This window comes from Tachyglossus aculeatus, chromosome 12 (genome assembly GCF_015852505.1).
Source record: "Tachyglossus aculeatus isolate mTacAcu1 chromosome 12, mTacAcu1.pri, whole genome shotgun sequence".
In the NCBI taxonomy this organism is placed as follows: domain Eukaryota; kingdom Metazoa; phylum Chordata; class Mammalia; order Monotremata; family Tachyglossidae; genus Tachyglossus; species Tachyglossus aculeatus.
In genome coordinates, this window is record NC_052077.1 from 11,239,618 (window position 1) to 11,311,706 (window position 72,089).

Genomic DNA, 72,089 nt, shown 5'->3' on the forward strand with positions numbered 1-72,089 from the left:
AGTAATGCTACCTCCTCCTCGTCATACGGCTGAGACGTTATTATTGCTGCTCCAGAGGAAGAGGAGAAGAACATATTGAAGAGTCTTGTAAGTTCTCGTGACCCGGAGAAAGTTTGCTAAGTATTGTCTGTATCTAAGTATTGTCTGTATATCTGCCCCCATTTATGTTACCATAGCTCCTCAAATGGGAGCCAGCAAACGTGTAGAAAGGAACAAAGTGAGGTGTGGGGAGGGGGGTGGGTAGTTGTAGTTTCATTTCACTATATATCAGACTGTTCTAATCACAGTCCTGGATCAACCAAATCTCATAATAGGGAAGTGGTTTCCAGTGTGTACGACTGGAGTGGTGACAACCTGCAGGGGTTCAGGGGAGCAATAGCAGTAGCTGGATCACAGAAGGAAAAGGGAGGGGAAAGCCCTTTCCTGCAAGAAAAATGCAGAACTTTAAATAAGGGCCCTTTGCTCTGTGGGTGCTACAAGCTGTGATGGCTCCACTCTCCTCCCGGCTAAACCCAGTATGTATAAACTTTTCTGAAATGACCTCTAGTGGGAATTTAAATGATGTGCTCAACAATGTGTTTGCTTGAGCTCTGGGGAGGAAGAGAGGCGAGGTTAGCCTGTCACCACGCAGGAGAGGTTTTTTACTGTGCTGTTATTTTGAGATGTGGTTTTCTCCAAAAGTACACACTTCAGCTAAATAAAAGAGTCCGTCTAAAGTTTGCCACTTCAGATTGCTGAAAGGGCAGATTTGGGGATTGAGCCAGCTTGAAATCTGAACTGTAAGCCTTTGTAAATTGTCACTTCCCGTGACATTGAAACAAATAGTATCTCAAACAGAACCAGTGATTAGAAGTGCTGGAGAAGAAAAATTGAAGTGATTCGCTCCTTTTCTGGTTTAAAGATATCTATCCTGTGGCTGGGGGATCATGGAGAGTTTTGGTTCCACAGCCTCAGTCTTTGCTGCTCCCCTGGTCAGTTGTCTCAGGGAGTGTCCTGTTAACTGCCGGGAGACCAGGTGAGGGAGAGTGGACAGTTCAGCTGGAGTCTCATTCACAGTGGGATACCCTCTAATATACATTGATTAAACAAATTCCCTGAGCAAATAGGTAACCCCTCTAGACTATATAAACTCACTGTGGGCAGAGAATGTGGTTGCTGTATTGTTCGACTATACTCACCCAAGCACTTTGTTGAGTGTTCTGCACGCAGTAAGTGCTCAGTAAATACTATTGATTGAACCCGGCATAACCTGTGTATGTCGATCAGTCTGTCCATTGTATTTACTGAGTACTTACTGTGTGCAGAGCACTGTACACTTAGTGACTTGGGAGTAACTACGGTATGTCCAAGGTATCTAACAGTCCCCTGTGGATACATGATTCATCTTGATGGGGACAGAGGACTAAATCAATCAGTCGTATTTATTGAGTGCTTACTGTGTGCAGAGCACTGTACTAAGCACTTGGGAAGTACAAGTCGGCAACATACAGAGACGGTCCCTACGCAACAACGGGCTCACAGTCTAGAAGATGGGCTAAATCTGAAAGGTAATAATAATAATAATTATGGCATTTGTTAAGCTCTTACTTTGTGCCAGACACTGTACTAAGTACTGGGATGGTACAAACAAATCAAGTTGGACACAGTCTCTGTCTCCTGTGGGGCTCACAGTCTCAATCCTCCTTTTACAGATGGGGCAACTGAAGCACAGTGAAGTGACTTGCCCAAGGTCACACAGCAGGCTAGAGCTGGGATTAGAACCCATGACCTTCTGATTCCCAGGCCCATACTCTATCCACTAGGCCATGCTGCATTTCTAGACAGGTACCAGAACCACTATGAAGTCCCAAATCCCATGATAGAAGGAACATAGTGGGGTGGATTGTCTGTGCCAGAGAGGCCAATAATGGAACTGACCTCACTTTCTTCTTCTCTCCAACAGCCAACACCACCCTCACTGGGGGCTCAGTCATAACTCCGTCTATTTCTAAAAGGTAAGAAAGATTCATTCATTCAATCGTATTTATTGAGCAAGCACTTACTTTGTGCAGGACACTGTACTAAGTGCTTAGGAGAGTGCAAATTAACAATAAAAACATTCCCTGACCAAGATGTGGAAAAAGTGAAAAGACACATAACTACAGCAGCAGGTTGGCCTAGTGGATAAATCACAGGCTGGGGAATCAGAGGGCCCGGGTTCTAGTTCCAGCTCCACCTCTGGTCTTCTGTGTGACCTTGGGCAAGTCACTTCACTTCTCTGTGCCTCAGTTGCCTCACCTGTAAAATGGGGATTGAGACTGTAAACCCCATTCTCTGTGCCTTGGTTCTCTCATCTGTAAAACAAGTACTAAAAATGTGAGCCCCATGAGGGACCTGTCCTACCTGATTAGCTTGTATCTACCCCAGTGCTTAGGATAGTGCTTGGCAAATACCGAGTGTTTAACAAATGCTAGTTAAAAAAAAAAAAGATAAAATTTTGAAGATCAGTGAAGGGCAATTTAATAATCTGTCAAAGGTATTTATTTAACATCTACTAGGTGTAGAACATACCATAAGCAAATTTTTTGAGACTTACAACCCGTCTTGTCTTTCTTATGCTGTTGAGTCATTTTCGACCCAAAATGACTCCCCCAGAACACCCCACCTCCAACTGCAATCATTCTTGTGTTGTATCCATAGGGTTTTCTTTGTAAGAATATGGAAACGGTTTACCATTGCCTCCTTCTGCGCAGTCAACTTGAGTCTCTGCCATCGACTCTCTCCCATGCTGCTGCTGCCCAGCATAGGTGAGTTTTGACTTGTAGCAGATTGCCTTCCCTTCGCTAGCCGCTGCCCAGGCTGGGAATGGAATGGGTAGGCCTCTGCTTGACTCTCCCCACTGTAGCCGACACTGGTTGGGTACTGGAAACTCTCCAGGTGTGATCCTGAGAGGGTATGACCACCTGAGGAAAGAAAAATAAATACCAGATGGCTTTGGTTTCCCTCCCACTGAACCAATTGAGTGAGTCAGCCCAGAGCCATTTGTGTGAAGAGCATTTCATGAAAGAAATACAAGGTATGACAAGGCCTTCAGTGTAATACTTTTTTTCCAATATTGAAATAATAATAACAATAATTGCGGTATTTGTTAAGCACTTACTATGGGCCAGGCACTGCACTAAGTGCTGGGTAGGACATAGTCACTGCCCTGCCTGCATGGGGCTCACAGTCTTAATCACCATTTTACAGATGAGGTAACTATGGCAAAGAGATGTGAAGTGACTTGCCCAAGGCCACACAGAAGATAAGAGGCAGAGCCAGGATTATTTCTAACCCTTGATCTATTAAAACCCATGAAATATAATATGGAGGCCCAGAGGAGAGCAGTGGATGATTATTAAAATGTTGAAGCTCCACCACCTATTAGGAGATTGTACCTGAATCAGAGATACTTACTCTTAAATAAATGAAGGCCCTGGGCAAATCTCAGCTCTGTTATTCATTTGCTGGTTAACCTCAGGGAAGTGACTTAACTTCTCTGCACCTCAATTGTCACATCTGCAAAATGGGGGTTAAAACTCTATTCTACCTCCACCTTTGACTGTGAATACCATATGGACAGGGTCTGAGACTGACTTTATCATCTATCTATTCCCATGCTTATACAGCGGTTGGCCCATAGTAAATGCTTAACAAATACCACCGTTATAATTATTATTATGAAAGGCTATTTTAATTAATGGTGGCAAACAGCAGTTTCCACCAGAGACAGGGTGGGCGGGGTTTACATGTCATCAGGCAGGATTTGTCAAAATGATTTTTTTGATTCTCACTGTTGTGGCCAAAGGTAAGGTGTTATGGGACCTCTTTTCCCTGTGGATAGTCAGTTCTCTGAGGTATGTCAGTAAGTGAGGATGAATGATAGCTCTCTTGGGCTTCTTCTTAATTGTGATTGAGTTTAGGGATAAGGCAAGAGAAAACTGGAAGTTTTTATTTATTTTATTTGTACATATTCTATTTATTTTATTTTGTTAATATGTTTTGTTTTGTTCTCTGTCTCCCCCTTCTAGACTGTGAGCCCACTGTTGGGTAGGAACTGTCTCTATATGTTGCCAACTTGTACTTCCCAAGCGCTTAGTACAGTGCTCTGCACACAGTAAGCTCTCAATAAATACGATTGGAAAAAGAAAAGGAAAAGACCAGCAGCATACTACTGAAAAGACAAAAGGAGTTTGAACTTCTAAAGCATCAATCAAACTACCTTCCTTAGAATTCCTTCACGGGTCTCCTAAAACCTCACCTCATCACTGCTTTAAAATCCATAGCCTCCAGAACATAGACTTTCCATAATGTGATCGTCTTCTCATCTTACAGAGCTTGAGGTCTAATTTCAAAGAAAGAGAGCAGTGCAATGAGCAGCAAATCAGGGACATAAAAAGGAAATCCGTTTGCAGCCTCCTGTTCAAAATATTTCTTATTCCAGCATAGGTAATCTTCATCTTACAAATTTGAGTTCCATCCAACAGGATGTCCAACATTTCCAAATTTGCTCCCTCTTTTGGCTCTACAATACCAGCAGTGAGCTTCAATTGGGGTAAAATGCCAGAATTGTCTCACCAGGGCTGATGACTCTGCCTGGCAGTTAAGTATTTGACCCCGCGTCTTTACAGTGCCCAGCACATAGTAAGCCTTTAACAAATACCATTAAAAAAAAATCCTCTATTTCTCCTTCCCAAATTATTTCCTCTCGACTCCTGCAGCTGTGGCAGAGATGAAAGCCAGACTCCATAAAGCTATGGGAAATAATCAGCATGGCCCTGGGGATAGAGCACATCCCTGGGAGTCAGAAAGACTTGGGTTCTAGTCCCGGCTCTGCCACTTGTCTGCTATCTGATCATGGGCAAGTTACTTCACTTTTCTGGGCCTCAGTTTCCTCATCTGTAAAATTACGATGAAGACTAGGAGCCCCATGGGGGACATGGACAGTGTCTAACCTAGAGAAACAGCATGGCTCTGTGGAAAGAGCCCGGGCTTGGGAGTCAGAGGTCATGGGTTCTGATCCTGACTCTGACACATCTGCTCTGTGACTTTGGGCAAGTCACTTAACTTCTCTGTGCCTGTTACCTCATCTGTAAAATGGAGATTAAAAATGTGAGCCCCCCCCCCCCCCCCCCCCCGTGGAACAACCTGATTACCCTATATCTACCCCAGTGCTTAGAACAGTGTTTGGCACATAGTAAGCGCTTAACAAATATCGACATTATTATTATTATTATTATTATTAACCTGTTTAGCCTGTATCTACCCCAGTGCTTAGAACAGTGCTTGACCCATAGTAAGTGCTGAAAAAATGCCACTAATAAAAAATAGAATTAGTCAATCAGAGTTGGGCAAGGAAGCCTCCTGAAAACAATTTTGGGGAAAGGTGAAAGAATTTCAAGAGGAAATCTCATCCAATCACACCCGCCCATGCGCTTGTTCTTTGTAAAGAAAATTAAGGGTTTTAACACTTGCTTCTCATGTTTAGATACTTTGTAGGAAGAGATAAGGCATATTATATAATTCTGTTACTCCTCTAATTACAGTGCTCTGCACACAGTAAGTGTTGAATAAACACCACTGATTGTTGACTGAGAGTACACAAATCTGGGTGAATCTGGTAAACAATAAGGTATCTTGGTTTAGAAACCAACACCCCACTTATACCAGTGGTTTTACAGGAAAATTGCTTTTGACATACTTGAGCCTTGAAAATTCTGTATTTTGTCATAAGTCCATAGATTACCTGTAAATTCTACCCTCCTTCCTATTTGAGAGCTAAACAGAGAAGTGAGATATCCAGAGCTAAAGAGTTTGGGAGTATTGCCCAGTGATAAACTTATTAATTTGTGAACAAAGAACAGAAAGATAGGGTAAGTAAACAAATGCCAAGAGTTTATTTTACAGAATGCCTACTACCCATATGCAGGTCAGCAAAATGAAAACGTAGCCTTTTGTTCTTTTTGTTTTTCCAGTTTTTTTTTTTTTAGAATTGCTCATTAGTTGAAATGATTTTTAATGAATGAGTGTGTGTTTTTAAGTGTTAGTTTTGCTGTGTCTTGGAAAGGTTTATGATGTAAATTTTTGTTTACTACCCAAAGTGCATTGCAGGGTTTAATTAGCTATGGATTTTTTTGCCCATAAATAGCTAATCACACACACATCTCTACGCCTGCAATCCATTTTAGTGAATGGCCCGGCTACAGTCGATAGACTTCCTAGCCCTCACTGTTCAAGTGCACAGACTCTGTCCCGAACTCACTCCCTAAGCAGCCTAATAGGAGAGCATCCTAGAAAAATTAGGCCTGAAATGGCTCGCTTTGGGACTTAAGAATCTGCTCAGCCTATCCAATTATAAAATGGACAGGAATCATATTCATAAATTTTCTGTCACCCAGCAAACACAGGAACAGGACTCAAGAGGAAAAGTTATAAAGCCATAATAGAGGCTTGTTATTTCCCACATTGATCTCCAATTGCAGCCGATCTGGAAACACACATTATAGGGGGCTGATGAAACTGCCAAAAAGATGGAGAAGCAAGGTGCCCTGTTCTTCCCTGGGTCTAATGAAGACATATGGAGGTAAGCGTGAATTAAGATGGGCCGGGATAGACACAAAACCAGAACGCCGCAGTAGAGAAGATGCTCAGCTCTACAATGGGAGGTCATACTGTGAACCACCACTAATTTGTAAGGTTGTAATGGGCAGGGTATGCTTAACAGTTTGGAACCTGTTATATTGCTTATTTGGATGAAATTAAATGCATGCATCATTCTAACAAATCCTTCCCAGTGGATTGTGAAATCTGGAAATGAGAAAAGGAATTAATGACAATGCATTTCATATTTGCGCTCCTCTGTCTCATGGTTCAATTATTTTCCTATAAAGAATTTATGGTTTCTAGCCAACATATGCTGGTCACTCTTTGAACAGGCATTGAGGCAAGTAGTACAAAAAAAATATGACCTCCAAGAACAATAAAGTCAAGAGCTATTATTTATCTCATTGTCTGACAGACCTAATAACCCATTTCAAAACAGAAGAAAGGTAGAAAGAAGTGGGATACATTTCAGAGGCAGTGGCAAAGTCTACAGTGAATAGCTTTCAAATGAAATTATAAAATCACAATGCTGAACCAAGACAATTTTAGATATCTGAAAGGAAGTTCTTAGATCAATCAATTAATGGTATTCAATGAGTGCTTGAGAGTAGAATCCCTGTCCACAAAGACCTGACAGACTAGAACAGTGCTTGACACATAGTAAGCGCTTAACAAATACCATCATTACTAAAGGGGGAGTCAGACATTAAAATGTTCTAGCTGGATACATACCTAAGTCCTGGGGGAGGAATAAATATCAAAGTGCTTAGTTATATTATGGCCATTAAATAAAGGGGCAAAAATAGAGTAAGAAACTAAATAATATTTGTGGTATTTGTTAAGTCCTTACCAAGCGCCAGACACTGTTCTAAGTGGTGGAGTAGATACAAGGTGTGAGACAGTCCCTGTCCTGCATGGGGCTCATAGCCTAGATGGCAGGGAGAAGGATTTAATCTCCATTTGACAGATGAGGAAACTGAGGCACAGAGAAGTGAAATGACTTGCTTAAGTTCACACAGCAGATGAGTGGCAGAGCTGGGATTAGAACCGAGGTCCGTGCTCTTTCCACTAGGCAACACTGCTTCTCCCCCACAAAATAATTTACAGGGGCACATTCTCTGAGCAGATTTTTTTCTGAAGGTCTGAATATGTTTTACTGTTTTTCAACAGGTAAAAAAAGAACTTGATTGCTAATGTATTTGCCATTTTCTTGAGCAGACCGAGAAGGGCCACGTGACAAGAGCCAAAGACAGACTCTACAATGGTAGGGGTGTACCCGACCTACTTGAGAGAGCAACATCTAATACAAGATAGGACACAGAAATAGTAAGTGCCACGCTGTTTCTTACCTTTCTCTTCCTTAACTTTATTCAGATTGTTGTATTGATTTTTCTGGTGATAGAATGCAAGGCAGCACTCCCATACTTCTCAATCTCCCTCCTTTCTTGAATATATTTCTAGCAATTCTGGTCATCTGAAGGGATTTAGGTGATGGTCCTTGGGAATTGAGATCCTTGAGAGACCCTAAAAACACAAGTAGGAAAAACATACTACAGCTGAGAAGAAGAGTGGTCTAGTAGATAGAGCTTGGCCCTGGGAGTCTGAAGGGGCTGGGTTCTAATCCTGGCTCCATCACTTGTCTGCTGTGACCTCAGGCAATTCACTTCACTGTGCCTCAGTTACTTCATTTGTAAAATGGGTGTTTAAATTGTGAGCCCCATATCGGAACATGGACTGGCTCCAACCTGATTACTTTGTATCAATCCCAGTCCTAGTACAGTGGCTGGCACATAAGAAATACCTAAAAAAAAAAATCTAGTCAGTAATTGGAAAATAACATTTGGGAAACAAATTGAGGATTTGGTGTTTTCCTGATTTTTTTAAATTCCAGGCCTAACATGAAAGATTATTTGTTTTGAGCTTTAAAAAAAATCTATTTTTATGCTATACTATAAAAGATGATAGCAAGAGAAAAATTCCCTTGGTGATGTACTTAAAGGTTTACCTGTCAGAAGAGTCCTATTCCAACAGGAACTTACTTTAGAGTGTTTTTAAATAATATATCCAATTACATTGATATTTCTGATGTTTTTCAAGGCTAAATCATAGCTCCAATTTGCCCCCACATTGGAAAGAAAAAGGTGAATCTAAAATTAATGACAACATAGCAAAATAATTAAACCAAATCATGGGTTGTCATAATCCATAACCTTAAATTCCTACCAATAGAAACAAACAGTCATTTGCTACTGATGATTTGCAGCTGGTTTTCTCTTTGAATATTGGGCCTATCCCCAATACAGAGCGTTAAATTTTTTTCTAGAGCTCAACAGTGCTTACTGTGTGCCAGGCAATGTACTAAGCACTGGGTAGACACAAGTTAATCAGCTTGGACACAGTCTCTGTCCCACTTGGAGCTCACAATAATAATCTCCATTTTACAGATGAGGTACCCAAGGTCACGTAGCAGACAAGTGGTGGAACCAGGATTAGAACCCAGGTCCTCTGACACCCAGGCCTGTGCTCTCTCCAGTAGGCCACGGTGAGATGTATAGTCCTGAATTATGTTCACCATCTAGTGAAAGGAGAGGATCGATCCTTCCTGTAGGTGTCCAAACAAATAATAAGGCAGAGTGGGAAATTAAAAGTTAGCTCAATACCTTCTCATAGTTTACTTACAAATGATCTACGAAAGCAAGACCCCTTAGAGGCAGCAAAGGAGGAACTGAGTGTAATGAATAATACATCATAATGTGATTATTATGCTAATCATTAATTTGCAAGAGCTGTTGATTATGTAAAATTGAACTTCAGCCTTGGGGAAAAAAAATTTTCAACAGAAAATTTGGCAGAAATATCTCATTCTCTAAGCCAAAAAAATTTGGTGAGGATGTTCTTTTGCTTTCTCTCTTCAATTTCCATTTTCTGTATGAGTTCAGCTTGGCAGTGGATATTGGCCCAGGACCAAAGGACCAGAGAGAGCAGCTCCCTGAAGCTCGACTCGCATCTGGCTGTCTCTCTCTCTCCCCACCTGTTACAATCACTTCAGTCCAACCTGACCCTTTCCCAGTGGTCATGGCCAAGCTGGCTCCCAGAAAGCCTTCCTAGGAGCAGATGACTAAAAAATGGCTTGCATATTCAGGGCAGAGCTATGAAGCAACAAGCCTGAAGGAAACAAAAGTTACATACCAACCCACATACCCAGGAAATCCTAACCATAATCATAGCTTTTCATCACCAATACATAAAATTTACCGTTCACAGATTTCTGCTAACTAGGCAGATGCTGTCTGATAAGTACTAGTAAGTTAACTAGTTAGGAAATGGAATTAAAAAGGCCAGCATGGCTTCCCAAAACACATTCTGTTGGAACTGGGAGAAGTCACCGTGGTCCGCAAAGTCCCCTGCAGTGTGGTCTTTTTCTCCCTTTCTAGCAATAATAATAACCATAATAATTGTGGTATTTAAGTGCTTACTATGTGCCACAAACTATACTAAGCTCTGCGGTAGATAAAAGATCATCAGGTCCCACATGGGGGTTGCAGTCTGATTAGGAGGGAGAATGCTTATTGAATCCCCATTTTATAGATAGGGGAACTGAGGCACAGAGATGTGAAGTGACCTGCCCACAACTTGGTCACACAGCAGGCAAGAGGTGGAGCCAGGATCAGAACCCAGGTCCCCTGATGGCCAGGCTTTTTCCACTAGGCCATGCTGCTTCTCATATTAATAATTATGGGCACATGGGGTTTTGGAAGGAGAATGACAACAGAAGGCAGCATTTTAAAAGTGTACATTAATTAGCCTTGACAGGGTTGCAAATGTCCTGCTTGCTACTCTGCAACTGATGATTGTGAAACTGAATTCACGTGCCTGGTGATGGATTAGACCCTTAGTTCTGTCTTTCAAGGATGGCTATATGTGTACTTACCACTGTCGCGTGTGAAGGTCAACTGTGAGTAGTTTTGCTTCCAAACCCACTGAACAGTAGTGCGAATGACATACCAGTGAGACTTCTATTTAATTAGAAAAAAGAAAAGTAATGAACAGTGGCCTGGAATTATCTGCACCTGGGACTGTGGAGCACCACGATGAGGAAAAAAAATCAAACAATTTATATTAACACCTGGATTATTCCCAAAGGGAGCTCTGGGAAAACGTCCTGAATTACAGGGGAAAAGATCTGGTGACTTTCTTACAAAGTCATTCTGGAAACAGGACAGGAGTCTGGGAGCCTATTTTTGCAGATTCACTCATTAAAGGGGAGGGCAGATGGACAGTGCCATTTTACCAAGGGAAGGATGCAGTGGTGGGAGAAAGTGATGTATCAGCACCATCTGTATCTAGGATCATCTGTGAATACTGGATCGGACTCAACACATTCATTTGCCCCCCTTGGGTAAGGAAGCTAGACAAGGTTCCCAGCTATCTTTGATGACAAACTGAGAGGGCATTTTTACTCTTCCTTATTTTCCAGGATGGCAGGGTGCCAATTCTGTTCTCATTCTCCTTTCTGTGGCTACGGCGTCCCCATATGGCTGCCATCCATATCACCGCACGGATTCAACTGCCAAAACAGTGAAGTTTCATTTTTTTTTTAACATCAGGAGTGAAGATAATGGTTTCGAGTTGTATGAATGTTCCTCCTTAAACTTAGTAATGGATATTTGAGCAGGCCCAAGCAGTCAAAGGATATAACTACAATTGAAAAGAAAAATATTCAGCCAGATTTGAGTCCTAAGCACTTTAGAAACACTTTGGTAATTCTCTCCTTTTGTACTCACACTACAGGTGATGTCTGAAATTCAGACAATGAAATGTGAAGAGGATGAGCAATTTTGAATAGCTGAGTTACAAGGGAATAACATACAGAAATATTCTTCTCCTAGGAAAGTGGGCATTGGAAGCACTAAGAAACAGGTACATGCCACATCTTACTTCTACTGAATGTTCACAGTCAATCAGTGATATACATTGGGCTCTTACTGTGTGCAAAGCACTGTATTAAGCACTTGGGATAGTACTATACTGCTGAGTTGGTAGTCACTTTCTCTACCCACAAGAAGTGCCTAACATCATCGTCAGTATTTGTTGAGGAGGTACTGCGGGCTGAGCATTCGTACTAGGTCCTTTAAAGGGTATTATAATCAAAGTAGAAAACAGTGTCCCTGCCCTTGAGGAGCTTACAGTCTAGCCCAGGAAAATGCTTTTTGGCATCGATGGTAAATCAAGACATAACTCTAGAAGATCTTTCCATAACTATTGCCACTTTCAGTGAAGTGTATTTTATATTTTGTGAATGATTGAATCACTCATTCAAGCATTTATCGAGCACTTAATGTGTGCAGAGCACTGTACTAAGCACTTAGGAGAGTAGAAAATAACAGAGTTGGTATTTATACTATTTCAGAGTTTAGGTTATTTAATCCACTAGGAAGCACTCGAAGTAGAAAAAGTTAACATATAGTGGGGTGCTAATTTATTGGAAACTCAAGACCAGAAACGATTATGATTGTTTGGCAATAAAAACATACTCTAGGTAAAATATCCCTAGTCATTTCGAGTTGCAGGCTTTAAACCAATCTACTTTGAGGCCTCTGAAGTCATACGGAAAAGAGCACCGGCTACTCCTGTCACAGAAGGGACACATCCTGATTGATGCCCTCTCTAGAAAGAAATTTGTGAGAAGGGGGAGCAAGGGACATTAAAGTCATTCTTCTTGTCAGAAATAACTACTGGTTGATCTTCTGTGCCCTTGCCAACATTTTGCAGGCTTTAGCTCATATGGTCACTCTTGTTTTTATCAACAGAAAAAAGTTCAAAAAGAAAAGTCATTAATACTTTTTAATTTTATTGCTTCTTTAGTATGTGAAAAACGAAGAAGCAGCATGGTGACATTCCAGGTAAGGTTTTTTCAAGGAAACCTCATTTCATTAAATGTTCAACATTTTCCATATAGGAGTTGAGGTTACATTAGGTAAAATTAGTGTCTGTCTGTTACACTGAATTTCAAATCCATGCAGAACAGTTGTCCCTCCCAGCAAGGAGTTTTGTGCTTTTTCTTTTGGAGCTCTTAGAGTGATATTTTTAACTCATTATGTTTTTCCCCTATAAATTACAAATCCCCTGTGGGCTTAAGGACTTTGTCTAAATCAATCGATTAATGGTATTTATTGACGGCTTATTGTGTACAGAGCATTTTATAATTCAATGGGGTGCTTACATTTTCTCCCCAGCCTTAATAGTTTCACACATTGAAAGAGCTTAATAAATGGTATTGATGGAGAGTGATAGACTATCATCGGTATTTTGATTGAGAGTCATGCTCCCATCTCTTCCCCCACCCCGGAACTACCATGGATTCAACAGAATCTAACTCTTCCTGATACAAAGCCACCCTAAAATTCCACCTCCTCCAGGAAATCTTTCCCAAAAGTCACCACTAGTATCTTCATATTTATTTTTGCCTTTCCACCACACTGTTTCTCCATATATTCGATGACTTATCCTGATTACACTATTTGTAAAAATTTTTTTCTGCCACTCCAATGAGTGCCAACTCCTTTTAGATAAGCAATGTGTCTCATGGTTCTGTTTTACTTTCCCAAGCACAGTGAGAAACAGCGTGGACTAGGGGAAAGAACATGAGCCTGGGAGAATCAGAGGACCTGGTTTCTAATCCTGGCTCTACCACATGTTGGCTGTGTGACCTTGGGTGAGTCACTTAAACTCTCTTTGCCTCACTGACCTCATCTGTAAAATGGGGATTATGACTGTGAGCAATTCATAGGACATGGACTGTGACCAACCTGATGAGCTTGTATTTAACTCAGCGTTACCACTGGCAAATAGTGTTTAACAAATGCCATTAAAAAAAACCCACTAGGTACAGTGCAGTGCACCCAGTGGGTGCTCAACAAATGCCATAACTATTAGAACAAAGTACTTGAGTGCCTCCAATAGAAGTAATAATAATTGTGGCATTTGTTAAGTGCTTACTATGTGTCAGGCACTGGATTAAGCACTGGGCTTGATACAAGCAAATCAGGTTGGACACGGTCTCTGTCCCACAAGGGGTTTACTATCTCAATCCCCATTTTACAGATGAGGGAACATAAGCGCAGAGAAGTCAGGCATGGGCCTGGGTGTCAGAAGGTCCTGGATTCTAGTCCCAGATCAACCACATCTGCTGTGTGACTTTGGGTAAGTCACTTCACTTCTCTGGGCCTCAGTTACCTCATCTGTAAAAGGGGGATTCAGAGTGTGAGCCCTATGTGGGCCAGGCATTGTGTCCAACCTAACTTGCATCTACCCCAGCAATTAGAACACAGCTTGGCATATAGTAAGCGCTTAACAAGTACCATAATTATTATGATTATTAATAAGGAGTTGCAGTATAATAGAGGAGATAGGTAATCACAAACTGGATGCATAGTGTGAACAGGAGAAAAAACAGATAAAACCAAATCAGCAAAAGATCAATAAATGTGTGTCTAGCAGGGAACCTATTCAAATGTTGAAAGTGGCTGTTGGGAAGACCTAATCAAGAAGTTGGGGGTTAGTCAGGGATAATCTGCTGGAGAAGGGAGCTTCCAGGGAGAGCACTCAAGGTGTATGGCAGTTTTGAGGAGGGGAGGGAGATTGATTTTCAGTCTCATAGCAACATTAATTTTTTGTTGCTTTAAATATGGGCTAGCTGACATTGCTTAGTTGACAGATTTTCATACCTGGCTGGTGAATGGGCATCCTTGGGCAAGACTCTTGCTGGGTCTGGCAGACTTCTTGATGGATGGTTGCCAGGCCAGTGGCATTGGAAGATCTTTTCCCTTCTCCTGAGGAGGATTTCTGCTTTGTTTGATTCTTCACCCTGCGCTGCCCCTACCTGAACCATAGAGCTAGTTAGTAAACACTTAATAGAAATCAATCAATCAACAGTACTGAAGCAGTGCACTATTTGGGAGGGTATCACAGAGTTTGTAGCCATGATCTCTGCCCTCAAGGAGGTTACAGTCCTAGTGGAGGAGAACGAGCATTAAGATGAATTGTAGATAGGAGGAAGCCATGCAGTATAAAGATACGTTCATAATAAGTATTATGGGGAGGGAGGGAAGTTGTGTACCTAAGTGATAAGACAGCGTGCGTGTACCGAGACCGAAGCAGAGCAGATGTAAAATGGGGAGAATAGAAATTCATCAATGGTCATGTGACAGCAGAAGAATTTTGAAGATGGGGAGACTAGTGATGAGTCAATTGTGAAAGGAGAGAGAGTTCAGGCAGTGGGGAAGATGTGAGCTAAAGGCTGGTAGCAGGAGAGGTGAAAATAATGGAGAGAGTTGGGGTGCAGTGGGAGAAGAGAATGGATAAGGGGAGGGAGAGCCCAAAGTCACCCAGCAGGGAAGTGGTATTAGAGCCCAGAGCAGTAACACCCTCACAGGGCAAGAAGGGGTCCATGAGGGGTGGGAACAAACCAAATAGTTGGACAGTGCTGCTGGCAGTTTACAGGATCCTGCCTCACCTGTACTTGGGTCCTTGCACTGCTCTTTGGTCCACCCTCCAGTGAGCTTCAGCTTGGGCCCCAGGCTGCTATGGAGTCCCTGGTCTTCCAGGTGGTCATGCGGGAAACTGAAAAATAAACATTTTTTTTTTAAATCTGCTTTGCAATATATTCAATCCAGGATGGGTGCATTGGTGGTTCCCCATCCTAGACTTGTCATTCCAGCTTTCTGGCACCATTGGCTCCAAACACAGTATTAGGCCTGCAATGTGCCATCCCAACTTGTACTTCCCAAGCGCTTAGTACAGTGCTCTGCACACACTAAGCACTCAATAAATATGATTGAATGAATCCCTTTAAGCATCTGCATGGTCTGGAGATTTGTTGTGATCCATGGAAATTCAGCCAGCTGGAAAAAAAAAATACTCAATATTTAGAGTTGTCTACTGCAGGTTCAGTCAGTCACTATGTACCTATCAAATACAGCTTATTCCAAAGTGGGAAACTTTTGGTTGGTCTTTATTTCCACTCTTCTATTCTTTGAGGCAATTCTAAAACCTTGCTTCATATGAGTTTGTGTTTCCTAATGATCCGGTCTGTCTGTACAGTATGCACTTACATTAATGAAGCTCCTACGATGAGAGCAACTGTGAAGGACTGCTAAAATGCAGACCCAAGGGCCTCATTTCAGAAAGAGCAGAGGTCTCCTGTATGATCATCACTGTAAGAGTAAAACATGTCCAAAGTCCAGTTCTTTCTCCTCTTTAATGTGGGCTTTCTTACTCGGTATTTTGGTCTTGATAGAGCTTCCAGGCACACAAGAAGTTGACTATCCATGTCGGAACCGTATCAAGTGTTAATTACTTTAAAGATGTAATTCTGAATGGCTTCCAACTGATCATAAATCAACCATATCTAAAACAGATGGCCCAGAATGCTGGAGGAGCACTGGGGGCCTACATCATCTCCTGACCCTCTTCTCACTCTATAAGCCACAGAGAGAGAAGGGAGAAATTTCTAGACACCAAGACCATTTCCTCAGGAGATCAAAAGTAGGGGCCTCTTAGTTGAGTACAACAAACTAAAACAAACAATATTAACCCTCTCTGCCTGGTACATTTCAGGAAAAATGTAGGATTAAAAGCTCTGTTGAGAGTTCTGTGAAGTCTTCGGTGACTGTGGCTAAACCAGTTCCCTAACAAAATAATGTTTGGAGTTGAGATTAATTCATTACCACAAATTGGAAAGACTAACAACAGAAAACACCAGATGAGATTTGCAAGATAACACTTACTGCTACCAACGTTCAAAATGGCCAAAGCCAAACTGATGATCTGATTGACAAAGAGCAGATGCCAGATCTTCCAAGCCATGTGGTTGCTAGAGAACTTACTTAGTAGAATAGTTGGAACAGGGTTTGGGTAACTCCCATATTAATTTATCCTACCTTTGCTTTAGACCCAGGTGTATCTCACACCAAGATAAATACCATGTGTCTCTTCTGGCTCTTTACCACATTTTTTTTAAATGGTATTCATTAAACATTTACTCTGTTCCACGCACTGTACTAAATGTTGCAGTAGAAACAAGCCAATTAGGTTGGACACAGTCCATCTACCAAATGGGGCTTACAATCAATCCCCATGTTACAGATGAGGTAACTGAGGTAAAGAGAAGTTAAGTGACTTGCCCAAAGTCACACAGCAGACAGTGGAAGAGCTGGGAGTAGAACCCAGGTCCTTCTGAATCCCAAACCTATACTCTATCCTGTAGGTCATACTGCTTCTGGCTGGGTCTCCCTAGAACAGGCAGGTAAAGCACACTCCAAGGAGCTCCGAATACACCTGACTGCTTTCATCTCAGGAGAACTCAGCCCCACCTCCAGTGAGGGCAGGGAAGGGGGTCTTTCCCACTATTTCAAATCAATCAATCAATCAGTGGTATTTATTGAGTGCTTACTGTGTTTTGAGCACTGTACTAAGTGCTGAGGAGAGTACAATACTACAGAAGTAACACACATGCTCCCTGCCCATAACAAGTTTACAGGCAGAGGAGCCACTCTTTTCCCAGAATGCTCCCATTCTGGGAAGTGAAGACAAAACCAACCCTTTTACAGCATGAGTTTTGTAGCCTGTCCTCCTTACCCTCCAACCCTCCTGCTTTGACTATGGCCTTGCCCTAAGCACAGAGGTGCCCAGCTTGGGTATCTTGTGGTCCTGATTTCCAATAAGAACAATACAGTCTATACGTAACAGAACGATGGAAGCGAAGAAGCAGGCTTACATTAATCAAGAGAGCAAATGTTTATCAACCAAAGCTGAATTATCAAATTCTTACACAGTAAGCCACTGAGGAAAAATCAAATTGGGAATTTGACTGTCTTCAGCCCACATCTCTGGGGAATGGGAGGTGGATTGACTTTACCTGAACTTCCTGGAGGTACAGTGGCTCTTCCTTTCCCCATATACAGGCGATGTGGGGCAGCTGGTAGGAGGAAGCAGGAAATGGACCAGCTTGGCATATAGCATTTCAAAATGGGTGGGGGAACTCTAAGAATAGAACTGTTTGGAAGATCATGATAAGAAGAAGCAAAAATGAAAGTGGTCCCTCTGGACTGTAAGCTCACTGTGGTCAGAGAACATGTTTAGTTAACTCTCTTATACTGTACTCTCCCAAAAACTTAGTACAGTGCTATGCACACAGTAAGCACTCAATAAATCTGACTGATTGATTGCCCATCCCCAGGAAACAAACCTGGCAGTGCAGAAGAAGGCACATATTTATTACTCTATTTATTTATTTATTTATTTTACTTGTACATATCTATTCTATTTATTTTATTTTGTTAGTATGTTTGGTTTTGTTCTCTGTCTCCCCCCTTTTAGACTGTGAGCCCACTGCTGGGTAGGGACTGTCTCTATATGTTACCAACTTGTACTTCCCAAGCGCTTAGTACAGTGCTCTGCACACAGTAAGTGCTCAATAAATATGATTGATGATGATGATGATGATGATTTTTACAGTGACCAATGTGGAAAGAACTGTCAGTCCCAAATGGTCTGTCAAACCAAACCTATGCAAGTAGATAAATCCTTACCAATAGCTGCAGCACCTTCATATCTCAAAGAGCAGCTAGATAGAGTGGTGCTTTCCTTTTGAAGGTGACACGGTCATTATTTTTACCAAATGGAGCAGGACTGGATTGACTCACCAAGACACTAGGACAATCTCAACGAACTGCTTCCAGTGAGGTCTGTTCTTGGGAGTGGAGCCGGGAGGCCCAGTTGTCAGCTCCTACAGCCTCTCTGGTCGTCTGGACCCTGTCAGGAGAAGCAATCAGTTGTATTTATTAACCACTTGTTATGGGCAGAGGACTGTTCTAAGTGCTTGGGAGAGTACAATACAACACAGTTGGTAGACATGTTCTCTGCCAACAATAAGCTTACAGTCAGGCGTGCGGAGGAGACCACAGACATTAATAAAAAATAATCAATTGGATTTATCGAGTGCTTACTATATGCCGGGCACAATACTCGGCACCCAGGAGAGTACAATACAACATAATTAGCAGACATGTTACCTATCCATAACAAGCTTTCAGTCTAGATGTAGAGACAGAAGTGACTGTGAATAATTTATAATATATAATTTAAAAATATGTACATAAATGCTGTGGGGCTGAGGGAGGGGGAGTAACGAGTGCATATCCAAGTGCAAGGGCAACACTGAAGCAAATGGGAGGAGAGAGACGAGCAAGGCAAGATAGTATATGTACACTACCGGAGGTGAGGATAGCCACGCGTGCAGTTCCTTCAACATAGCACACACTAAAAGAGAGGAAGATCAATCTATCAGTCAATCATATTTATTAAGCACTTACTGTTTGCAGAAGATACCACTGGGTCAAGCTGTGTTTCCAGAAACAGGGATGACCAGAGACAAAGGGGCTGACAACCGATAATAATACCTTCTCAACAACCAAGAAAGCCATCTGGGTTTTGGGGTTGCAGATTTCTTAGAACTTCAGTTTAAAACTGGGAAAAGCCTGAACAGATAGGGAGAGGACATACTGTTAGTCCATGGGTTACACTGACTTGTTTACCCTCTCTCCCTCTGGGGATACAACTATGTGGATATTACTCAGTGCTTGACACATAGTAAGTGCTGAAAATAGACCATCATAATAATAAATGATATTATATGAATAACTAGTGCCAGCAATCTCTCCTGGAAGACCCAAAATGGGATAAAGCCACTTCTTCCAGATAAGGAAAAAAACAGGAGGGCAAAACCAACCAGAGCTAAGAGGTTCAAACAATTAGGCTGGGGACAATGACCTCTTTCAGAAGAAAATAGATCTAGAGCAGAACACCAAAAGTCAACAAATTGCTAAACTCAGAACACTGGAGGTTGGTTGGCATTTTAAAACAGAAAGTTGAAAATCTTCTGTTAAATCATTGCCCTGGGGAAAACCTATTTTCTTGGGTGAGACCAAGGTCATAGGGATGACAAGGCACCCTGAATGGCAGGGCTATTATTTTGAAGTGACCCAGAGAAAGAAAAAGGTTCTTTTCTTTTTGGCTTATTTGGATCCTATACAACAATGAAGTCTTTGGTTTCACAGGGTAAAAGGAATATGAAAAAGGATGTTTATTTTACATTGTATTCTTCCAAGCACTTAGGAGACTGTTCTGAATTTAGTAAGCACTCAATTCCATTCATTGATTGATTGATCCTATTTGACCCCAACTACTGCCCTGCAAAAACACCCAAAATGTAATCACTAATAATAATAATAATAATGATGGCATTTATTAAGCGCTTACTATGTACCAGGAGTCACACCTAAGGAGAACACATTCACAGCCATGTATGAAAAAAACTGTCCTTCAACCGGCCAATGTCAGCTCACCCATATTTAAAGTGATGAAAAGCAACCTTGATTGGTGATGTGACTACACTTTATAACCTGCTGTCTTGTGATCCTGCCTTGACGATGCCCAGAATATCACAGAAGTGACAATAATTGATCAAATTGTTTCAGAATATTTTAAAAAAAATGTTTTTAGCATAGCGTAAAACTAAAGAGATATTAATAAGGTAGAGAAGCAGTGTGGCTCAGTGGAAAGACCACGGGTTTGGGAGTTAGAAGTCATGGGTTCTAATACTGCCTCCGCCACTTGCCAGCTGTGTGACTTGGGGGATGACACTTCACTTCTCTGGGCCTCAGTTACCTCACCTGGAAAATGGGGAGTAAGACTGTGAGCCCCATATGCAACAACCTAATCACCTTGTATCCCTCCCCCAGTGCTTTGAACAGTGCTTCACACTTAGTAAGAACTTAACAAATGCCATTATTATTATTATTACTAAGGTAAAAGTTTATAGTTGGAAAATAGTAAGAGAGAGGCAATTCTGGAATGTGTTAGTAGAAGGTCATGGGTTCTAATTCAGGCTCTGCCACATGTTTGCTGTGTGACCTCGAGCAAGTCATTTTACTTCTCTGTGCCTTGCTTTCCTCATCTGTAAAATGGGGATTGAGACTGTGAGCCCCACATGGCCCAGAGACTGTGTCCAACACAAATCGCTTGGATCCACACCAGGGCTTAGTGTACAGTGCTTGGCACATAGTAAGCGTTTAACCAAATACCATTATTATTATTGTTCTTATTAATAGTAGTAGCAGTCTGTCTAACTGTAGTTAGTCTGTCTAACCTCTCTAGACTGTAAACTCCCTGCTCTAGTTGAAAACTTGTTATGGGAAGGGAACATGTCTGCTAATTCTGTTGTATTGTACTCTCCCAAGGGCTTAGTGCAGTGTTCTGCAAATAGCACTTAATACATACCATTGATTGATTGATAGTTTAAATATATAGGCTAGAAATATCCTGCAAACAATTGATCAGATCAGGCTGGGATTTCACTGAACATTTCTAACACTTCTTTCAATGTTTAACCTTCATATACTTTGAAAAAAAAATCAACTTTTCCCATCCTTCTTATTACATTGTGTTTCTAGTATCTCATGCTGCCCCTAAAGGTTTGGTGACTTTTTCCAAAAATGAAACCAAATTAGTGAAGGAAAAGTGGTTTTTTCAATAAAATCAACATTTTGACTCAAAAACTTTACTCTTCATATCTGATTAAATATAATGTAATTAGATTGTAATTCTCACATTTTACCCAGCATAATATAGCAGAAAATATCACTTAATAGTGACCTTTGGACAGTTGGGTAGTAGCTAAACCTGTGTCCTTGAGAATATTAGACTTGGCTAACACTTCTTGAGTAAAATAAATGGGGTTTTTGCCTACCAAAAAGCATAGTGCCTTTTGGAAACCCCCCTTCTCTGTAGAAAATGACTGACCTCTAATTTGAACTATATTTTTGAAAAAGTCATCAGAGGTTTTGAAAATTAAAATGTTGACAACCACTGTCATTTCGAAACCAGAACATCAAGTATCACAGATGGTTAGAGAATCTTTATGAACCTTTAAGTGCACTTTGGATTCCCAAAGGTCATATACTTCCCAAATATCAAGCAATGCTATGCCACATAGCTTACATCATCATTAGCTGTAGATGATAATTAGGTTGCTTTTGGATAATAAAAAAGTACCAAAAGATTACACTATAAACCATCTTCAAATATTTAGTCATATTCATAATTACACATTTGGCCTCATTCAGAGCTTTTTCTTGCCTACCAAAAGTATGTTAAATCTTTGACGTTCCAGGCCAAACTGGCAGCTCTCAGAGTAGGGAGTTGGAGGACTTTAAATAGTTCATTTGAGGTAAGGAAGGGCAGGATTCTTTTAAAAAGATTACCTCACTGCACTTATCTTTTCATAGTCTAGATGCTTTCCTTCTTGGTATTGGTAATAGTATAGGTAATGACAATATAAGCGCTTGCTGTGTGCTGATCTTATCCCCACCTCCAGAATGTAAGCTCAATGTGGGCAGGAAATTTGTCTACTATCTCTGTTACTAGAGAAGCAGCGTGGCTCAGTGGAAAGAGCACGGGTTCTGGAGTCAGAGGTCATGGGTTCAAATCCCAGCTCCGCCAATTGTCAGCTGTGTGACTTTGGGCAAGTCACAACTTCTCTGTGCCTCAGTTACCTCATCTGTAAAATGGGGATTAAGACTGTGAGCCCCCCATGGGACAACCTGATCACCTTGTAACCTCCCCAGCGCTTAGAACAGTGCTTTGCACGTAGTAAGCACTTAATAAATGCCATCATTATTATTACTCTCCCAAGTGCTTAGTACAGTGCTCTCCACCTAATAAGTGCTCAAGAAATACCATTGATGATGATGATGATGGTGATGATTTCAGAAGTTAGTTGAGTTCAGGAGAAGCAGGAGTCAGCATCCATTGACTCAAGAGCCATGTCTGGATCTTCTTGCCACCAAATGTGACTTTCAAGCTAGAGAGGAGAGGAAAATAATAGCCTGGGATAAGTAGAATGTCTTTAAAGTCCACAAGTCATAGTTGGGGGTGAGGGCAGTTCAAGACAGAAGGGCTGTGGGTGGAGAGGTACGTTAAAAAGTTGGTCAGACAGGAGTAGGTCAGAGTTGGTGAGGTTGGAGCAGATGAATAGATCTCCTTGGTAGCCAGGCCGGTGTGCGGCTGAAGTGGGAAGAAGGGAGAGGTGAGCAGAGATATAGTTAGAGGAATTGGATGGCTGGTGACCAAGGGGTCATCAACAAGGATGTTGAAGTCCCTTTGGATCAGTGTAGGAGAAGGGAATAAAAGGTAGAAGATGAGAAAGGCAACGAAATCCATAAGGTAGGACCAGAGGTGAGGAGTCCAGCCAACACTGTTAATAATTGAACAGCATTTCTTCAGAGAAAAAGATGAACAAGTAATTTTTATAAAAATACAATTGAATACATTTCATGAGTTCTGCTTCTTATGAAAACCCCCGATGGTGATGTTGATATGGAAGAATGGTATTAAGTACCAATATCTTAAGCTTTCCCCTTTAGCTTCTGACCAGTCATCATCATCATCATCAATCGTATTTATTGAGTGCTTACTATGTGCAGAGCACTGTACTAAGCGCTTGCGAAGTACAAATTGGCAACAAATAGAGACAGTCCCTACCCGACAGTGGGCTCACAGTCTAAAAGGGGGAGACAGAGAACAAAACCAAACATACTAACAAAATAAAATAAATAGAATAGATATGTACAAATAAAATAGAGTAAAAAATATGTACAAACATATATACATATATACAGGTGCTGTGGGGAAGGGAAGGAGTCCAAAGCTCATTTTTTTTACAGCATTAATGTTGCTTCTTATAAAACAAAAGTCACTGCCTGAAGCAAGGTTATGATGATTAACAACCACCAAAATCAAACAAGGAGAAGAAACTGTTATGCATTAAAGACAGTATGCATTCTGTCAAAAAATGGAAAAAACCCAGCACTTTTATTTAACCATTGAAAAAGTCCCAGGGAATTGTGGGGAAAATGAATCATCAATAGCAGTCTCTCAAAGTCAAAAGCCATTAGATCTAGCATCTGAGGAGAGGCTCCACCTGTCTGTAAAACGTCCTTCTACCCATTGGGCAATAGGACCTAAGGTTTCTGTTCAGTCACTTCATTTTACTTTTGGACTTTCAAAATCTGCACACCACTAGGCACTACAATAGGCTATTAAGTAACATTTATTGTCTTGATGACTAACTGGAGAAGATCTAGTTACCAGAACACAGAACATTTGTCTTTGGACCCTAAAGGCCTAATGTTAGAGTAGTTTTATAGAGGAAATGCTAAAAATTTAGTATATTTATTCAGTATCCTAAATTCAGTTTTAAACTTACCAATTCACTGGTGAATTTGGTAGAGGCAAAGGGGAGTCCTTTCTCAGTTGGTTTTTAAAGATCCTGTTATCTTCTTGATACAAGTAGACAAGGATTCCCATATTGGAGATACTGGATTGATCAATTCACCCTACATTTTGAAAAGAAAAATTACTTTTAGGACATAAATCTGAAATGGAGTGGGAAGATTAACAAAGCATAATTTCATGCAAATAGTGAAGCTATCTTTATATGAAATACTAGAATTATTATGTTTGGACCCCAAGATGTGTAGGTTTTTCTACAAGACCAATAGTGAGGTTAAAAATAAAAACATTAATGGTTTCTGTTATAGTCCTAATTATACCTTTCACTATACAATTTAACAAAATATTGGTTAGAATTCAACTTTAACTATGAGGTTTCACTGCTGCTCTAATTCCAATTATTGAATGAAAACTACTCTATTCTGCAATATTTCTCATATGCTGCAGAAGGGGGAAAACATAGCAACTGAAGCTACTGTAGATTCAATTGTAGTTATAACAGGGAAAATTGCTTTCATTTATGACAAACTTAGGGACAGAGAATTGCATGGATTGTAATTTCTGTAACATCTTAATAGAGTTCTGATGTGCTTAGTTTCATCCAAATTGTTTAGAAATGTATCAAGATTCTCTGTTTTGATTGACTTGCAACATTATCAGAGAGTCTCAGCTGTAAGCAGTTAAAGACTCTAATGAGCTTGTATGGGTTGGGGGAGATAGGCAATGTTAGGGTTTGTCACAAATAAAATGACTGGAACTGGGATTTTAAGTCTAAACTTTGGGTGATAAATTATACTATAAAAGCTCTAAACAGGTACATCATGAGACTGACACTTGTAAAGCGTCAAAGATCATCTGTTCAAATGTGAACACTGACATGACAGGGATTAGGATGAATTTATGGTGAAAGACAAAGATTGATACACTAGGCAGAGAGAAGTGCGCTCTCTGCTATTTGCATCTCCCTTCTTCTGAAGTGGAACCACTAGGGATCAGTGTCAGGAGGGGAACAAAGCAGATGCCCTGCTTTGGATGTCTGAAGAATGAACCATATGCAAACTATATTTCCTTTTGAAAATGAATCCCCCATAATTCAATGCCAGACTAACTGAAGAATATGGAAATAGTTCGTAATTTTTGATTGGTGACACAAACTCAGTTGACGTAATTCAGAAACCTTCACTAAACTTGAAAATCCTTTAAAAATCATCACCAGTCTTGATTCATTCCAGAACCGAACTGGAATACAAAATATTTTAACCTCATAATTGTGGAACAAAAAAAAAACCCAACAGGTTAGAACAGTGCTTTGCACATAGTAAGCCCTTAACAAATGCCATTATTATCATTATTATTCACTAATATCTACCCAAGGGCTTAGAAAAGTGCTTGACACATAGTAAACACTTGACAAATGCCATTATTATTACTGTTAGTGAAGCCCTTCTACACATTTTTGTGCACACACATACCACTTGAAGTAAACACAACCCTCTTCAAATGACATGTACTTATATATAGTCTAACTATTGTGCTAACTTCCTTAGCCATAATCAGAGAAAATAAGATCTGAATAAGTGGTTAAAATCTGATTCTAAATGGATGCCTCTACCGTAGAAGTCAATCATCTATTCCCTGGAACAAATTTTAATTATAAGTCTGAAATTCAATTACCACTGCCACGTATTCACTCAGTCATACCTATTGAGTGCTTACTGTGTAAAAAGCACTGTACTAAGCACTTGGGAGGGAACGATATAACAGCAGACATTCCCTTCCCATAACAAGCTCAGGCTAGAGAAGAGCTAATTGTCTACAGAGGAGTTCACAGAGCATCACCCTGACTTGCTCCCTTCATTCATTCTCTATCCCATCCCTACAGCACATATGTGAATAACTGTAAATAACTGTTATGCATTTATGTACATTAATGTCTGTCTCCTCTTCTAGACTGTGAGCTTGTTGTGAGCAGGGAATGTGCCTGTTTTTACATTGTAATAATAATAATAATTTTGGTATTTAAGTGCTTACTACGTGCCAGACACTGTACCAAGCACTGTGGTGAATCCAAATAAATCAGGTTGGACACAATCCATGTCCCACGTGGGGCTCACAGCCTTAATCCCCATTTTACAGATGAGGGAACTGAGGGCCAGAGATGTGAAGTGACTTGCCCAAGGTCACACAGCAGACAGGTGGTGGAGCTGGGATTAGAACCCACATCCTTCTGATTCCCAGGCCCATGCTCTATTCACTATGCCACGCTGCTTACTCACCCAAGTGCTTAGTACAGTGCTTTACACTCAGTAAGTGCTCAATAAATACAATCGAATGAATGAACATGTGTTTTTCATTTTCTGCAGTTTGCAAGAAATTGAAATAATGCTTTTAGAAACTTTTTAAAATATTACATACAGGTAGTAATAATTGTTCAAAGATATATTTTTTTCCTAGATCAAGCATTGCAGTTCTATTCTAGATTGATCCTAGCATATTTAAAAAAATAATTTGAGGTGACTGTATTGACCGATGATAAAGAGATATTCGTCACAGAAAATTATAATTCATTTGATCATTATTTTAACAGGAAGCAATGGCTTCACAGACTCCAGCTCTATTGTATGACAAGAAAGAAGTATGATATTGTTCTGAATATAGAAATGCACAAGCAAGAATGACAAACTAATTGCTGTGTATTTGAACATTAAACCAATAGAAGTGGGGTACCCTATTTTCTCCTGTTTTGACACAATGGAAAAAAGGACTCTAGAAAACTGCCATTTCTTGGGAATGGTGAATTAAAGCAATGGCGATTGCTGGCAAAGCAAAGGTTACTTAAGAAATGCAAGGGGAAATTAGTTTATTCACGATTTTGAATACTTAATTCCTTTCATCTTAATTTCCAAGAACACCCATCCAATGAAAATCTACTAGCATAGCTGAATATCACGGCTTTCTGCTATTTTTATAGAAATGATTTACCAGGATTCTGAAAAAGATTACTTACCCAGGCAATATTAGAAATACTGAAAAAAACTATCACAAAATTAAAGAACTATTAGGTTTAGGGAGATAGGAGTAGGGAGGTTGAGAAAGAGAGGTGCAAATTATAAAAGGTTCTATAAGCAGTGGGACCCTTTCATTAAACAAAAGTTGTGTTGTAAAGGAGTTCATTATTAAAACCAATTTACAACAGTGTTTGTTCTTATGAAAGTCTGAAAGAGTTAAAAAGTCTTCAAAAATCTTTGTGTCTGAAAAGAAAGCATTCATGTGAGGAAAAATATAAATACTATAAAATATAGATAAAATAAATACAATAAAAAGCAATAAATATGAGTAATTTCAAAAGCTTCATGAGCATTTAGTAGGCATCATATTCTTTGTGGTTATTATTACTTATTACTACTTTGATCAATGACAATGTGACAATGGGTTGATTGGTATATGATGCATGAAGTATGTAAACCATCAAGACAAAACAGAACTAGAGGAAATGCCTCTATTAGCAGCGGCTGGTGTTTGGCAATTCACCCTGTAGTTTAGGGTGGGTACTGGGGAGTGTACCTGGACAAACAGATAAGGACAAGGTGCCCTCATTCAACTGGGGAAAAACCAAAAAACAAAATGCTACCTGTAAAATGTGGCTGTAAGCTATTCCACATCTCTGCTGCCATCAGCTGCCAGTTCTCAGGATTCTGAAGAAATTCTAACTGCAAAGGGATATTTCCTACGAGGTTCGATTCCTGGAAGGATATACAGTGAAAATGATAGAGTCCAGTGTGGTCAAAGGATGGCCAAGGGATTGACTGACCACTATTGCCCCACTATTTCTGAGATGCTGCACCTAATCCGTCATTTTCCCTTTCTGTAAAATTTACTTTCATTTCGATTTCCGTCTGTAGACTGTAATCTCCCTGGGGGCAGGGATCATAACTACTAACTCTGTTGTACTATACTTTCCCAAGCCCTTAGTTCAGTGTTCTGCATAAAGTAAGCACTCAAATGCCACTGACTGATTGATTTGCTGGCTCCAACCCCTCGGCTGCCTTCTCCTCGCCCTCAGTGCATGCGGGGTAATTACAGTGGGCAATCAGCCAGATCACCACTGATCAGCTTCAGTGTTTTTAGAAGCATGGCTACTATAATAATAATAATAATAATGGCATTTGTTAAGTGCTTACTATGTGCAAAGCACTGTTCTAAGCACTGAGGAGGATACAAGGTGATAAGATTGTCCCACTTGGGGCTCACAGTCTTAATCCCCATTTCACAGATGAGGTAACTGAGGCCCAGAGAAGTTAAGTGACTTGCCCAAAGTCACACAGCTGACAATTGGTGGAGCCGGGATTTGAACCCATGACCTCTGACTCCAAAGCCCGGGCTCTTTCCAATGAGCCACGCTGATACTATACTATCGGTGGTATTTTTTCAATCAGTGGTAGACAGGGGAGAACAGAATCAGATGAATCTTCCACTTAATCTGTTTATTTGGGAGTATAGAGTCAGATGAATCTTCCACTTAATCTGTTTATTTGGGAGAATAGAGTCAGATGAATCTTCCACTTAATCTGCTTATTTGTTTTAAAACACAATAAATTAGAGGAAGGATCCTGCAGGAAACAGCAATGTCCACTGTATAATCTTTTTTCCGTAGTTTGACGTGTGCACCTACGTAGCCCTTAATGTCTTGTTACTAGGCTGGAGGGATATGAGTTGGGAAGATAATAGTAAATGCCAACATTGGTCAGTCCAGAGGCAATCGCATACCTCCACCTGCTTAGGGCCATCTATTGGAAAAACTGTTTGTCACCTAGAAAGGATCAAGTACATTGACTGCCTCACAATTGAATGCCTTTTTCCTGCAGAGAATTCTGATGCAGGATTTTAATTACTGCCATTGCTAATGTTTTTATAATGGCCTCCAAATCTCTTTCTACTCTCAATGTTTCTGAATCTTAACTTTCAATATAATGTCAAATGCATAAGTCCCCTGCACCCCCTCTTCTCAATTAATCAATAATAATGTATGGCTGCATTCTTTTTTTTTAATCTTACGATGTGACCAGCCCTGATCTAAGGACTGGGAAGAATGATGGAATGCTGATTTGTGTGCTCTGCATACAGTAAGCGCTCAATAAATAAATATGATTGATTGATTGATTTGGATTCACAGTCTAGATGGGGAGAAGTAGACAGACACATGGGGTAAGTGAGAGGAAAAAGGAAAGGAAACAGGCTGAAATAATTATATTTGAGGCAACAACAGTAACCATACTAGTTTGTTATTGGTTAGGTGGGTGGATCCTAATGGTATTTGTTAGGCTTTTATTATGTGCCAAGCACTGTTCTAAGCACTGGGGTAGATACAAGGTTGGACATAATCCCTCTCCCACATGGGGTTCACACTTCTAATGTCCTTTGCCCCCTGATGCTCCAGCCTGCACTGCCCTCACCCAAAGAACAACCATCCTCCCAATGTTCTAGGAGCTGTGACGTGGAATCTGTTGCCCTTCTGGTGGGTCGTGGGCCACGTGGATTCCCCTTCTTTCATCTGCTCTAAGGCTGAAAAACCAAAGTGCTCTTTTACTTGACGATTTAAGACTTTCCGCGATAGAAGTTTCTATTTCCTGTTCGTAGCTAATTGCTTGTTTTTAAAAAAACTACTGAACCTGTTAATATTAGGAAGGTTGTCCTCTGGGCTGAAGACCCTGATGCTGAAAGTGAGCTTATATCCATGGGTAATAGTGTCACAGTGAGAATTACATATACATATGTTTTAATGGAATTTCTTATGCGCTTACTATATGCCTGGCACTGTACTAAGTGCTGGAATAGATACAAGATAGGTTGGACATAGGCCATGTGTCACTTGGGGCTTACATTCTTAGACTGTAAGCTTGTTGTGGGCAGGGAAATCTACAAACTTTGTTATATTGCACTCTCCCAAGTGCTTAGTACATTACTCTACACAGTAAGCACTCAATGAATACAATTGATTGATTAATAACTATGGCATTTGTTAAGCTCTGATATGTGCCAAGCACTGTTCTAAGCACTGGGTAGATATAAGGTAATCAAGTTGGACCCAATCCCTGTCCCACATGGGGCTCACTGTCTTGATCCCCATTTTACAGAAGAGGTAACTGAGGCACAGAGAGGTTAAGTGACTTGCCCAAGGTCACACAGCAGATATGTGGTGGAGCCAGGAGTAGAACACACATCTTGTGACTCTCAAGCCCTTGTTCTTGCCTCTAGGCCATGCTACTTCTCAGTATAACAATATAAAAATATAACAGACGCATTCCCTGCCCACATCAAACTTACAGTCTAGAGTGGAATACTAACTTTGTGTCCAGTCCACACATAGTCCTAAATAGTTGTCCTTTGTACCCTATAAAGATGCCATTGATGAGGAAATTCACAGTGGGGGCATGTGGTCTGAAAAGTTTACTAGGGGATCCACACTGACCACATTGTTCAGTGAAAAATATTGTTCCTCTGTCATGTTTCACAACTGTTCATACCTGTTTTCACTTCTGTCCTGTCTCAATCTTATGAATCTTTTGCTCAAGAAGAGATGCTCCATTCTTGATAGCAGCACATCGCACACACTGGACCTGTGTTTAGGTGAGCATAGCTTCCAGGAGATTTACTTCAGCCTAGGATTTTTGTTTGTTTGTGATTCTAAAGGGTAAGTTATATACTTGACCAAAGATATCCACCAATGATACGAAATTGATTGATGGCCCCATCCAATGGTGATATAGAGTGGAATCATGGCCCTGTTCATCAATGATATGAACTTGAATTATGGCCCTAAACAGACTTGGCCCTGTCTTACAATGATGTGGACTTGAATGATGACACTGACAAAAAAATAGAATTCCCAACCAGGAAATTGAGAATGTTCTTTTAGGGACTTAAAGGAAGTATATGGTAACAAGCAAATCAATAGCTCAGTTGTGATGTCCAAATAAAGCTCTGAGTTCCATCCTATCTCTGATGTCACATCAGAGTTGACTAATTCCAACAACACTGCTCCCACATTTTACTTATATCAAGTGTCAAGAAAAGAATCCTGTACAGTGGGATCTTACTCCACCATTTGCATGCTATGTGATCTTGAGAAACTCACTTAAGTGCTCTCTGCCTCCACTTCCTACCCCTCCTAATTAGACTGTGAGCCCCATGTGGGATGGGAATTGTGTCTGATCTGGTTATCTTGCAACTACCCCAGTGCTTAGTACATTAAAAATACTTAATACATCTTATTATTTAGACCTACCAACATCAAAGCACTTTCAGCATGTGGGCCATCTGAAGAAAATGGAAGACAGTAACATACCCAAACTGTTGTCCCATTGTGAGCTGAAATGGGAGGACTGTGAATAAAGAGGGGAGAAGAAACATTTTCTTGGCACAAGAACATATAACATGAAGGACTGCAGTATAGCAGTAGATAAGAAGCAGCAGCAGTAGCTGGCCAATTGTGCTGGCAATCAGGAATTCAGAATGGAGTTGTCTATTTTAGAGTAGAGTCCTCAGGTAGAAGTGCCTAGTGTGGCGTTGTACATTCAGTAAGCGCTCAGTAAGTACCACTGATTGATTAATAAGTAGTATCTAAGGCCAAAGCTGAAAATGAAGCTGAGTTGCTGCGGGGAAGAAATGCCACAGAACAGCAAAAGAAAACCTTCAGAGAAGGAATATTCTGTTTAGCATGGATCTTTGCAGCCAGATCTGTACTTGTGGATGCAATCTTACAATTAACAGCATCGCTGGAAACCAAAGGGCAGATTTTATGTATGTGGTAGTCAGCTATGCATACATAGTTAATATCTTGAAAGCTTTATGAATTTCCCCACATTCTAAGTAGTTATATAATTTACAAATCTACAATTACTTTATTTTAGCAGAATATTCATTTAGTGGATCTGGTTGTTCTTATTTGAGCCCATTGCTAATGTGGCTAACTAGTTTTCTGAATGATTTGACAGACAATGTGACCTAGTAGAAAGCATAGTAGAAAGATAGTACAGTGCTTTGCACACAGTGAGTGCTCAAATACAATTGAATGAATGGCAAAATATATTCTTTTGTGATCCCTGAAGTTGCATAGACAAGGAGGTATCAAAACAAAAAACTATGCATCACCTCTTGAAACACTCTGGCAAGTAATCAAAACGTGAGACCTCATGAAATGGTATATTTGAGGAACGATTATTTCTGGTAGAATAATATTTAATAATTCCTCAGTCAAAGAATTCTTCCGGCAAAACACATTATACACATCAAAGCTCCAGATCTCTAGGAAATCAATTCCCAAATGGCTATCCAATCCCTGCAGGCCTACTTTAGTGCTCCTTTGTCACTAATTGTATTGACAGCTGGTAGTTCCTTCTTTGAGACAATTTGTCTTCCCACTGCATATTTACTGAGACATACCTTGTTGTGGTATTGACCTTACACCAACGGAGAAAGTGGTGGATAACAAGAAAATGCCCTGGGCCCTGACAGATGGCTTTTGTATTCAGTGCAACTGATGGCAAGGGATTTCACTGTATATGCAAAACCAAAATGAATATTAACCTTTGCAGGGAAAATAAAACAGAACAAAGGGGGCATCGTGGCACTCTGCATGCAAAAATCTGGGCTTACCACCGGATTTCTGGGCTAAATCTCTAGGAAGAGCAGTCTTCAGGACTAAATCCATAGGACTGGTTAGAAACTCTTGATTTTGATTTCAGCTGGCAGAAGAGTCCTCGTTCATTATCAGTGAGATGGAAGACCCTGCAGTCATCAAAAATGTTCTTAAAAGAAAGGCAGAATGCAGCTATGTAGAAAGCCAGGTACATTAAAATTAAAGGCAGAAATAGATGTATGATTTAGCCTTTGAAGGTTGAATGCCATCCCAGCCACAGGATAATGCACTCTAAAATTTAAAGTGCTTTCTTGATCGACAAAGCTGACTTTCTGTGCTATTTCAGTAAACTAGTTTCTTTCTCCTAGGGGTGCGTGTGTATATGTGTGCATGTGCGTATGTGTGTTTGGCCTTCACGTTTCAGGTAAAGCCACTTACTTTATGATGTGACAGGTGGGATTGAAAAGTCCTATGCATAATTGACACCTACCTATACTATGTGCAAGTAAAAATAAGCCATCAATACTTCAATTCTATTTATTGAATGACTACTGCATGCAGAACAATGTACTGAGTGCTTGGCTGAATATCTGTGACCCCTGTCCTCAAGAAGCTAACAGAATAGCCGGGGAAACGGGCATTTCAATAACCAAGAGGAGAAGCAGCATGGACTAGTGGAAAGATCACTGACCTGGAATTCAGTGGACCTGGGTTCTAATCCCAGTTGTGCCATTTTCTGGCTATGTGACCTTGGGCAAATCACTTGACTTTTCTGTGCCTCAGTTTCCTCATCTGCTAAATGGGGATTCAATACAAGTTTTCCCTCCTACTGAGGCTGCGAGCCCCAGGTAGGACCTGGCTATCTTGTATCTACCTCAGGGTTAGTACAGTGCTCGGCACAAAGCAACCACCAAACAAATACAATTATTATTATTATCATCATCATTAATAATTACTAGGGGAAATACACCATGTAAGATATGCATATATGTGATATGGGAAGTTATCAGTGCTTAAGTGGCCTGGAAAGACTGAAGTTATAGTTGGAGAATATAAATGGGGGGAGAGTATAGGTTAATAGGAGACTGAGGAGATTCAATTTCAGAAGGGCTTTGAGCATGGAGAAAGCAGTGGTTTGTCATATGTAAAGGTGGAGGGGGTTTTCAGGAAAGAGGTTGGGTGTGAGACATCAGTGAAAGGAAAGATGATAATAATACTACTAATAATAATTGTGGTATTTGTAAAGCACTTACAATGTACCAGACCTATACCAAGCACTGGGGTGGATATAAATCGAGTTGGACATAGTCCCTGTCCAATGTGGGACTCACAGTCTCAATGCCCATTTTGCAGATGAGGGAACTGAGGCCCGGAGACGTGAAGTGACTTGCCGAAGGTCACACATCAGACAAGTGGAGAAGCCCAGGCTCTATCTGCTACACCATGCTGTGTATGAGGCAGAGCAATGAGGATATTTTGAGAAGTACAAAGAGTGTGAACTGGAGTTTAGTGGCAGAAGAGAGTAGGTAAGTGGGAGAGAGCTGAAGGAGTGATTTAAAGACAATGATCAAGTGTTCCTGCTTGATGGGCAATCATTGGAGAATTTTGAGGTGTGGGGCGAAGTGTGCAGAAGGATGTTTCAGAAAAATGATTCCAGTAGTAGAGTGAAATATGGACAAGAGAGGGGATAGACTGGAGACAGAGAGGTCAGATTGGAAGATGATGCTCTATTTATGTGGGGATATTAGAAATTCCTCGACCAATGTGATGGTGAGGAAGGGGCAGATTCTGGGGATGTTTTGGAGTAACAACTGATAGGATTTGGCAGGAGGCTGAATGAATTTGCAGGTTGAAAGAGAGGGAAGAGTTGATAGTGGCAAGTTAACAGATTTGAGAGAAAGGTGGTGGGGTCTACTGTGATGGGAAACTGCCAAACCTCCTATCTCTTCTTACTCCTTCCACTTCCCACCAAGCTATTCAGAAGCACATGCATATACAAACTACTCTGTATATAAACTAATCTTCTAGTACTATACTTTCCAAAGGAGAATTCTCACCCACCTGATACTTTGGGCATCAGGCATTGGATAGAGGGTCATAAAGGGAACAGTTATTTCCTCCAATCTCTTTCCTCATGGGCACCTCTGATACCTCCCCTGCCCTATTCTGGGATCTCAGGTTAGGTGATGCAACCTAGATAAATTGTCATAATTGCTATACTCGGGCTGGGAGCCCTATGTGGGACAGAGACTGTGTCTGAGGGCTTAGAACAGTGCTTTGCACATAGTAAGCACTTAACAAATGCCATTATTATCATTATTATTCACTAGTATCTACCCAAGGTCTTAGAAAAGTGCTTGACACATAGTAAGCACTTGACAAATACCATTATTATTACTGTTACTGAAGCCCTTCAACACATTTTTGTGCACACACACCACTTGAAGTAAACACAACCCTCTTCAAATGACACATACTTATATCTAGTCTCACCCCTGATCCACACATACTACTACTAATAATGATAATGGGAGCATTTGTTAAGGGTTTAGTATGTGCTGAACACTAGAGTGGCTACAAGATAATCAGTTTCCACATGGAGCTCAGCCTAAGTAGAAAAGAAAACAGGTATTAAATCCCCATTTGGTAGATGAGGGAACTGAACAGCAGAGAAGTTAATAACTTGCCCTAGGCCACCCAGCACAAGTGCAGAGGACCAGGGATTAGAACCCAGGTCCTCTTAATCCCAGGCCTGTACTCTTTTCTCTAGGCTAGGCTGCTTCCCTTGTGCTACCAGGCTTCCACAAACCACCTCTTCAACTGAAAGACCAACCCTTTTGGAGGAAAAACACCATCATCTTTCCTTTAAAAGTGACATCTTATACAGGGGTTACTCTTCTACCTCCCATCTCAGGAGTTGAGTTTGAAGACATAACAATTATAGTATGTGCTCAGTAAATACCACTGATTTTTATTATTATTATTATTATTAATTATATATATTATATAATAATATATAATTAATTATTAATAATAATAATGAATTGTGACATTTATTAAGCACTTACCATGCGCCAGGCACTGGAGTGGATACAAGCAAATTGGGAAGGACACAGTCCCTGTCCCAAGTAGGGCTCACAATCTCAATCCCCATTTTACAGGTGAGGCAACTGAGGCACAGAGAAGTGAAGTGACTTGCCCAAGGCCACAAAGCAGATAAGCGGTGGACCCAGGATTAGAACCCAGAGAAGCAGTGTGGCTCAGTGGAAAGACCACGGGCTTTGGAGTCAGAGGTCATGGGTTCAAATAGCTCTGCCAACTGTCAGCTGTGTGACTTTGGGCAAGTCATTTCACTTCTCTGTGCCTCAGTTACCTCATCTGTAAAATGGGGATTAAAACTGTGACACCCCCCCCCCCCCATTAGGACAACCTGATCACCTTGTAACATCCCCAGCACTAAGAACAGTGCTTGTACATAGTAAGCGCTTAACAAATACCATCATTATTATTATGACCTTCTGACTCTCAGGCCTGTACTGTATCCACTTCCAAATTTGGGTTTGGAAGAGCTCTTTTCATCTTAATTAATAATAATTAATAATAATTATGGTATTGCTAAGCACTTTCTACGTACAAGGCACTGTACTAAGTGCTTAATTAAAGTGAGAGAGACTGTCTGCCCCCTCCCTAGTGTTATTTGGGAGTTTTGATTTGTTGTATGAAATTAAAATGGTATTAAATTACCCATTGGATTGCTATGACCCAGAGAAACATTCTGGTTATAAATAGCTTCATTAGAAAGGTTTCACAGTATTTAGGCTTTTTAGACAGCATTTGTATTTCAGTTTTCCATGTAGATGTTTGGCACTCCTTTATAGCTCCCCTGAGAAAATTTCAAAATGACTGGCATTAAAATGAATGGCAGAGTTTAAGACGTCTTTAAAACAAGTGTAAGCCATTGACATGGCTCACTCAAGTAAGTCAGAATGGTGAGAGGCAGTTTGTGATCACTGATCTAACTCTTTTCCCCACAAAGGGTGAGAATTCGAAATCAATTCCGTTATATGCCACAGCTATCTTTGCATTTCTGGGGCTCAACATGGCTCCCATTAGCCAGATTTCAAATTGTGTTCTCTATCCTGCCCCGCCTCTCCATGTCTAATTTGAATCGAGTTTTACTTTTCTAGAAATGCCATCCTGAGCCCTCACAGAGCCACATCAATCTCAATTCTGTTTGTTTGTATGGTTTCAAAGAGAGCACAGCACTTGAGAAAGGTCAGAGTCTGACAGCCATGGAAATTGAAATCTTCTGGCATTTGTCCACAGGATGCGTTAAGTAGGTTCAGGGACGGTTCAAACTTTCCCACTTTGCCCTGACAATGAGCTCAATTCCACAGGTTCCCCCTTTCCCAAGGATGCATAATTGGTGGGGAATGTAGGTAAATTAGAGGATTTATTAGGTGCTTAGTATGTATCAAGTACTGTGTTAAATGCTGGGGTGGATCTAAGATACTCAGACCATAAACTGTCTACCAACTCTGTTATATTGCACCCTCCCAAGTGGTTAGTACAGTGCTCTGCATACATTAAGTGCTCAATAAATGTGATTGATTGATTCGACAATCTCTTTCAATCTCTGAGCTAGAGAGAGCAGATATCTTATCCCATATAACAAATAAGGAAACAAGAGCAGTAAGAGATTAAAAGTGACTTGTCCAAGGTCACACAGCAAGTCAGTGGGAGCATTGGGACTAGCCTGGATCTTCTTCCTCCCAACTCCATGCCCTTTCCACTAGGCTGCATTACCTCCCAACCTATTAACAGTGCGAGTCAGTTTCCTTCCTATGGCTATGACCTTACGCAGCCATTTCAGGGGAGACTTTAGAACAGAATAAATCAATTTACTGAACACTTACTATGTGGGAGCACTAAATTAAGTGCTTAGAAGAGCACCATACAACAAAATTGGTGGACATATCCCCTGCTCACCAGGAAGTTACATTCTAGAAGAGGAGACAGACAAATAAGTTGCAACTATGTACATAAATGTTCATGGCTGAGGGTGAGGTGAATATCAAGTGCTTAAAGGATGCAGATCCAAGTTCAGAGGCAATGTAGATGGGAGGAGGGGAATTAAGAGCTTAGTTGGGGAAGGCCTCTTGGAGGAGATAGGGGTTTTATAAGGCTTTGAAGATGAGCAATATTAATTCCCCGTGTGCAGGGCCTCACGGGATGACTTGCAGCCATGATAACTATCCGTTTCCCCCTCCTTTAAAATGGGTCCAACATCATCTCCCCAACAAAACACTCATTCATTCAACTGTAGTTATTAAGCACTTACTGTGTGTAGAGCACTGTATTAAGCACTAGGTAAAGTACAATACTGCAATCAATAAAAAATGGCAATCCCTACCCATAACAAGCTCACAATCTGGGGGTGGGGGGAGACAGACATCATTCCCCCTGCAGGTGTCTAGAAACCAGGTCCCCCAAGGGGAATGGGGAACAAGGCTTAAGATTCACTTGTACATATTTACTATTCTATTTATTTTGTTAATGATGTGTATTTAGCTTTAATTCTATTTGTTCTGATGACTTGACACCTGTCTACATGTTTTGTTTTGTTGCCTGTCTCCCCCTTCTAGACTCTGAGCCTGCTGTTGGGTAGGGACCGTCTCTATATGTTGCCAACTTGTACTTCCCAAGCACTTAGTACAGTGCTCTGCACACAGTAAGTGCTCAATAAATATGATTGAATGAATGAATGAAATTCGCTCACTTTTTACCTTTTCCCAAGTCACACGATCAGGGAGATGTTTGCTGGAAGCAGAAGCAAAAAGGACTAGTTTGGTGGTCAGTTCCTCTCCCTCCAGCTGGAAGAAAGAGAGTGGCCAGACTTGGGGAGGAGGAGTCTCCCACGCAAAAATAATAATCATAATAATTATAATTATTAATAAGCTAAACACTTACTATATACCAGGCACTGTTCTAAGCACTGGGGTGGATACAAGAAAATTGGGGTGGACACAGTCCCTGTCCCATGTGGGGCTCACTGTCTCAATCCCCATTTTACAGATGAGGTCATGAAGTAACAGAGAGGTGAAGTGACTTGCTCAAGGTCACACAGCAGACAAGTGGTAGAATCAGGATTAGAACCCATGACCTTCTGACTCCTACACCAGTGTTGTATCCCCTACGCCATACTGCTCCTCCCAATGCCATGCACAGCCCAACTAATGGGTCGTGCAATAAGTCATTGATAATACAGCCTCCACTAGGCAGGGACCACTACTGACTGTCTTTGGCAGGGAACATGCCATTGTTTCTATTGCTCTTTCTTACGTGTTTAAGTCAATGTAGGGATTGTCTCTCTTTGTTGCTGAATTGTACTTTCCAAGCACTTAGTACAGTGTTCTGCACACAGTAAGCGCTCAATAAATATGACTGAATGAATGCATGACATTGCATCACACCCAGTGGGTGCTGAACAAATACCACTATTACTACTTCAACTAAAGCAATATTATCATTATTGCTAATAATAGTAATGATAATGATAATTGTGGTATTTAAGTGCTTACTATGTGCCAGGCACTGTACTAAGCACTGGGGTGGATACAAGCAAATTGTATTGGACAAAGCCCCTGTTCCACATGGTGCTCCAAGTTTTAATCCCCACTATGCAGATGAGATAACTGAGGTGCAGAAAAGTGAAGTGACTTACCCAAAGTCACACAGTGGACAAATAGCAGAGTTGGCATTAGAACCTAGGTCCTTCTGACTCTCAGGCATGGGATCTTTCCACTAGGCCCCGCTTCTTCACGAAGTCAGAAGATGTTTGCATTTCTGTGGTGTTCTCTGCTCTTCCCTGGGGAGAAGTCAGTCAGTCAGTGAATCATATTTATTGAGCATTTATTGTGTTCAGTGTACATTACTATTCATGCATTCATTCAATCATATGTAATGAGCGCTTGCTGTGTGCAGAGCACTGTACTAAGCGCTTGGGAAGTACAAGTTGGCAACACATAGAGACGATCCCTACCCAACAACAGGCTCACAGTCTAGAAGGGGGAGACAGACAACAAAACAAGTAGACAGGTGTCAAAACCGTCAGAATAAGTAGAATTATAGCTATATGCACATCATTAATAAAATAAAGTAGTAAATATGTACAAGTAAAATAAATAAAGTAATAAATATATACAAGTGCTGTGGGGAGGGGAAGGGGGTAGGGCGGGGGGGTGATGGGGAGGGGAGGAGGAGAAGAGAAAGGGGCCTCAGTCTGGGAAGGCCTCCTGTGTCATCTAAAACTCAGCATGTCTAGGACTGAGCTCCTTACCTTCTCTCTCAAACCCTGTCCTGTCCCTAATTTTCCCATCACTGTAGACGGTACTACCATCCTTCCCGTCCCACAAGCCCACAACCTTGGTGTCATCCTAGACTCTGCTCTCTCGTTCACCCCACACATCCAATCCATTACCCAAACCTGCCAGTCTCACCTCCACAACATCGCCAAAAATCCGCCCTTTCCTCTCCATCCAAACCGCTACCTTGCTGGTTCAATCTCTCATCCTATCCCGACTGGATTATTGCATCAGCCTCCTTTCTGATCTCCCATCCTCCTGTCTACTAAGCGCTTGGAAGAGTACAATAGAACAACAAAACAGACATGTTCCCTGCTCACAACGACCTCACAGTCTAGAGGCCATCTGTTCCACCGAGGTACTATATTAGTGGCTTTTGGACTTTGGGCTTGTGTGTGTGTGACTGGAGATTCTCCCCGGCATGTTCTGATGCTGCTCCATTACCCAGCATCAAGCACCTACAACAGTGTGGAAGTTTTAAAGCCTCTGGCTGCCAGAGACTCATTTTCACCTCCACTGGTCTCAAGCACAGCTCAAGGGGAGAACTAGGGATCTGTTGCGGAGGGAGGCTTTTTTCGCTCAGTGCCTGGAACGACATTGTTCTAGCACCTTTTGAGGCACAAAGAGGAAAACGGGACTGATTAAATGATGGAGAAAGCACCCATCCAAAACACATACATTAATCATTTTCTGTCACCATAAACTTGGGCCAGATTCAAACTAATGGCCTTCTGGGCCAAAGACTCCAAATAATTTCTTGCCGGCTCCTCTAAACATCTATTTCCCAATTTCATTTAGGGACTCTACTTGAATGAGAAGCTCAGTACCTGCATTGCTTGAGCAGATGACTTGTCCAGCCATTTAAATGCAAACAGATAATCTAGCACGGAAGGTTGGGAGAGAAAAGAAAAAGAAACAAAAAAACCCGCCCATCTTCTCCTGAGCAAGAGGAGCTCTTTCCTTGGAGGATATCTGACTTTCAAAAACACTCCTTATACATAGCAAATATAGCAATACTGAAGTAAAAATTAATAGCAACTCAGCTAATTCAAAATAAATCACTCAAAATAAACATATATCACCTTTGGAATTGTAAAACTCAAAGTTTACAACTCTAGTGGCAATCAAGAAGCAACCTGGCCTCGTGGAAAGAGCCCAGCCTTGGGAGTCAAGAGTATCTGGCTTCTAATCCTGACTCTGCCACTTTTCTGCTGTGTGACCTGGGGTAAATGACTTAACTTCCCTGTGTCCCATTTACCTCATTTGTATAATGGGGATTTAGACTGTGAGCCCTATGTGGGAAAAGGACTGTGTCCAACCTGATTAGCTTGTATTTACTCCAGCGCTGGGTACAGTGCCTGTCACACAGTAAGAGATTAACAAATACCATTAAAGAAAATGTCAACTATCTAATTCAAAATGTATTGAGACAAATATCACCTATGGAGTTGTTAAAATGTATATTCTGCTACAAATATTAACACCACAACCACCTATACAAACATACTCTACATATATACATGGGGCAGACTTAGGAAGCACTGGCCCAATATTATTCTTTCTTGGTCTTCATGTATTATATCATCTTCCCCTATAGACTGTAAGCTCATTGTAGGCAGCGAGCGTGTCTCTGTTACACTGTACTCTCCCAAGTGCCTAGTACAGTGATCTGCAGACAGTAAGCCCTCAGTAAATAATAAATAGCCCTTAATAAATAAACCTGTCTACATGTTTTGTTTTGTTGTCTGCCTCCCCCTTCTAGACTGTGAGCCCGTTGTTGGGTAGGGACCATCTCTATATGTTGCCGACTTGTACTTCCCAAGTGCTTAGTACAATGCTCTGCACACAGTAAGTGCTCAATAAATACGATTGAATGAATGAATGAATGAATAAATACCTCTGGGTTGATTATATATACAACACTCTGTTGGTCATTTATTGCATGCTGAAAGGACACTACATTTCTGCAATCTCAGTAATCTCAATCTCACAAAATCTCATTTTGACAACTCCATAGGTGATATTCGTCTCATAATTCATTTTGAATTAGATAGCTGACATTTTTTAATGGTATTTGTTAAGCTCTTACTGTGTGCGAGGCACTGTACCCAGCACTGAAGTAAATACGAGCTAATCAGGTTGGACACAGTCCCTTTCCCACATAGGGCTCACAGTCTTAAACCCCATTATACAAATGAGGTAAATAGGACACAGGGAAGTTAATGAGATTGCCCATGGCTTTCAGCCAACATATTTTTGCAGTTTTTTGATGTACCGTCTCTGTTTGAAGACCCAAAACCCCTTCAAGTCTGATCCCCAAGTAGCTGGGGCCAAACCACAAACTTTCTTCCTCATCTGATTCTTATCTAATTGTCCTGCTGTTTTGATTTCTCTACAACTTGCTCCAGGACAGGTTTTGTCTTTGTCTCTGCTTATGTTATCCTTATTTAAATCACTTCCCAATTGCCAACTTGTACTTCCCAAGCGCTTAGTACAGTGCTCTGCACACAGTAAGCACTCAATAAATGCGATTGAATGAATGAATGAATCAAAGCCTGTTACATCTTTACATCCTCTTGCTAGGTTAGTCTTTTGAAGTTTTGATGTCTCTGCCTTTCTCTGTCCCTCAAACTTCACCTTATATTCATATTTAGACCTAAAGGGCTCTGCATAAGTTTTCTTCCGTTTCTTTGTTTTCCTTTCCCCACTTGGTGATTCTGCCTATTAAATCATTTTCTTAATTGGGACACCTTCCAGAACTTTAGGTCTTTTCTTCTATAAAGGTTTCAAGCCTCTATTAAGGGCAGATGAACAGTGATAGCCCAGCATCATTTCCCCTCCTTCCTCTCCCAAACACTTCTCCTGTCTTTATCAGAATTGAAGCATGGAGGAAAAGGACCGAAGGTCAGGCTCTCCTTCATTCATCTTGGAGAACACTTTCTAGAAGCAGCAGTGTGTCTCAGTGGAAAGAGCACGGGCTTTGGAGTCAGAGGTCATGGGATCAAATCCTGGCTCCACCAATTGTCAGCTGTGTGACTTTGGGCAAGTCACTTAACTTCTGTGTGCCTCAGTTCCCTCATCTGTAAAATGGGGATTAAGACTGTGAGCCCCCCGTGGGACAACCTGATCACCTTGTAACCTCCCCAGCACTTAGAACAGTGCTTTGCACGTAGTAAGCGCTTAATGAATGCCATTATTATTATTATTATTATTAGAAAGGTTGGATGTTATTTCCCTCTTCACGATGTTAGCCTTGCAAACCTATAGAGCCAAAAAATGATTATTCTAAGCAGATCACTATTCTAAAAAGGATTATTCTGAAGAAGCAGTGTGGTCTAGTGGATAGAGCAGAAGGCCCTGGGTTCTAATTCTGCTCCACCACTTATCTGCTGTGTCACCTTAGGCAAGTCATTTCACTTCTCTGTGCCACAGGTACCTCATTTATAAAATGGGGATTAAGATTGTGAACCTCATGTGGGACAGATGGCAGCAAACCTTGTGACTCCCGGGCCCATGCCCTAACCCCATACAGCAGACAAATGTCTCTGTCACCCCCTTTTAGACTGTGAGCCCACTGTTGGGTAGGGACTGTCTCTATATGTTGCCAACTTGGACTTCCCAAGCGCTTAGTACAGTGCTGTGCACACAGTAATCGCTCAATAAATACGATTGATGATGATGATGACAAATGGCAGCAAACCTTGTGACTCCCAGGCCCGTGCCCTATCCCCATGCAGCAGACAAATGTCTCTGTCTCCCCCTTATAGACTGTGAGCCCACTGTTGGGTAGGGACTGTCTCTATATGTTGCCAACTTGGACTTCCCAAGCGCTTAGTACAGTGCTCTGCACACAGTAATCGCTCAATAAAGATGATTGATGATGATGATGACAAATGGCAGCAAACCTTGTGACTCCCAGGCCTGTGCCCTATCCCCATGCAGCAGACAAATGTCTCTGTCTCCCCCTTATAGACTGTGAGCCCACTGTTGTGTAGGGACCGTCTCTATATGTTGCCAACTTGGACTTCCCAAGCGCTTAGTACAGTGCTCTGCACACAGTAAGCGCTCAGTAAATACGATTGATGATGACGACAGATGGCAGCAGACCTTGTGACTCCCAGGCCCGTGCCCTGTCCCCATGCAGCAGACAAATGGCAGCAAACCTTGTGACTCCCAGGCCCGTGCCCTATCCCCATGCCATAGTGCTTATCTGTCGATGGTTATCGATTGGTCCCTGCTATGTACTGAGCGCTCGCTTGCTTTGCGGAGAGCCCCACACAAAACGCTCGGGAGGGTCCACTCCACCAGAGTCGGTCGATGGGACCCCTGCCCACAAGGAGTTTAGAGGAGGAGTTGGGCGTTCAAAACAGATGATTGGATTGGTTTCCTCACACCCCACAGACAAACGTTTTCAGTCAGTGCCTGCCCAATGACAAAGGAAGAAATCATCTTTAGGAGGCGTGAAGATGGAGCCATCTAGTCTGGGCTTGCTACCGCTTCAGCAGAACCCTTTCATTTTGGCCTCACGATGGCTTCTGCTTAGTTACTCGGTTTTATGAAGAAAAATTGGATCTGGCACCCGCAGTACTAGGAACATCCAGCTCCTCAATTTTACTGGCTTTTGGCCCGCTACACATCCGCCATATACCCCCTGGCCTGGAATGCCCCCCCTCCCCACATCCGCCAAGCTAGCTCTCTTCTTCCCTTCAAGGCCCTACTGAGAGCTCACCTCCTCCAGGAGGCCTTCCCACACTGAGCCCCCTCCTTCCTCTCCCCCTCCTCCCTCCTCCATCCCTCCCACCTTACCTCCTTCCCTTCCCCACAGCACCTGTATATATGTATATATGTTGTTACGTATTTTTTACTCTATTTTACTTGTACATATCTATTCTATTTATTTTATTTTGTTAATATGTTTTATTTTGTTCTCTGTCACCCCCTTCTAGACTGTGAGCCCACTGTTGGGTAGGGACGGTCTCTATGTGTTGCCAACTTGTACTTCCCAAGTGCTTAGTACAGTGCTGTGCACACAATAAATACGATTGATTGATTCCTCTCCCCCCTTCCCCCCTCCATCTCCCCCGTCTTACCTTTTTCCCTTCCCCACAGCACCTGTATATATGTATATATGTTTGTACATATTTATTACTCTATTTATTTTACTTGTACATATCTATTCTATTTATTTTATTTTGTTAATATGTTTGGTTTTGTTCTCTGTCTCCCCCTTCTAGACTGTGAGCCCACTGTTGGGTAGGGACTGTCTCTATATGTTGCCAACTTGTACTTCCCAAGCGCTTAGTACAGTGCTCTGCACACAGTAAGCGCTCAATAAATACGATTGATTGATTGACAGGGACTGTGACCAACCTGATTAGCTTGTCTCTATCACAGTGCTTGATGCATTGCCGGGCACACAGTCAGAGGTTAACAAATACCTAAAAAACAAACAACTCCCCCCCCCCCCCCAATCTCACTGTTGATTTGGGGAATCCCCATAAAGCTGCTGCACAGAATTCTGGGTTTAGAAAATGTTTGATTAGCCACACCCTGTTTTGGAAGAGATTGATGACAGAACCGGGATTTAGACTGTTAGTTTTCATACTATTTAATCATATTTTCAGAGTGCAACGGTTCTTGTCCTCAGGGAGCTTACACTGAAGTTTATTAGTAAAAATACTGATGACATTTATTTTAAGCATCTGGAAAAAAATATACTAGTTATGTGGTGCTTAGCCCCAAAGGGGCTGACAATATTGGAATAAAGGGAGGAAAGGAAGATGAAATAATAAAAATGCAAAAACATAAAGAACAGGGCAATGATAAGTGAAATGATAAGACTGAAACGGGTATTTTAATCTCAGAAGTTACCCTATGTTCAATTGATGATTATTTTCTTTCATTCAAGCCCACGCATATCTCAATAATTCAGAAGGATACCACCCTATGCTGAACCTGAGCTCCACGTGGGCCAGGGACTGCATCCAATCTGATTACCTTGCATCTCCCCAGCACTTAGAACAATGCTTGACAAACAGTAAACACTTAACAAGGGCCATAAACATCAACCTCATCCACCTTCAGCTGCCTTATCAGGAAAGCACAGTTAAGATTATAACCACAAAAGACCACTGATAAATCATAATGGTCCTTGGTAAGCACTTACTATGTGCTAAGTGATCTAAGCGTGAGGGTAAATAAGATATAATCAGTGCATGTCCCACATGGGGCTTATGTGATGCCTTAATGCTCCTTGCTCAGTCTTTCTCTTTATGCCCAATTATATATTTTTTCATCACCCAGGAAACCAGCATCCACTTTCTGATAAAGCACTGGATCAGGAAGTAAATTGGTCTGAGTTTTATTCCCAGCTCAATCGCTAATTAGCTTTGTGACTCAGGATAAATGACTTACTCCCTTGGACTCTTTTCCTGATGTCATGGTAGTGGTGTGTGTCATCTTTCCATCTTTTAAAGAGCTTCTGAAGATATTCAGAATGACAAATCCTCAGAGAAGAAATTATTCATCAAAACAAAATAGTAAAGTTCACCGTTACCACTAATTTGATAAAAGTGCTTAGTGTTATTAGCTTAGAGTTCAGCTTTGCAAACTTAAAATAATATGCAGCAATTCTAATCTATGTCATGAGTCCTCTCTTACAAAAAAAGAGCATAAAGGGTAATTGATCAATAGTATTTATTGAGTGCTTACTGTGTGCAGAACACTGTAGTGAGTGCTTAGGAAAGTAATATATAACAGAGTTGGTAGACATGTTCCCTGTCCATGAGGACATTACAATGTAGAGGGAAATTAGAATTAGGGGAATTAGAAGGGAATTGATCCGAAGGAAATGGGACCATCTCTATATGTTGCCAACTTGTACTTCCCAAGCGCTTAGTGCAGTGCTCTGCACACAGTAAGCGCTCAATAAATACGATTGAATGAATGAATGAATGCAAAGAACAGTACAATACATCTCCCCCAGCTACTGTATTTTCCCTTACTAAAGGGAGGAAATGCATTTCTGTTTCTGCTAATAGATGTGGGGGTAAATTGTCTCAGGGTTTACAATTGCATTTGATTTTTCTCTATGCAACACTAGCTATTTAAAGCAAAAGAATGGATAACTAGGTACTGCCTTTCAAAGGATTTGATCAGTAAACCCAGTTTTTTCACTGATGTACAGAGATTTGCCAAGATAGCATCTACAAATCCCTATGAGATGGTGAAAAAGACATCTGACAATAACCCTGCTGATAAGCACTGAAGTCTTCTATTGCCAATCGAGTTGCCAATTCCGATTCACAGTCCTTTGGGACAGACTTCATATCTGCCATTAATTCTGGGATTATCATTGGATTAATTGTCATCACTCAGCCAACTTCCTGTAGAGCTGGCCTGCAGTCTGTGGTACCAAGAGGGAGAGAAACTCCTCTGCTGCTATTCTTCATCTGCACCAATCTAAGAAGTATGTGCTCACACGAACAGCTTTGTGCCAAGACATTCTTACATGAAAGGTCAATCAGCTAATACTGAATTCATACCAAAGGACATGTGGGGAGTTTGATCATTTGGGATGGGAATGAAAAGGCCCATCTCTTTTCACGGTCTTATGGACGAGTGGGCATCACTGAGGAGTTCACTAAGCTGTTCTGTGTCACTGATATGTAGCCAGAACCCTTAATCCTCAATGTACCTATATTCCTGATTATCCTGAGCTGATGGATGGCAGGACATTTCTTTTACTTAATGGTACTTGTTAAGCACTTACTATGTGCCAGGCACAGTACTAACAGCTGGAGTAGATACAGGCTAATCAGGTTAGACACAGTTAGGTTCACAATCTGATGAGGTAACTAAGGCACAGAGAAGTCAAGTGATTTATACAAGTCACTCAACAGACCAGTGGCAGAACCCAGGTCTGTATGACTGTACATATTTATTACTCTATTTTATTAAGGATGTGTATATAGCTATAATTCTATTTATTCTGATGGTAGTGATGCCTGTCTACTTGTTTTGTTCTGTTGTCTGTCTCCCCTTCTAGACGGTGAGCCCGTTGTTGTGTAGGGACTGTCTCTATATGATGATTTGTACTTCCCAAGCACTTTGTATAGTGCTCTGCATACAGTAAGTACTCAATAAATACGATTGAATGAATGAATGCCAGGCCTGCACTCTATCCACTTTGTCATGCTGCTTCTACACATTAATTCATGCAGATCTAAAGGCCAGATACATGATGGAACTGAAACGGCCCGGTTGTGGGGGAATAATCTGGCTTACAAAGATGTGTGTTCACAGTCCCACTTAGGAATTTAGTTCCATTAGGTGCCACATCAATAGAGGTGATAGATTCTGGAATACGAGCAGATAACTGGGCCTCAGGATACAGTAGTACCAAACCTTCAGACCATCAGTCAGTCATCTGTTTCACCAAACAGGAACATTGAACAGTTTACAAGTGGTAAAGTGCAGAAAGGACACACTCTTTTTGATATTTTTCCCCATAAAGCTGATGGATTATCCTTTCTAAAGCAGTGAGCCTTGGGATGCTTGCCTGATAAGGCTCTTTGTAAATGAGTTTGTGTTGCATTGTCACTGACAGTTTTTCAAATAGAGGAATTAAGTAATGGCTCCCGAGTATCAAACAGTGGCAAAGCGGCATGGAAAGTAAACGGGGTTCAGTTGAGGCCACACAATTCATAATAAGGATCTCAACAACAATAGAAACTCTTAGAGCATACCAGGATGGATCACACCTACCAAATGTTAATCTCCAAACCCTGGAGATTTTCCATCTCCATTTAAAAGTACAGGATACGTGCACCCTGTCCTTTCATGTATTCTCCATCTCCATCAAACTAAACTTGGAACTGCATCCTTTATTCTCCCCTCCCTCAGTCCCACAGCACTTATGTTCATACCTGTAATTTATTTATTCATATTAATGTCTGTCTCTCCCTCTAGACAGTAAGCTTGCTGTGGGCAAGGAACATATCTACCAACTCTGTTGTATTGTACATTCCCAAGTGCTTAGTCCAGTGCTCTGCACACAACAAGCACTCAGTAATTTTGATTGCATAATTGGTTGATTAACGTCTCTTCCCAACTGAACTATCATCTGGCATCTAGGTCGTCACCAAGCCTTTTACCTACTTACAGGTAAAGACATTTCCCAAAAACCAATAGCAACCTCTTTAACTTGAGCATATGACAAACCTTCTTTCGAGTTCTACAATGAAGCTAGAATAGGAGTAGACAATCCTTAAAAGAACTCACCTTTCAAAAACTGAGCTTGATACTGATTTGGCTGTGGATCATAAAGGGGGTTTACAACATTGATATTACAGACAGAGACCACATATGAAGATTAAAAACCTCCCCTCAAATGAATGAGTGAAGTGAGAAGTTTAATCCCATTGCCTTGGTGCTCCTAAAGTAATATCTGCATGACACGCAGAAGCAGCGTGGCTTAGTGAAAAGAGCACGGGCTTAGGAGTCGATGTTTTGGGTTCTAATCCTGTCTCTGCCACTTGTCAGCTGTGTGACTTTGGGCAAGTCACTTAACTTCTCGGTGCCTTAGTTACCTCATCTGTAAAATGGGGATTAAGACTGTGAACCTCACATGGGACAACCTGATTACCCTGTATCTACCCCAGCGCTTAGAACAGTGCTTGACACATAGTAAGGGCTTAACAAATACCAACATTACTATTATTATTATGACAAATATAGGTGGAGAAGCTGCCTGTGTTCTCGGCAAGCTTCACCCTTGTTAAACCACTAGAGCGCCAGAATGCCAGCTTATCCGCACGGGTGGTAGAAGGTGGAGGCTGGCAGACTTTTCATTCATTCATTCAATCATATTTATTGAGCACCCACTGTCTTTTGCGCTTTGGAAAGTACAGTACAACAATAAACAGTGACATTCCCTGCCCACAAGGAGCTCATAGTCTTTACTTTGCTGGACCTGATTAGGAGCAGGATGGCTCTTCTGAGTTTTGCATTGCTTAACCCAAGCAGGCTCCAATGATGCCCTGCCACTAGGAAGAATGTCTGGAGGTAGAGCTGTAAAAGGAGAGGTGTGCTCTGCACACAGTAAGTGCTCAATAAATACGATTGAATGAAAAGTGGAGTTTGGTTAGCACTCCACCATCCTATAGAGTTTTGTGAGGTCCACCAGAAAGGTTTGAATTCTTCTGGGGATAGTCACATGCTGATTCTGACCCATTCCTTTCTGATGCACCTTATAAAGTGGTTTTTCTTCCAAACAAACTGCTAGCAAATATGATTTCTATAGGGTAAGCCACCCTCTGGTTTTCTGAAAGAAGAACAGAGGCAGAAGAGGTAATTTTTCCCTGAGACAGCCATGAACCACTCTGCTTTGACTATGCTACAATAACCAGAACATCTGTGGAAAGGAAATCACTGTCTTTTTGTTTGTTTTTTTAACTCACCAAGCTTGGTGCTCCATTGATGGCATAAATGGTCAAATATCCCATGCTAATAACTAGGCTGCCCCCAGTACAATGTGTTATGGCTAACCCTTTGTTAGCCATTAATTGGATTCCTCATTTGAATCTATATATAAAAAATAATAATTTTCTGAACATAGTTTTCCCAGGAACTGTGCTTGACAACAGCAATGAACACTATAGGCACATTAAATTCAATGAATACCTTTGGATATAGCATCAATTTTAACCAAATGGCAAACAGCATTCGTTTTTCCTCACAAGGTGGAATCATTTAAAATATACAATCTATTTTGTACACAAGGGGTGGCTTTTTCAACTAAATCCCTTAAGGGTGATTACGGTTTTATCATCTCTTACTAAGATGCATAATAGCCCAGACAAAATGGCACTATTAGCCCCAGCAGCCAGCTAAGGGACAGTGATGCATAAATAATATTACTTGTTTAGCAATCTCAAGGAATGCATTAAAAGCTTTACTTGCTTATCCAAAAATGTTCCTCATTTTCTTAGTAGAATATGCTGAGGATAGGAAGAGTGACTAGTATCTGGGCAAACTAGTTTGGTAAACTCCTTTCTTTTAATTTATTTATTTTTAATGGTATTTAAGTGCTTATTATGTGCCAGGAACTATACTAAGCATAGGGTAGATACAAAATAAGTCCATTGTCCCCCACGGGGCTCACAACCTTAATCCCCATTTTACTGATGAGGTAATAGAAGCACAGAGAAGTTAAGCAACTTGCCCAAGGTCACACAGCAGACAAGTGGCAGAGCCGGGATAGAACCCAGGTCTAGTGATTCCTAGGCCTGTGCTCTTTCCACTAGGCCATGTTCCTTGTGGGCATGGCAGCGTAGCTCAGTGGAAAGAGACCGGGCTTTGGAGTCATAGGTCATGGGTTCAAATCCCAGCTCCACCACTTATCAGCTGTGTGACTTTGGGCAAGTCACAACTTCTCTGTGCTTCAATTACCTCATCTGGAAAATGGGGATTAAGTCTGTGAGCCCCACGTGGGACAACCTGATTACCATGTATCTACCCCAGCGCTTAGAACAGTGCTTTGCACATAGTAAGTGCTTAATAAATGCCATTGTTATTATTATTATTATTATCATCTTGTCTACTAATTCTATTGTATTGTACTCTACCAAATGCCTAGTACAATGGTCTGCCCAAATCAAGCGTTCCATAAACACCATTCATTGATATATTTGGAGCGCAAGAATCCCTGTTGGTGGGGGGTTGTCTTCTTCTTATTATTATTAGCAATAATAATAATAATTAGTGGTATTTGTTAAGCTCTTACTATGTGCCAGGCTGTACTAAGCTCTGGGAGGATACAAGCAAACTGGCTTGGACAAAGTCCCTGCCCCATATGGGGCTCATTTTAACCCCCATTTTACAGATGAGGTTACTGAGACCCAGTGAAGTGACTTGCCTAAGGTCACACAGCAGAAAAGCAGTGGAGCCAACATTACAACCCATGTCCTTCTGACACCCAGTCTCTATACCCTAGGCAAAGGCTCACCTGCTCTAGGTTTCCTTCTTAAGCTATCACACACTGTCAGATTGAGAGCCTTCTGTTAAAGAGGAATGTACAGGAAGGCCGTGTCTTCTGCTGTCACCCCCGGCTTAGCAATCATTTTACCTTCTCACTCAGGGCCAGTCTAACTTCCGACAAACTGGCATGAACTTGTGGAGGCAGTGACCCTATCGTATCAATCAATGGTATTTATTGAGTGCTTGCCATAAGCAGAGCTCTGCACCAAGCACTTTGAAAAGTATAATACTAAAGAGTTGGTAGAAATGTTCCCTGACCGCAAGGAGCTAACAGCCTGTCCTAAGCCATCACAGAAATGATTTGCTTCCTGTGTGATTAACTGAACAACAAATAACTTGGTTCCTCTATAGAATTTAGCTTTTTCCAACTTAAATAATAATAATAATAATAATAATAATAATAATAATGACAATAATAGTAATAATAATAATAATGATAATAGTGATGGCATTTGTTAAGCACTTACTATGTGCCAAGCACTGTTCTAAGCGCTGGGTTGGGGGGATAAAGGGTAATCAGGTTGTCCCACAAGGGTCTCACAGTCTTAATCCCCATTTTACAGGTGAGGTAACTGATGCACAGAGAAGTCAAGTGACTTGCCCAAAGTCACACAGCTGACACGTGGCAGAGCTGGGATTAGAACCCATGACCTCTGACTCCCAAGCCCGAGCTCTTTCCACTGAGCCACGCTGCTTCTAAATGCAGAGAATATGTTGGTGTCTCTGCTGCCAGCCCACTAAGGTGGCATTGTTGCAGCTTCTAGAACTTTCCTTGTTCTTAAAGTTATAACCTCTACTTTGAAAATGAAACACAGCTACCCTCACGCTTTCCTCCTTCCAATAAATGTCACACTTGACAGTGATACAAATTGAGGTTTTTTGAATTGAGCAATTAATAGGGAAATAAATTCAGCACTTTTAAAGTGCTTCAAAGTCTTTCAGGCTGGTTCCTATGCCAGGCCTGGGGGAGAAAGCTCAGGACTGGGAGTGGTAGGCTCTATCACTTGCCTGCTGTGTGCACAAGTCACTTTATTTCTCTGTGCCTCCATTTCCTCATCTGTAAAATGGGGATTATAGTTCATAATAATAATAATGATGATGGCATTTATTAAGCGCTTACTATGTGCAAAGCACTGTTCTAAGCACTGGAGAAGTTACAAGGTGATCAGGTTGCCCCACGGGGGGCTCAGAGTCTTCATCCCCATTTTACAGATGAGGGAACTGAGGCACAGAGAAGTTAAGTGACTTTCCCAAAATCACACAGCTAAGTTAGTTCTCATCTCCTTCCCCTTTAGACTGTGATCTGATTGCACTGCATTCATTCAATCGTATTAATTAAGCTCTTATTGTTTGCAGAGCACTGTACTAAGCTCTTGTATCTATCCCAGTGCTTAGTAAGTAAGCACTTAAACACATACTATTGCCCACATAAACAGCCAGTATGTTTGCAAAGTTTAACGATTCTGCTATTAACTATAAAAGGATCACTTTGAACCATTAATGCAGCAATAAGGGATCTAAATCCCCAAATAACCCAAGGGCCAATCTGCTTTGATCTTTATTTCTTTGTACATCAAACAAATGACACTCATTCTCAGTTTTTCAGAATAACCAAAATCGAAGTTCGGCAAAGCTGGGAGATGTCTAGTCTTCCGTACGGCTTTGAGACTCAGACCTGCCACAGAAGGACCATCTGGCTTCTTAAAGCAGTTTCATCAATGTCACCCGTCAGCCATACTCTACATTAAACGGTAAACCGGGATCATCAGGGATCAGTGAGACAATGCTGACAGCAAGCCAGTTCTCCACTGGGCAGACTATGAGAAGGAAATGGATGGCAGCAGGAGAGCCCAGCAGCTGTATAGTGAAGCTGGGAGGCCAGAGAAGGCATTTAAAAGACAAGGCGAAGACCGTGCTCAACAACGAGATACACCAATGGATTCTGGAAAACCCCTGCAGTGGGCAGACTGATGCTTCATCAATCTCTGATGAAGCATCCTGAAATCCCTGAATTGCCAGGTTAGAGTTGTGCTTTGCAGGCTCTGATAGATTAAAGCTATTAAACGGGAGGACAGCTTCTCTCACTGGAATAGCGTAGGGAATCGTGTGACTTTCTGAGGATCTTTTAGGCCTAGTAGGGCTTATTCTCAAAAGCAAGTCAAAGTTACGACCTGTCTGAGCAGCATTCCCTGTCAGTATTAAAGTACCTGGTGTTCTTAACTACAACGTGTCTAAATGGGGATCTGTTTTCACTTACAGACTCACAGTCTGGATTCACACTGTTTCAGGTCAAACGCTGAGGTTCTTCCATGAGAAGGAAGTCTGTCAGCACCATTTAAATTAGATTAAACCAAAGCCAAGCAGCTCCCACTATTTCATTCATTCATTCGTTCAATTGTATTTATTGAGCGCTTACTGTGTGCGGAGCACTGTACTGAGGGCTTGGGAAGTACAAGTTGGCAACATATAGAGACGGTCCCTACCCAACAACGGGTTCACAGTCTAGAAGGGGGAGACAGACAACAAAACCAAACATGTGGGCAGGTGTCAAGTTGTCAGAAAAATAGAACTAAAGCTAAATTAAAATAGAATAGTAAATATGTACAAGTAAAATAGAGTAATAAATCTGTACAAACATATATACAGGTGCTGTGGTGAGGGGAAGGAGGTAGGGTGGGGGGATAGGGAGGAGGAGAGGAAAAAGGGGGCTCAGTCTGGGAAGGCCTCTTGGAAGTGGTGAGCTCTCAGCCTGTCCCATTTTAGAATGACAACAGGAAAGTACAGGAGGGACTGGATATTTCCTTTTTCACCCTTCTTCTCCAGATGTGAATTAAGCCACTTAACAGCATGGCTTAATGGATAGAACATAGGCCTGGCAGTCAGAAAGACCTGGATTCTAATCCCTGCTCTGCCACTTGTTTGCTGTGTGACCTTGGACAAGTCATTTCACTTTTCTATGCCTCAGTTACATCATCTGTAAAATGGGGATTAAGAGTGGGAGCCCCATGTGGGACAGGGACTGTATCCAACCCAAATAACTTGTCTCTACCCCAGTGCTGAGAACAGTGCTTGACACTTAGCACCATAATTATTGCTATTATTGTTATTATTGTTATTATTATTATTTGGGGGGCATAGGGCAGAAGGGGTTACCACTGGAATGGAAAGGAGATTTGCTGGCTTCCATAACATCTGTTGAATGACATTTTAAGTTAACCAGCATTGTGCCACCCCTGAGTATTCACAGTAGGTGTGTCTGCATAACTAGTGATTCCTCACAACTGTAGAGGCCAAGTAGAGAAGCAAAACCGTCACATCACAGTTAAGGCTGCCACAAAGTGCTGAAACCACCAAGTAACCAAACAAAGGGCTTCAGTGTTCATGTCGTTCGATAGCCTTTTAAATGATTGATTTTCATTTCATTTTTTTTTTCCAGAATACCAGGAGGTTTTCCTAGCTAAATCAATCTGAGGCCTTTTATAAAACATTTGGCATGTTTAATGGCACACACTCTGGAGTATATCTCATCAACTTCATATTACTGCTCCTGGAAATGTGTTTGATATTGAATTTCTTACTGCCCTGTGTTTCCTGTAACAAGGAAAGAGCGCACAGACTTTCTAAAATACAAGGATGGCCATCTGGTAACCCAAGCCAGAGGCTCAATAAAATAAAATATGCAGCTAAAGCAGTGCAGATTCCATTTGGGGGGAATCTTGATTATCGTCAGTGAATAAACTCCTTGGCCTATGAGAAACCCTATAAGGCTATATTTTAGCTGTAGGATAGTCTGCTCATACATTTGGAGAGTAAAATCCAGGAAACTTTTCTGGCACCAAAGGAATAAATATTCCCAAGAAAGCCTAGAAATATTATCTGACAGCCTTACAGCCTTATTCCAAACATTCCTGCCTATATAGTGCCTTATTTTGTGGGCACAGCATTCCATTAGGATGACTATTTACAACTCCTTGGAATGTCAGTCAATCAATCAAAGGTATTTATTGAGCACTCACTATGCTCCAAACACTGTACTAAGCAGTAGGGAGCGAACAATGTGACAAGTGTGTTGGGAAAAGTTTGAAAGAAAATCAGGCTGATGAAAACCAGGTAAATGACTGAAATTGCCAAGTATTAAACTAAGCCTCAGTTACCAACCACCTTCAATCCTTGTTTCTTTTTTTCACTCATTCTAATGCTTATAAATGTTCCTCTAGCTGGCTTGAGACCAGGGGATCTGCTAACTTAGAAAAAATAATAAACAAAAACTTGAAAAAAGACAAATTGGTTCAGTAAATGGAATTCCATTTATGAACCAGAGTTGCAACGAGATGATCACAGGTAAAGTGATGTGGAAAGTTGTGGCATTTTACCACAGACAATTGAGGGCAGAAGAAGGGAGAGAAGAACTTCTCTTTCTGAAGCAAAAAATTGAATTTTTGACCCAAAATGATCCAAATCTCTTCACAAGCTCTGCATTTGCCTGCTCATCACTCAGCACTTCACTTCACTCTGCCTAGAGTTTGGTGCATTTCCATAGAGTCAGATTGCTTCATTACATGGTTTTCTGTTAACCTTTCACTTCCCTTAGAGAAGCAGCATGATCTAGTGGAAAGAGCTTGGTTCTGAAAGTCAGAGGAACTGGGTTCTAATCCTGGCTCTGCCACTTACCTGCTGTAAGACCTTGGGCAAATCATTTCACACCTCTGTGCCTCAGTTACCTCTCTGTAAAATGGAGATTAAGACCGCGAGCTCCATGTGGGGCATGGACTTGGACTGTGTCCAACCTGATAACCTTGTATCTACCCCAGTGCTTAAAACACTACACTGCCTGGCAGATAGTAAGCGCTTAATGAATACCGTTAAAAAAAAACAACCTCTGCATTCAGTAGACTTTCCATAAATGCCATGGATTGAAGGCTTTATTAATGCATGTCCCACATGGGGCTCAGTCTTAATCCCCATTTTACAGGTGAAGTAACTGAGGCACAGACAAAGTGAAGTGACTTGCCCTAGGTCACACAGAAGATAAGTGGTGGAGATGGGACTGGAACCCAGGCCTGTGCTCTATCTATTATGCCATGCTGCTTCTTATGCTTCTTGGGAGCGTGTGACAGAAGGAAATCAACACATGGCTTGCCTTCATGGAAGTCACAGTAGAGACAGACAATTATATAGGATTTACAAATAGTGAGAACAAGAAGAACAAGGACACAGAAGGTAGTCACACAAATGTTGAATTATGTGAAAGTGAGACAGCTGAATAAATAATTGAACATATAGTTGAGGTATATAAGTGATCAGAGTGGGCACAAATACACAAGTGATTAGGATGGTTGTGTAATGATATTAATTGGAATTTTATAAATGCATGGGGAAAGCTTTCTGGAGGAAGTAGGATTTTAAGAAAGCCTTGAAGAAGAGAAAAGCTGTGCTCCATAGACAAACTGCAATTTTCATAAATTCACGCATGTGCAGAAAGCTCAACTTCCATCATGATTTCACAGAATTCACACTTTCAAAGCTGTTAAGATTAGATCAGCTATCTCCCTCAAATTTGCCAGATATATAGGACTGAAGACTCTGTCCCCAGGGGGCAATCTGCCAGGGGCTCATAAATCAATCAATGGTTATCCTTCCTGTCTTACAAGCTTGTAACCTCAGCATTGCCCTTGAATCCTCTCTCTCACTCAATCCACATATTCAATCCATTATTAAAGCCTGTCGGATCCACCTCCGCTACATCACTAAAATCTGCCCTTTCCTCTCCATCCCAAATGCAACCACATTACTACAATCACTCACCTTCTCCCACCTCAATTCCTATATCAGTCTCCTTGCTGACCTCCTGGCTTCCTGTCTCTCTCCACTCTAGTCCATACTTCACTCTGCTGCCCGGGTCGTTTTACTACAAAAATGTTTGGGACACGTTTCTCTGGTCCTCAAGAAACTCCAGTGGTTGCCCATCCACCCCTGCATCAAAAATTCCTCACCACTGACTTTAAAGCACTCAATCACTTTGCTCCCTCCTACCTCATAGTTCTACCCCCCTACTACAACCAAGCCGCACATTTTGCTCCTCTGTTGCTAACCACCTCACTGTAATTTGATCTCTTCTATCTCACCAACCCCTCATCCATGTCCTCAAACACCTGGAACACCCTCCTTCCTTCAATCTGACAGACAATTACTCTCCCCACCTTCAAAGCCTTATTGAATAATAATAATGATAATCACAATATTTGTTAAGTGCTTCCTATGTCCCAAGCACTGTTCTAAGCACTGGGGTGGATACAAGGTAATCAGTCCAAGGCACATCTCCTCCAAGAAGACTCCTCTGCTTCATAATTCTAATTCTATTCTTTGATATTGAAGGGGCTCCAAACCCCATGGGCCAATTGCGATTGTCATTCGTGCCAAAACATGACTTTTTGGTGTGCAATCTGGAAGGAACATGATTGAATAACAGGGCAACATTGTGCCCTAATGTGGCTATGAATTAGCCATAATGTCATATGGATCTGTTTATCAAAGGCTTTCAATCAGCAGAGTATGACCTCCAGAAGCATTTTATGAATTCCTTAACATTGTACAGGAGTTAACTGTGTATATGTAAAGTTCATCAATGCCATATGTTTATGGGAAATAAGAAATCTTAAGTAATGTTCCCCAAAATATGAACTACTACAGTGTGTCTGTACAATGAAAACTGCTTGAAGAACATTTTAGATCAGAAATCAGAATCCCACTTAGACTGTGTCCAACCTGATTAACTTACATTTACCCCAGCACTTAGAACAGTTCATGACACACAACACATATTACGAAAAAAAAGCAAACCAGTAATGGGAACCCTTTTGCTTTCTTAGACTCCCAGCTCAGGATATGTAGGCTAACACTAGCCTAATGTGACTTTTGCTCTAAAACCTATCAAAATTTAATCCCTGAAATATACTTAGCGAGTCCCGCAAGAAAACTTTGGATTCCCTCAAGTGACTGGAACAAATCAAAATCTATCAGATAACAACAACAAAAAGAACAGCATTGTCCAGAATCATTACTGTCATAATTTGTGGTTTATTCTAATTCTAGCTTCCAAAAACCTCACACAAGATCCTTCTCAAGGAAACCTTATTGGCTGGCTTACCCAGAGGACAGATACGCCCAAAGATCAACTTTCATCTTCCATTTTTCAAAATTATTGGCATACCGTTTAGTATTTTCTTCTTGAGAGTAACATTATTTATCAACTTTTTACACAGAATATTATTTACAATAATGGAAGCAGGAAATTCTGGAAGATGAAAAGCAGCAGAAACAAAAGTGTCAAGTTCACTTCCCCCTCCCGATTAGATGGTATTAAATGTGTCAGTTCAGTTCATCATCTCCTGAGTCTTTATTCTGCAGATTTAATCAGAAGATGCACTACCTGGGACAGCTGGGAATTGAGACAGACATCAGTATAATCCACATAGACTTTGTAACTAGCAAAACCAGAACTTCCAAGTACCTGGAAATTAGCTTATCTCCTGTTTGAAGCAATAAATCAATCAAATAAGGGTATTTATTGAGTACCTACTACATGTAGAGCATTGTATTAAGTGTTGGGGTGAGTACAGAATCAGAAGACAGTTCTGATGACAAATTTAGGTGAAGAGAGGAGTTGGAAGGGAAAGTATAAAATAGACTGTGCTGGGCAGCAGTGGCCTGAGAGAGAATCAAGGGCGAAGTCTCAAGTTGACTGTGTGGAAGAAGGCAATGGAAAACCAATTCTGTATTTTTACTAAGAAAATTATATGGATATGTTACCAGAACATTTGCAATTAGAGGAGTGGTGTTCTGGGAGAGATGTGTCCATCGAGTCACTATGGGTTGGAGATGACTGACAGCATAAGACAAGACCTAGAGGCAAAGCCAGGTTTAGAGCAGTTTGAGGTTAAGAACAGCACTGAGGACAACCAGTACTACGCACTTTCCACTAGGCCACACTGCCTCCCATGCAGTGGAATGGAAAAAGGCAGACCCAATCAATTACAGGACCAAAAAGAAACATGTGGATTCTTGTACCCCTCACATCTCCTGGCATCCAGCCTCTCCCTGCTCCACTCCATACTGCACATTGCTCACGGGTCATCTCCTTGAAGCATAGCTCAACATACCTTCTTTCTACTCAAAATCGCCACCACTTATGCTTATATAAATAATCACTTGAATAGCCAATTACTTATTCTGATCACCCTACACACATATTTTTTATGTCTTCCTCCCCCATTACAGAGTAAGTTCATTGGGGATCAGGGAACATGCCTCAAGCTTCCACTGGACTTTTTCAAGTGCTCTATATTGTGCCTAGTACCCAGTGAGTATTTAGTTACCATTATTAATAATGATCATTATAAAATAATGATGGCATTTAAGTGCTTTCTTTGCCAGGCAGCATAATAAGCACTGTGGTGGATACAAGCTGATCAAGTTGGACACAGTCCCTGTCCCATGTGGGGCTCACAGTCTCATTCCCCATTTTATAGATGAGGTAACTGAGGCACAGAGAATTGAAGTGATTTGCCCAAGATCACACAGCAGCCAAGTGATAGAGCCAGAACTCCCAGGGACATGCTCTATCCACCATACTACTTCTACTTCTGTACTGCTACTACTACTTCTACTCTACTACTGCACGCTTAGAACAGTGCTCAGTGCTTAGAACAGTGCTTTGCACATAGTAAGCACTCAACAAATACCATCATTACTTCTATACTCTACTACTCCTACTACTACTTCTACTGCTTAATCAATCAATCAATCAATCAATTGTATTTATTGAGCGCTTACTATGTGCAGAGCACTGTACTAAGCGCTTGGGAAGTACAAATTGGCAACACATAATTGCTTAAGTGTGTTCAATTCAAAACCACTGTTCACAGAGTTCATTTCTAAAATTGCAAATGAATTTAAATTATGAAGACATCAGGAATAAATTACAATGGAGAAATGAAAATGAATAAGCAGAATTTTAGCATCGGTTTTAAAGCACTCAATCAGCTCTCTCTCTCCGATCTCGCATCGCCAATTTTCTTCTTTAACCCAGCCCACACGCTTATGTCCTGCAAAGCCAACCAACTCACTGTACCTCAATCACATTTATCTCACTGTTGATCCTTTGCCTACATCCTCCCTCTGGTTGGAACTCTCCCATTCTTCCTATATGACATACAACTACTCTCCCCACCTTCAAAACATTATTAAAATCACACCTCCTTCGAGAGGCCTTTCTTGGCTAAGCTCACATTTCCTCAACTCCCTCTCCTATGTCACCTACACTTGGATCTGTACTGTATAAGCACTTGAAATTCACCCACCCTCAGCCCCAGAGTACTTATTATGTACCCAACCATAATTTATTTTAATAGTTTTCCCTCCCTGGACTGCAAACTCCTGTGAACAGGGAGTGTGTCTAGCAACTCTGTTGTATTTTATTCCCCCCAAGCACTTAGTACAGTAAGCACTTAAATACCATTCACTGATTGCCTGATTGACTCTATTTGTCAGTCATATTTTCTGAGCAGTTACTGTGTATAGAGCACTATTCTAAGCACTTGAGAGAGTACAGTACAACAGAGGTGGTAGTCACATTCCCTGACCACAATGAGCTTATAATCTAGCAGTGGAAACAGACATTATTGTAAATAAATATTTTATAATATATAATTTATTGATATGTACATAAGTGCCATGGGGTTGAGGGTGGGGCAAATTAAAATGTCCAAGGGTCACAGATCGAAGTGCATAACTGATGCAGAAGGGAGAGGGAGCTGGGGAAAAGAAAGTGTAATTGAGAAAGGCTTCATGCAGCTATGACTTTAATCACCTTAGTGTGACATGGCTGGTAATATGAACTTATTTTCTTTATTATTTCCAACGTCGACTTTTTTTCTTTCTTTTTTAGGAGAAAATATGTGTTTATTTTATTCCCTTTTTATTAATCAAAATCCAATTTTAGGAGCTGTTTGAACAAAACAAGTCCTTCCTATTTAAAATTTAATAGAGACAGACAATCTTTAATATTTCCAAGTGCAGCAGCCTTGAACTTAGCTCTGTACTTTTCTATGAAGCAAATGGAGATACATTAAATAAGCAGAAAAGTAGCACAAAAATAGAAAAGGGCTGGCACCACTTGACATTATGCTCTGAAATTACTTTAAGGGTGCTGTGTTCATTAGGACGAGAATGTCTCTTTCAAAAATAGAACCAAATGATTCGGAATTGCCTCTGTCCTTTTCTACTTTGATTTCCCCTCCAAACTGCCACAATCAAAAGATGAAATGAAGTCATTACCATTCTGGAGCTGAGTCAGGGGGTCACATAATTGAATATGACTCTCTTATTTCAGCCAGGTTCGAAAATGACTGAGATGATAGTTGTGTCTTCTTAGGGTAAACCTATTGGCAGGAACAAAAAAATAATGCTGCATGGGCGAGTTTATATTTTTGAAAGGGATTTTCAGAGGGGACCACTTTTCTTGCCCTGAATTTGCAGAGGGCAAGGCCACCGATAAGCAGGCAGGTAACAATGGCAGTTACTGTGCAGAAGGAGGCAATGGTAAACCACTTCTGTATTTTTACCAAGAAAACTCTATGGATACACTACCAGAACGATTGCAGATGGAGGTGTGGCGTTTTGGGAGAGCTGTGTCCATGGTGTCGCTATGGGTCGGAGACTACTCAACAGCATAAGACGACAATAATAGCAGGGATTAATCCATGCAAACAACATTAATGCTGTCTGTACTATTTAGTGCTAGGCTGGGAGGCATGCCAACTGCTCTTTGCTCCTCCTCGCTTTCTCCATCTACACCCCATCCTCCCTGGGGACTCTCAGGTCAGCTTGTGCTGGACAGTCTGCCCTTCCAGCTGCTTAGTTCCATCCCCTAACCCTGCTGACACCTCTGGTTGTGCTTCAGAATCGTGACAGGTCAGAGATAAAACCTCTAATGATGGATTTTGCCCACTGCAGACACAGCTCACGTAGCCACTTGGAGCTCTTCAGAAGGGTTATGCTGTTCATGTCTCTACACCTTTTTCCCATAGCTTAGAGTAATATATTTAATGCCTAAACCCCTCCTCATTACCCAAATGGACATCTTTGATCCAGGGCCATTTATTTTATTGTCAAGATATATGGAACTAGCTTTTCTATTCACTATTTCAGCATTTCCCTATGACTACCTATTCTTCAGCTCCTGTAATTATGTGACAAAGACCACAGAGTGTTGGGTGGGTGGTTCATTTTCAGTCAAGCGAGAGTCAATCAATCAACTGTATTTATTGAGTGCTTACTGTATGCATAGAACTGTACTAAGTGCTTGGGAGAGTTGATAGATGTAGTCTCTGCCCACAAGAAACGCATGTTATAGAAGGGAAGATAGACATTAATACAAAGAAATTACAAATATATATGTAGGTGCAGTGGGGCTGAGGAGGGGTGAATATAGGGCACACATCCAAGTGCAAGAATGGCACAGAAGGGAAAGGGAGTAGAGGAAATGAGGGCTTAGTCAGGGCAGGCCTCTTGGAGGAGATGTGCTTTTAATAATAATGATGGTATTTGTTTAGTACTTACCATGTGCCAGCACTGTATTAAGTGCTGGGATGGATAAAATAAAATTGGGTTGGACACAGTCCCTGTCCCACATGGGGCTCACAGTCTCAATCTCCATTTTACATATGAGGTAACTGAGGCACAGAGAAGTGAAGTGACTGACCCAAGGACACGCAGCAGGCAAGTGGCAGAGCCGGCATTAGAATCCATGACCTTCTGCTTCCCAGGCTACGCTGCTTGAAGGTGGGGGGAGTGATCATCTCTCAAATATGAAGGGGGAGGGAGTTCCATAGCAGAGGCAGAATATAGGCGTGGGCTGAGCTATAAGCTATATAGAGAAGCAGCGTGGCTCAGTGGAAAGAGTCCAGGCTTTGGAGTCAGAGGTCAGGGGTTCAAATTTCAGCTTCGCCAACTGTCAGCTGTGTGACTTTGGGCAAGTCACTTAACTTCTCTGTGCCTCAGTTCCTTCATCTGTAAAATGGATATTAAGACCGTGAGCCCCATGTGGGACAACCTGATCACCTTGTATCCTCCCCAGGGCTTAGAATAGTGCTTTGCAGATAGTATGTGCTTAACAAATACCATCATTATTATTATATATAATAATAATACTAATGATAATGGTAGCTGTTAAAGTGCTTACTATGTGCCAAATACTGCTCTAAGAGCTGGGGTAGACACAAGCTAGTCAGATTGGACACAATCCCTGTCCCACATGGGGCTCAGTCTTCATTCCCATTTTACAGATGAAGTAACAGGCACAGAGAAGTTAAGTGATTTGCCCAAAGTCACACAGCAGACAAGTTCAAGGCCAGGATTGGAACCCAGGTCCTTCTCACTCCCATGCCCGTGCTCTGTCGAATAGCCATGCTGCTTCTGAGATTGAGATTCAAGGTCTCCATTTCTCTTACTCTGCTAACATCTCACCCTGCAAATTACATCCTGTTCCTCTGTTTTATGGCTTAACCCTTTCCCTCTCCACCTGCCACAAGAATTAAAATCAATCTGTGAGCATAGTCATTATTTTTTTCCGATTTGAATATGTTTGTTCTTTCTATTTTAGCTTGTTGTGGACAGGGACATATCTACTAATCTGTTGCATTATACTCTCCTAAGTGCTTAGTACAGCGCTTTGCACACAGCAAATGCTCAATAAATACCACTGACTGGTTAATTTACATGCTCTCAGCCAGGGAGTCATTAATTTCTGCAGATTCTGACTCCATGAAGCTTGGCAATGTCAGAGGCCAACAAGGTTTGCTTTCTCCAAATGGAAACAAGAGGTATAAGATGAGGCTCAGCCCAAACCCTTGCCAAAAGCTAAGGAAGGGCTGCAAGCACCATCCCTTCAATTCTGCCTGATTTTGAAAAGCAAAATTCCAAATGCAGCTCTGCTGGAAGATTGAGGGAAATTCTGAGGTGAATCAGTCAGTCAAAAGTAAGTCAAGATAACAAAGGATTTCATCCAGTCAGGTCTATGCTTTGGAATGCAGATGAGTCAAATCAAATCTCAATGCATTTTTAAGTTCTTCCATCATTTTTCTCACTTTCTTCCACGACCAGCTATCGTTTTCTTAAATTAGCAGCTTCCCTGAGGCACTTCCTCCAAACATAAGCTATCAAAATGTGTAAGTAAATAAGGTTGTGTTTCTCCAAGACTAGGATATCTGAGAATTATGGCTTCCATAAACACTAAATAGCCAGTGTGAGAGTTTCACAATAATGTCTCATGGAATTAATCAGAAATGCATAGGCATTTACATTTCTTTCAGGAGTCTGTTTCAGTAGGCTATTTGCCAAATGCTATATGTGATTATGTGTGCCTAAATTTTGAGTTGGCTCCAAAGGGTTGAGGTGAGTTGTTGAGAAGGTATGACCCTAGCAGAGGGAAAATTAAGTTAGGCAGAAGGATTTCAGAAGGGCGACTGGGAGATCTGTGGTGTCCTGGCTTTGAAATGAGTTCCACGTTCTGGGAGAGTACAGGGAGGAAAAGGTGGAGGGCAAGAGAGAGATAATGAAATGCTGAGTGTGAAAGGAATGAAGTGTGGTATCTGCATTTTCAGAGGAGAAGAGAATGAATAAGTACAATGGAGAGAGCTGATGGAGGGTCCTTAAGTCAACAGTCAGGGGGTTCGGCATGAGGTAAAGGAGAATAGGTAATTAAAATTTCTAAGGAGTGGGGAGATGTGAACAAAACATCATTTTAGAATATCTATCCAGGCAACCCACTGAAATATGGACTGGAGAAGGAAATCCTGGAGGCAAGGAGACCAGTAAGGAGGCAGTAGTAGTCTTACAAATGTCTAAATGTTTCTTTCACAATTTGTTTTATAGGCAAAAGTGATGGGAAATTGAAATTATGCAAGGAGATGTTATCATGAGTCACAATTCATCAAGACAAAAAAAGGCAGTTTAAAAGAAATAAAGAAAGAGGGGTATCAGGGGAATCTGTCTTTTAAGGGAGACAGAAAAACCAAATGGTTTACCTTCACTAAGGGGTAGAAGACAAAGCAGAACCCACCAAAAAAATCCTCCTTAATTTGCTTTATTGGCATGGGTTTGCACTCCTCATTATACTGAACTTTGAGGGAATATGACTTCAAAGAAGCAATTCAGTAAATAACATTGTTCAGTTAGGCTGTCAGAAGAAATTCATTTTTGGTGTTTCCAATACAGCTAAGTGATTAGAGTAGAAAGTCACTCCTCCTACGTTGAAAATTATTTCAATTATTATAATTAAAAGAGTCATTTTCCTCTCAAAATCAACCCACAATTTCTACAAGGTCTTGTCTCCTCTCCATTGAGTCCGTCCTCCCTAAGAATTATGACTGGCAGGAGGCCACTCTGACTTCCCTGGAACAGTTTCAACTAGTGTTGCGTTTGATAATTTCTCACCGCCCTACTCTTTTCACCTGAATTTATAATGCATCCCTGATTCTGATTATCTTAAATAAACAGTCACAATCCAGCTGTCGGCCATGGGGGAGGGTTAACAGCTAGATGGGAAAGTTCTGAAAGGCTGGCAGGGGAGAAAAATGCAAAGAGAAAGGGAATTCATTTTATGGATATTATATGCTTCATTGGAGGCCCTTTGCTTGAATGAAATTCCACATTTAATACTATTTGGTTTCACCTGAATTATTACCAGTATCACATCAAATGTAAGGCAAGATCACACAGTAAGGTCCCCCATCACTATCAATCTACTGACACTGAAACAATTCTCCTCACAACTCATCTTCTCTGAGATGAGAGGAAGCAATGAAAGGATGCCCACAAAGTTGCTGAATACTGAGATGAAACAGATTTGAACACAAACGAGCATGCCAACTTGTTGCCAAGTTGTTGCCAACTTGTACTTCCCAAGCGCTTAGTACAGTGCTCTGCACACAGTAAGCGCTCAATAAATACGATTGATTGATTGAAGGAAAGATGATAAGTAGAGAAAAGATGAACTAGTGAAAAATTAAGATGAAGGTTGAACTTAATGTGACGAAGTTTTGGCAATGTGTCAGATGGCTTGGCTCTGACATGTGGCAGTTAGGAACAGGGTGGGCATTTCAATGTAAATGCTTTGCCCTGGTCATTTTACTGTGAGGCCACTGGCCACTGCAAAGTTTACAGTACAACAGTGAAGGATCTTTCTATTTGCAAAGTGTGTGGGCTTGTGTTATAAAAGACAAGGTGGAACATGATTTCCATAAGGGTGAGGCTTATGGTGCAAGGTTCAAAAATTAGGGGGGAAGAAAAAGTAGAACACAGAAGAGAAAGGGGGAAAGAGAAGGGGAAAGAGGAGAGAAGGAAAAGCATGAAAGGGGGAAGGAAGTGATGAGTACGGAGAGAGAGAAAAGGAGAGAGAATCTCTCAGGATAAGTTTCAAATATTTGGTCTTCTAGAGATGAGGAAAAATCCACCTCCTCCATCTAATAATAATAATAATAATAATAATAACGACATTTATTAAGTGCCTACTATGTGCAAAGCACTGTTCTAAGCGCTGGGGAGGTTACAAGGTGACCAGGTTGTCCCACGGGGGACTCACAGTCTTAATCCCCATTTTACAGATGAGGTAACTGAGGCACAGAGAAGTTAAGTGACTTGCTCAAAGTCACACAGCTGACAATTGACAGAGCCGGTATTTGAACCCATGACCTCTGATTCCAAAGCCCGGGTTCTTTCCATTAAGCCATGCTGCATCATCCAATCCAACTGATGTCATTATATTCCAGGGCACATGCACACTGCATAATAAAATCCCATCATACAGGAATCCATTTGAATCCTGAATCTAGAGGGTTTTTCTTTGAGCAACCTAAACCCCATTCCCCATGCTCTAAACAAACCCTTTTTGGGCTCCCTTTCCAGGTGGTTGTTTATACAGGCATCATTTACTCTGTGAAGAACACCTTCCTAAGCACTTGAGAGCAGAGTCGAGTATTTATGACTTTACAATCAAGCGGCATTGACAACTACCTCTTTGACCGCCTCTAATTCCCTCAGACATTTGGTCTTCCTTTTTGGACATTGTCAGAAGGAGATTTCCCACCAGTTTTCAAAATCCACTGCCTCCACTTGCATCTCCCACCCTAACCCTTCTCAATTTATAAAAACACTTTTCATCCACGCTTCTGCCATCCCTGTCCACCATCTTTAATCACTCACTCTCTGAAGGATCCTGCCCCTCTGTCTTCAAGTAATCACACATTTCCCCATCCTAAAAGAAAACCCTTCTCTAGACCCCACTGAACCATCTAGCTACCACCCTATATTCCTTCCTCTCATTCCTTTCCCCAGTTCTAGAATGAGCTGTACATATCTGTTACCTCCATCTCCCCTCCTCCAACTTTCTTTCTGACCACCAACAATCCAACTTCTCCCCACTTTGCTCCACTGAGATAGCTCTCTCCAAGGTCACTAATGTCCTCCTTCTTGCCAAATCTAACAGACTTCATCCTGTTCCCCCTACCTCTCAGCTGCCTTCAGCTGTGGATTACTCTTACCTCCTGGAAACAAGACTTAATCTTGATTTCTCTTAAGATGTCTTCTTTTGGTTCTTCTCTGACAGCTCTGCCAATCCTTCTCTGTCACTTTCACTGAATCTTCCTCCCACCCAATTACCTTATTTGTCCATTAAGGCCCTGTTCCTGGATCCCCTTTTCTTCTCAGTCTACCCTAACTCGGGGAGTTCATCCTCTCCAAGCTTCAACTGCCACATCTAAGTGGATGAATCCCAAATCAGTCTCACTTGACCTGACCTCTCTCCTTCTCTGTAATCTCACATTTCCTCCGGGCTCCAGCACATCTCTGCATGCATGCCCTGATGGCACAATAAGCTCAATGTGCCCACCTAATCACTTAAGTACTCTCAACCCCCATCATATAATGCTCATATCTTACATACCTCATTACCTAAACACTAATTTATGTACATACCCACTTTTCCTTCCATCTATCTGTAATTCAATTTAGTGGACACCTTCCTGGCTACACTGTAAATTCACTAAGAGCAAGGATTCCATCTACTAATTCTTTTGAACTCTCCCAAGTGCTTGGTATAATTGAAACTCCATGAATACTGGAAGCAGCATGACCTAGTGGATAAAACACAGATGTAGGAGGCAAAGGACCTGGGTTCTAATCCTGGCTCTGCCACCAGCCTGCTGAGTGCTCTTGGGTGAGTTACTGAACTTATCTTGCCTCAGTTTCCACAACTACAAAATGAGGATTCAAAGCCTTTTATCCCTCCTACTCAGACTGTGAGCTACATGTGGGAAAAGAACTGTCCAATCTGATTAACTTGTATCTACTACAGAGCATAGGACAGTGCTTGACCTACAGTAAGCACTCAACAAATACTATGAAACAGTGATGAATAAATATTACTATTGATCTACTGATTCAGAATGACAAACTGAGTTTGCTGTACTTTTTTGATGTATTGTAAATATTAATAGACTGGTAAACCCACAATAATATGTTTTAACTTTATGCTAGATTTTATCTTTTATCCCTATCTAATCCACCTTTAATGAAATGATATTACAATCAAATCCATAACCCTGTCACTAATTGCTATGATTTTATGGAACTCCAAAAGCCAAGTAAATTGCTCCTGGTTAAAGACAGCTTGAAAATAGATTTGAAATTTAAATTCAGAAGGCTAGTACCATTTACACAAGAAGCCAAATTTTGATGTTTAGGGTTTAGAAAGATTATAAGCAAAACCTCTATTAAGGAAACATGAGGGTCAAGAGTCTAATCTGCAACTGGCATAAAATTCCACTTTGCTCCACACAGCAACTTTCAACTTTCCCTTCACTCACATTCTTTCTATGAATCAGAATACGTCTTTTCCATTATCAAATGAAACACTTAGGGCAAAGCCAAACCAGTAAGAGGAAATGGAAAATTACTGTAATTATCCAGATAAAGCAAGTCTCCCATGTCAGGAGAACATCTTCACCTAGGTGAATATTTAGATATTTCAGACAATGGGCATTTTTTTCCTCAAACTATCTGGTTATTACTTCATTTTCCACTTCATGCAATTCCCAGGTCACACACTCGGCCCCATTGCATAGAACTAAGCAAGAGACTGTGGAGCCACTGAAATCTTCAGAGAGTCTGCCAGCTTCTTCTTGCCCCGAATATGGCCATATCTCCGGATCACATAAAGGCCAAATGACACTGTCTAAACTTACTCCACCTGTGCAGGCAAGTCCTTCCTCCTCTCCTCTTTCTGTCTGATTTAAAGACAACCAAAAAGAGCTAACCTCCGTCAGTAGAGTACAATCTCCCATGCAAGGGAAGAAATGGTGGGAAAAACACAGCTCCCTTTGTCATTAGCTCCCTCTACATTGTAAGTTCGTTGTGTTGTGGTCCACATTTCCAGCCCTTGATCTCTCTCCAGTCTTGCATCTCTACTTGGATATCCTCCTATCACCTCAAACTTACCATGCCCAAAACAGATCTCCTTAACTTCCCATCCAAACCCCATCCTCCCCCTGACTTTCCTATCACTGTAGACGGCACCACCATCTTTCCTGTCTCACAAGCCCATAACCTTGGCATTATCCTGGACTCCTCTCTGTCATTCAACCCATCACTAAATCCTGTCAGCCCCACCTTCACAACATTGCTAAAATGCACCCTTTCCTCTCCATCCAAACTGCTACCACGTTAATACAATTACCCATCCTGTCCCGTTTCGATTACTGCATCAGCCTCCTTGCTGACCTCCCAGCCTCCTGTCTCTCCCACTCCATACTTCACTCTGCTGTCCAGATCATTTTTCTACAAAAATGTTCAGGACATGTCACCCCGCTCCTCAAAAGACTCCAGTGGTTGCCCAGCCACCTCCATATCAAATGAAAACTACTCACTATTGGCTTTAAAGCACTCCACCACCTTGCCCCCTCCTACCTCACCTCGCTTCTCTCCTTCTACAACCCAGCCTGCACACTTTGCTCCATTAGTGCTAACCTTCTTACTGTGCCTCAATCTTGCCTGTCTCACAGCCGACCCCTAAGCCACGTTCCCCCCTCTGGCCTGGAATGCACATTCTCTCCTCAAACCCCCCACAAAAATACTCTCCCCACCTTGAAAGCCTTATTGAAGGCACACCTCCTCCAAGAGGCCTTCCCAGACTAAACCCCACTTTTCCTCATCTCCCACTCCCTTCTGCATCACCCTGACTTGCTCCCTTTTCCCTTCCCACCTCCCAGCCCCACAGCATCTATGTACATATCTGTAATTTTATTTAATCGTACTGATGTCTGTCTCCTCCCATCTAAACTATAGGCTTGTTGTGGGCAGGGAATGTGACTGATTATTGTTGTATTGTACTCTCCCAAGCACTTAGTACAGTGCTCTGCACACAGTAAGGGCTCAGTGAATATGATGAATGAATGAATGAATGAATGAAAGAACGTGTCTATCAGCTCTGTTGGATTGTACTTTCCCAAGAGTTTAGTACACTGCTGTGCACATGGGAAGCGCTCAGTAAACACCACTGATTAGTTAGCCTCTGCCTTATCAGTGCCCAAAACTTACAAGCGGGAAGACTGTAGTAAAGGGAAAAGATGAATTGATTATTTTTTTTCTTGCCAACATTCATTTAACAGCTTCTTATTGCTCCCACTGACCTGACTCTCACTGGAATATCACCCAGGGGAAGCATTATTCTTTCAAGTTTTGACACATATAATAGTGTAGAAATTTAAGGGTCAGATTTTCCTCTGTAGAATCCATCCAATCACAGAGTGCCTTTTGAAGCGGATGGAAGCCTGGTGGCCCTGTCAAGCTTTACAGGGGCTGGGAGAGAGAAGAGAGAATACAAAGGGAGAGGAGAATTTGGCCCAAGAATTCTTTCAAGGTGTGATCAGTATTCACATGAAGCAGCAGCATATTTTCACCCATAAAATCAAATTGGACAATTCATTTGAATCCTGCCTGATAATCACAACCAGCCAGTACAC

General features: G+C 41.3%; 1 long non-coding RNA gene across 3 annotated transcripts; it reads right to left on the bottom strand.

Annotated features, from left to right (window-relative positions):
• Positions 1–7,976: 7,976 nt before the first annotated feature.
• LOC119935841 lies at positions 7,977–19,111 on the bottom strand. Of its 3 annotated transcripts, none has more exons than XR_005453461.1 (6): positions 18,996–19,111; positions 18,327–18,435; positions 15,137–15,243; positions 14,349–14,503; positions 10,553–10,637; positions 7,977–8,145 (listed from the first exon to the last, which is right to left on the bottom strand). It is a non-coding gene; the product is annotated as an uncharacterized LOC119935841 (long non-coding RNA). The 3 variants fall into 3 exon arrangements; XR_005453462.1 differs by lacking the exon at positions 18,996–19,111 and adding an exon at positions 18,896–18,942; XR_005453463.1 differs by lacking the exon at positions 10,553–10,637.
• Positions 19,112–72,089: the final 52,978 nt, after the last annotated feature.